General features: G+C 44.7%; 1 protein-coding gene across 1 annotated transcript; it reads right to left on the reverse strand.

Moving 5' to 3' along the window:
- Positions 1 to 9,208: 9,208 nt before the first annotated feature.
- Positions 9,209 to 17,474, reverse strand: LOC139839312 (uncharacterized). The gene is made up of 4 exons (XM_071829359.1): positions 16,329 to 17,474; positions 13,399 to 15,269; positions 11,603 to 12,333; positions 9,209 to 9,264 (listed from the first exon to the last, which is right to left on the reverse strand). Exons 1-4 carry the CDS (start codon positions 17,472 to 17,474, stop codon positions 9,209 to 9,211), a joined length of 3,804 nt encoding a protein of 1,267 aa, XP_071685460.1.
- Between the last annotated feature and the right edge of the window lie 54,615 nt (positions 17,475 to 72,089).

Below are 72,089 nucleotides of genomic sequence, written 5' to 3' on the forward strand. Positions count from 1 at the left end.
TTTCTATTTGTTTGGTTGTATGAATAATTTAAGTACTATTTATTTGTTGGGTTGTATGAATAATCTAAGTACTATTTGTTTGATTGATTGTATGAATAATTTAAGTACTATTTGTTTGATTAATTGTATAAATAATTTAATTCTATTTGTATGATTGTATGAATAAAATGTGATGGATATGTTGTTTCAAAATATTGTAAAAAGAAAGAAAAAAATTGGGGGCCGCTGTTTGGGAGGCGCCGGTGTGGGAACAGTGTCCTCAAATGGAGGATGCACTTCCGGCGCCCCCCATACAGAAGTGCCAGTGCCCCTGCCGGTGACTATTTGGGGGCCGCCGGTGGAGATGCTCTTACATTACTTAAAGCTTTTACCCTCGCCATACTTGACGTAGAAACTTATTTTTTGATCTTTACAACAACCGTCGGTGCGGTGGAAGCGTTGTTTCGGAAGAGAAGTGCATTTTTTTTGAAACGAGGACAAAAGCTCTGCCCATTCATTTATTAAGAAAGGAGTTTTACAAGAAAGCAAAGGTTTAAGGCATAATACAAATTACTCTCGCGGCATGAAATGACTCAAACTTTTAGCACCGGCTAAAACCCAAAGGGTAGCTTCTTTTTTAATCCTCTCGAAGACGATTTGCGAAGGGGCGCGCTTGTTCTTGAAAACTCTATCGTTTCTCTCGGTCCAAATCTCCCAAATGATGAGCATAGCAAGTGATGCCAACCCTTTGCGGTTTTGCCCTGAAGATATCATGTTCCACCACTCCGTGAAGGAGAGGTCCGTCCAAGTGTTAACATGGAGAGACAATATGTCGAACCCCTCTTTGGCCTTGTCCCAAAGACGCAAGGTTAAACAACAATGGACAAGTAGATGGTCAACGGACTCCGTGCATTGGTTGCACAAAGGGAAAGTACCACAATTAGGCCACCCCCGTTTTGCCAAGCGGTCGTCGGTCCAAATTCTATTTTGGTAGACAAGCCAAGTGAACAACTTAATCTTTGGGGGTACCCACATCTTCCACACGGACTTGTGTAAACTTTATAAGGTGGAACCCAAGAATTGCAATTCGTAAGCGGACTTAGTAGTGTAATGCCCACTCTCGGCGAGCCTCGAAGAAATGTCTTCCTCTAAGTTGTCATTGAGGTGGAAATTTTGTATGAGACTCCAAAGCTCCACAAATTGAGAAAGGTGCTCGAAAGAAAAGTCATCCCCCAAGTTAACTTTATGCACCCAAGCATTGTTTTGTAAAGCTTGCGCCACTTTCCAATTTTTGAGCTTTGAAGAGGCATAGATTAGCGGTGCAACCTCAATTGGCTTTCTTCCCTCGAGCCAAGGGGCAAACCAAAAAGGAGTCTTCATCCCATTGCCCACCGTGATGGTCGTGGCGGCATAAAATATCTCAATATCTTGCTCCGAGCAAGGATTACCGGAGCCCACCAAAATTTTGTTGGGGTCTTTCCATTCCAACCAAGGCCATCTAAGACGAAGGGCCGTTGAGAACTTTTCCATATGAAGGATGCCAAGGCCTCCAAGTTTCTTTGGGCGCCAAACTAACTCCCAATTAACTTTGCATTTCGCACCCGAAGTGTGCTCCTTTGCCGACCAAAGGAAAGCTCTCTCGATCTTGTTGATGAAGGAGATGGTGCTTGATGACCCACAAGTATAGGGGATCGCAACAGTCTTCGAGGGAAGTAAAACCCAATTTATTGATTCGACACAAGGGGAGCCAAAGAATATTTTTAAGCCTTAACAGCGGAGTTGTCAATTCAGTTGCACCTGGAAACAGACTTGCTCGCAATAGTTTATCAGTAGCAACAGTTTTATAGCAGTAGCAGTAGTGAAATATAAACAGCAGTGTAATAAAGACATCAGTAGTGATTATAGTAAACAACAGGATTAAAATATTGTAGGCATAGGGATGGATGAACGGGTGCTGCATGGATAAGATAACTCATGTAATAATCAAGACAATGCATTTGCAGATAAAACAGTATCCAAGTACTAAATAGGGATTTCTATTTTCGTGCCCTCGGTTCCTTAGTTGTGCTCAACTTTCCCCAGCTCCTTAGTTTTTCCTCAGTTTTCCCCAAGTCCTTGTTTGAAACGCGCAGAAGTAGCTCAGACGGCAGGATTCCTGTTTAGTTGACCGTTCCGTGCTGACGTGTGGGGCCGCGTCGTGTGGGCCCGCGTCGCGTGGGGTTGGTAGAAAGGGACCGCGTGGGACAGGACGAGATAGCGTTTGGTTGCACGTGAGCAGGAACTGGGTTTTTTCTCTCTCGGCCCAAATTGGCATTTTCCCTTTTAAGAGTACCTTTTCCGCCTCCTTCTCTCTGCCTTTTTCACCTAATTAGTATCAAATCTAGATAATCTTGCGTTTCTGTCTTTCTTCAATTATTATTTGTGTCTTTTGGCCCTCGTTGTTTGCCCAATATGGCAGCAAATCTAGTAGGGAGCCCAATCTAGTACTCCATCTGGTCCATATGTATGTAGTTAAATCTAGAAGCAAATCTACAGGGAATGTACGATAAATTCACACAGTCATATAGTAGAATAAGGATAGATAATAGGGATCCCTCCCTAGATAATAAGTTGCATACATCAGCCAAACATAGTAACATGTTCGAGGTTCTTCACAGCACCATCATACTAACAACATAACAACAAGGGATCCCTAGCTAACAACAAAATAGGAGGCAGCAGCAGCACACGTCTAGGACTCCGCCTACCCCATCTGCCTCTGCCTCCACTTGTTGCTCCCCTTGGGAGCCTTGGGCTTGAGCAGAGGCATGCGTCCGGCGGAGATCTCCACCCGCTGGATGCTGCGGAGGTGCATGTCGAGCGCCATGTGCTTGGCACGGAAGGAGTGGGGGTTCACCGACGCGCCGACCTTGGGGAAGGTGTTGCCGATGTTCTCGGCATGCGTGATGAGGCAGTTGAAGTCAGTGCCGCCGAGCCTCCTAGTGCAGAAGGGGCACCTGTAGACACCCTTGGCGAAGTAGGAGACGTACTGGCCGACCTGCAGCAGCCGCAGCACCTGGCGAGTCTTGATGTCATGGTGCTTGTCGTCGCTGCCGACGTCGCTGCCAGACAGCTGATCCATATCATACGGGAACTATTAGTGAATGAGTTGCAACGATGACTAACGTGCATGATAACAAAGTTAGGAAAAACAGAGGCAGACTCAGTTAGAGTGGACACGATTATATGTCTATAGGGATGTAGTCAGCGAGCCAAAGCTCATGCACAACAGATTTGTACACAACAATGGTTCGTTGAACCCTCCCTGTAAAAATTTGTGCCCACCGATTCATCATAGGCAAAGAAACAGATTCCAGATCTGAACTTGAACACATTCCAGATTATTTGCAAAATTAAACGGTTGATATCTTTTGATTCGTGCATAAAATAACTGATTGAGATCCTATGATTACTTGCATAAATTAACTGATTGAGATCCCATTATTACTTGCATAAATTAACCGAACGGCCGAACCCCAAATCTTAAACGAAATCAAGAAGGGATCAAACCAAAATGGAATAAAATCGGCGCAAATATTAGCCCAATACTCATCCATCTACAGATCCATCTACACCAGCAAAAATAGGGTTCAAAAAGGAATGGGGAAAAAAAAAGGAAGCAAACCGTAGTTACCTCGCCCCATGCGTCCTCCATGGAGGTGTCGTAGGGGTTCGGGGGCGGGACGTACGGCACATACTCGTAGGGGTCATATCCCGGCGGGATCTGACTGCGACCGGTGGCAGCAGCCTCCGATGCACCGGCGGAGGAGGCGGCGACGTCCGTTGAGGGGACGGCGTCGAAGAGGGAGGCATCGCGCTTGGAGCCGACGACGCCGTGGACTATGGGATTGGCATTCTCCTTGTCCATCTCTTGGCAGAGGAGAGGGAGAGGGTTTTTTGCTCTGGAGAAAATGATGGGACGTGAGAGAGGCGGCGTTGCGTGGGTGAGTGAGAGTGATAGAGATAGTGAGAGGAGGCGTCTATAAAGGCGAGGGGTGGTTAATGCGACCCGCGTCCACCGCGTCCACCGCTGCACGTCTGCACATCTTGGACTTCTGCAATGCGACACGCGTCCACGATTGCACGTCTTCGACTTCTGCACCGCGACCCGCGTCTAAGCGTCAACAATTGCACGTCTTCCATTTCTGCACCGCAACACGCGTCCTTGAGTCTAACCCTGGAAATTTAGATATACTCAGGTATAACCTCGAGTATTATACTAGCATTTTTTGTGTGCTCAGTTTTTCCCTTGAGTGCTAATACTGGCTAGTGCAATATGCTCAGTTTTACCCTCAAGTGGCTGGTCAACAGACAGTCAACAAATGGGATTAACTAGTTAAATGAGTCATTTAATGTGCAAAAAATTTCGAAAAATAGTGGCACATACTCATGGAGTCTTTACCACAAATTGCTAGTTCTCAAAACATAGATAAGTCATAGATAAATCAAGTTTTACCATAAATTGCCACTTCTCAAAGGCCTTCTCAAATCACCTAGTAGCTATGAAGGTGCATGGTTTTCCACAATAAGCCCTTCCCAAAACAGCTTTCCCCAAAACATACTTTGTCTAAATGAGGCCACAATTCTCACACCCATGTATATTTGTATTGCAAATAGTTTGAGATAGGCCAAGATGGGTTTCATTGTAAAAAACACGTATTTTCCATTTTTTAAATCTCATATTTGAATCCCTTAGTATGTTTATTACATAGGTGTCGTTGGTTTCTTGATACTACTCAGTTTTGCCCTCTCCCTCCACAAATTGGTGCACACGTGCAACATTGCCCTGATTGGTCTAGCCCTTGTCACGCGGATCATGCCCGCCGACCGTTGATTGTATGATCTAACGGGCAGGATAACCCCTCTCTCTCTCTCTCTCTATCGGCGGTTACCTTCCACTCTCTAAGTATGCTAAAGGGCGGTTTTCTGTATTCATTTTCATGCGCTAAAAATTATAAACTCTTTTAGGCATTACTTTTCACGCAAAAAATGATAAACCATCACCGATTTGTTGTAGCCATTAATTTTCATGCAAAAAATGATAAACCATCACCGATTTGTCGTAGCCATTAATTTTCACGCAAAAAATGATAAACCATCACTGATTTGTTGCAGCCATTAATTTTCACGAAAAAAATGATAAACCATCACCTATTTGTTGTATCCATTACTTTTCACGCAAAAAATGATAAACCATCACCGATTTCTTGTAGCCATTACTATTCATGGTAAAAATGATAAACGAACCAATCTATCTATCTCTGTATTTGAAGTTTGGAAGGATTCACCATCTACTTATGTTAACTTTTGAGTTTTTGACCTGAAAACAAATGGGTATTATAAAGGGAAATAAAAGTTCAAAAAAAATGTAAAAACGAAACAATCTACCTATCTTTGTATAGAAGATCGTCTGTATGATTTTTGAGGTCATTTAGAGAAGGTAGAAAAAATCCCTTTTGAGAAGGTCGAAAAAACCTAACTTGTTACAAAAGCTGGTTTCAGTGAGACCTAACCAAATTTGGCATACATTATGCCATATCTATAACAAAAAGGAATATCTAAAAGGGAAAGTTTCACAAAATTTGAAATTTAGGGCGAAAATGATGCCATACATGATGCTGTTTTTCGAGGTTTTTACCTGAAAATCAATTGGATATTATAAAGGGAAATAAAAAGTTCGAAAAATGTAAAAACGAAACAATCTATCTATGTATAGAAGATCAGCTGTATGAAATTTGAGGTCATTTAGAGAAGGTAGAATAAATCACCTTGTTAGAAAAGTTGGTTTCAGTGGGACGAAACGGCATGCGTTTAAGCAAAGTGATTTTTTCGAACATCTCCAAATGACCCCAAATTTGCCATACATGATGTCATACGTGTAACAACAAGGAACCATATCTAAAAAGTGTCAAAAAAGTTTTCCCAACCGTATAGCTCTATCAAAAAGAACCTCACCATGGCGCTAGTATAATTTTGGGCTTAGTTACAAACTTTCGCTACCTAACCTTCAACACGAAACTTGTTTCAAATCACTTTTGGCGTACAAGAAACAAATCCCACCTTATTCGAGCACCACAGCTTTCGAACGATGCCGATGCCGATATCGGCATGGTCAAAATGGCTATGCTCACCGCCACTGCTAGGTCACCGTCGGGATGCACCCTCAATCCCGTCCCCTCATTCGATCACTGACACACCAGAGATACCGCCGAGGCCAATGCCGAATGTACATGCTGATGCCAATGCCGAACATGCATGCACGCTGCTGTGGGCACGGCCACGCCGCCCCGCTATGCTGGACGCCACAGACCACCGCGAGGTCTTTCCCCTCGCCACCACACTCTTCTAGCACCCATCTATACACGCCAGAAAGGAGAGACACTAGTTTTCTCTACATTGCTCACGTTCGTGTCGGACACGGTTAGTCAAAGTTTTGAGGTAGTCGTCGATGTCATCGACCATTTCTTCTCTTCTTTGCATGGTTAAACGTGTCTAGTTCATATCTATCTAATGCGTCTGGTCTTGCCTCATGCAGTTCTTTGTGGACGTCGATCTCATCTCGGCACCCCGCAGGCCACCTCCTCCGTGCCATCGCTGTAGAGCTCCGTTTAAAAATCTATTCCTACCTATGTATTGCCCCTTGTATCAGCGCCATGGCCCACTTGTCATTCGATATACCGAAGCCCCACTCGTGCGCGTTTTGGTCAGGGATACAGCGATGCTTACGGTCAAACAAAGATGGATGGTCTTACGTGTTGTTGCGGGCTCTACGTGGCCCCACTAGTCAGAAGATAACGGTCAACCGTCGGGCAACCGGCCGTTACAACACCTGTGATGGTTTCAGACAAGGTCTTGGGGAAAACTGAGGAAAAATTAAGGAGGTGGGGAAAACTGAGTACAACTAAGGAACCGAGGGCACGAAAATAGAAATCACTACTAAATAACCATAGGCATGTGTTCCGTATATAGTCGTACGTGCTCGCAATGAGAAACTTGCACAACATCTTTTGTCCTACCAGCTGGTGGCAGCTGGGCCTCTAGGGAAACTACTGGTAATTAAGGTGCTCCTTTTAATAGAGTACCGGAGCAAAGCATTAACACTCCGTGAACACATGTGATCCTCATATCACAGCCTTCCCCTCCGGTTGTCCCAATTTCTGTCACTTTGGGGCCTCGGGTTCCGGACAACAATATGTGTATACAACTTGCAGGTAAGATCATAAAACAATGAATATCATCATGAATCAATAACATGTTCAGATCTGAAATCATGGCACTCGGGCCCTAAGTGACAAGCATTAAGCATAACAAGTTGCAACAATATCATAAAAGTACCAACAACGGATACTAGGCACCATGCCCTAACAATCTTATGGCTATTACATGAACAATCTCATCCAATCCTTACCATCCCCTTCAGCCTACAGCGGGGATTTACTCACACATGGATGGGGAAACATGGATGGTCGATGGAGAGGCGTCGGTGGCGATGATGGCGATGATCTCCTCCAATTCCCTGTCCTGACAGGGTGCCAGAACGGAGTTTCTGATCCCGAAATAGGGTTTTCGATGGCGGCGGAGTTCTGGATGTCTTCTGGAAAATTGGTCGAACCCCCGTGCGTTTTTAGGTCAAGGGCTTTAAGTATTCCAGAGGGGAGCGCCGGGGGCTGGCCGAGGTGGCGTCCCCATGTGGCGGCACATCCATGGGCCCACCGCGCCGCCACGTGGTGTGCGCGTCTCGTGGCCCCCCTCTGTCACGTCTTCTGGCTCCGTGGGTCTTCTGTAAAAATAGGCCCATTGCAATTATTTCCGGAGATTTTCCTGAAAGTTGATTTTCTGCACAAAAATAAGACACCAGGGCAATTCTGCTGAAAACTGCGTTAGTCTGTGTTAGTTGTATCCAAAATACACAAATTAGAGGCAAAACAATAGCAAAAGTGTTCGGGAAAGTAGATACATTTTGGACGTATCAACTCCCCCGAAGCTTAGCTTATTGCTTGTCCTCAAGCAATTCAGTTAACAACTGAGTGCGATAAAAGAACTTTCACGAACACATTTGCTCATATGATGTAAATATTCTCATTATATGGACGAGTACTTAGGCAATTCATAATAAGATAAATGCAAATAAAGTCATCTAATAGTTATGTCAATCATGAAAAAGATACCAACAAACTAATAATAAGCAGCATGAAACATATCTATCAGCAGGATTGCAATTCTCATAAAAAGATATGATAAAGTGGTATCTCGCTTGCCCGTATTTGTACAGTAAAACATAAATGCCCAGGCACCTCTGAAGTTCATGGGAAGACTAGAAGTAAAGATTATCAAAGATAAAAGCATCAAAGTTATACCACAGTTAACCATATTCTGGGACAAACATATTACACTAAGAATGACAATTATGCTCTCAAGAAGGTGCTCAAAGAAAGGATGGTGACTCAACATAAAAGTAAAAGATTGACCCTTCGCAGAGGGAAGCAGGGATTAACATGTTGATTATCAATCTATCATCTATGTGTTGTTTTTGATCTTGCATGCTCTACGTTATTAGTAGAGGCTCTGGCCAAGTCGTTACTTGTAACTCCAAGAGGGAGTATTTATGCTCGATAGTGGGTTCATGCCTCCATTAAATCTGGGACAGTGACAGAAAGTTCTAAGGTTGTGGATGTGCTGTTGCCACTAGGGATAAAACATCAATGCTATGTCTAAGGATATTTGTGTTGATTACATTACGCACCATACTTAATGCAATTGTCTGTTGTTTGCAACTTAATACTGGAAGGGGTTCGGATGATAACCTGAAGGTGGACTTTTTAGGCATAGATGCATGCTGGATAGCGGTCTATGTACTTTGTCGTAATGCCCAATTAAATCTCACAATACTCATCATATCATGTATGTGCTGTGGCACCCCGGACCAACTGTCCGAAATACCCGTTATGCATTCACTCATGATCCCATGATCAGTGTAACATGAGCACATAACCGAACTGATAAACAGAGTTACAACATCCATTACATAGTACCGAAATAATAAATAGTCTTACAAACGGTCTTATGACCAAGTCTTACACAAATGGCCACATCGGGCTGAATTCAAACATCCAAAAGCAGCGGATACAAATCAACTTCGTCGGGCCCAAGTCATGCCTTAAACCCTACAGGTAGCTGACCGGGAAACGTCCTAAGTCGCATAGTCGTCCTGATAACCACCATCATCTTCGAAATCCTCCTCATAGTCTGGCCAAGTAAATAGCCAGGGACACAGCCGTGAGTACATTTTGAATTGTACTCGCAAACCATTTACAAAGTAACATATTAAAGGGAACAAGGTATCAAGAACTAAACTAGGAGATCAAGAGGGAATATCTAATTTCATTTAAGAATATGTCATGTAGGAGAGAAGAAGTGTTTTGGTGGAGTTAGCATCTCAACTTCATGGGCGAAGGAGACACTTAAAGATTCATCTAAGACATCCCTACATGAATTAACTTAAGAAGACTCTTCACGACATAAACACCTAGGAAGGGTAGACCCAAATTTTATTTCCTTTCCGACCATCTCACCATGGCCACCACTATTTTTCCAGTACTCCAAGTACCAACAGAAACATTTCCTTTCTTTGCAAAGCATTTCTAAAACAAAACTCAACACAGCTAAGCAACGGCCATCCCAACTGTCCATGACCGCGGACGCGGCTATTCGAATAGATTTGACTCTGCAGAGTTTGCGCACTTTCCCCACAAGATCCGATAAATCCGCCGGGATCATCCCCGGTCCATCATACGAAAGTATGTGGGTCTCGGATAATTGGTCGAAACTTTTCGCTTATTCAAATTAGCAAGAGGTCCTACCCTATGGAGTATGTACCTCCCCGGCACCGTGGCAGCACACCTCCATTTGAGCGTGGCTCCACCGCCAAGCCAGGAGACCCATAGTGTCTTCCGGACGGGTCAGCCCCGAAGGCCTCCCGTTATACTATTGTCCCAACCTTGACAACCCGGACTCGGGGGTAACCGTACCCTTGTATAGTTATGCGGTGCCTCAAGCTAAAGTGAACAAACGTCAAGTTAAGCCCCGTGCCCATGTTGGAGTAATGTGGTTGCGCGGATTGGTTGTTCCGGGCGAATACATAGAACCATGTGTTGTTTTTCCCAAAACCAAGTTACCAAACCACCTCTCCTTCAAAACCTCAATATTGTTCTCTTTAAACCTTTACTCAAAGTTACACATGGGCAAGATCTCATCTTCCCAAGGTTTTTAAGAAAAACTTTTACAACAAGGTAAGACCTTGAGGGTTTTCCCAACCTAAAGTTTATGTGTGAACTAAGATGTACAATAGCATCAAGGTTGCCATCATACCATGAAGGGTGTCAACTACATCCATACTTACAAGGAGCATGGATGAAGATAATCAAAAAGTGGAGCAATAATCATGATGTTAACCCAAGTTTGTACTAGAATTAGGAGGTGTCAAATGAGTGAGTTTTAATCCACATACTTAGAGTACGCGAATCTACCAAGAGGAGATAAATACATACTTGGTGGCAAGTATGTTAAAGAGGAGAATTATCTAACCGAAAAACGCAAAGGATCAAGATGGGAAAGAATAAAAAAGATCTCAACCAAGAACATAGAAAATCAAGGAGTCAAAGTAAATGGCTTGCCTTGGCCGGCTAGTCCCTGGTCTTCTTCAACACCTTCTCCAAAATCCTCTCCTTCGGCTTCTCCCACGTTCGTATCTAGCGTCGCGAAAATAGAAGAACAACATACAATCAACACATAGCTCAAAAATCAAGTTTTAAAAGAATATGATAAAGCATGCAGGGGTGTATGTTGTATCAAAGTAAAATCATGCATTGGCCAAATTTATAAAAAGGGGTTGGAGTGGGAAATTAAATAACAACAAGTTTTAAAGAACAACATTTCATGTGACACACTAACTTTACAAACGGGACAGAATTATTTCCTACAAGGACCCATGGTATTTTTATGAGATGGACAACAATAAAACAAGATCATCACAATTGGAATTAGTCAAAAATATAAATTCTACGATTTTAGGAATTTAGTGGAGTAAGCAGAATACATAGAGCAAGTTTAATACACTAAAATTCGTATAAAAATCCTAAAAATACGGGGTCAGTGGCAAGTGAAAGATCTTGAAAATATCTTTCTAACGCAGTTGGTTTCACTAGTTTTCGATTTGTAGAACTCCGGTTATAAGAGATTTGGTTCACTGGTTTTTAGATACAAAACTGAGAAATTTAAAACGATTTTCAAACGAAAATCTGGGCGGGAAAAGGGTTGGGCCGCGTTTGTGAAGGAAACGGGCCGTGCGGTGGGCCGGCCCAAGGAAATTTCCACGCGGGCAGAGAGAAAAAAGAAAAAAAAATAAAAGAAAAGGGGGAGGCCCGCAGTGGGCCAGGCCTGCATGGCCACGCTGGCATGCATGGCCCATGCAGCCGGGCGATCACGATCGGATGGCCCAGGGCCATCTTCCCCGCTTCGCCACGCAGGGGCACGGGAGGGCGGCGGAAGAGGGGCAGGGAAGGGGCGGGGGTGGCCGGAAACTCACCGGCGACGGCAAGGGATCGGCGGCGAGGTTGTGGCGGGTCGCGGAACGAGGCGGGGTCGAGCGAGGCGGCGTCCTGCTCCTCCTTCCTGGTCCTTTTCGGCGGCGATGACGCGGACGTCGGGCGGAACTTCGGGGCGGCGGTGCTCTCCGGCGGGCCTGGCAAAGGGGAAAAGGCGCGCGTCAGCATCGAGACGGCCAGAAGGAGAAGGGAACGGAGAAGGGCAGGGGTGGGCGTCGTTGAAGAGGGCGCGGCGACCTTCTTCTCCGGGCGGTGACATGGGCAGGGCTTCGCCGGGGGAGGGGCAGCAGTCCAGAGCAGCGCCCTGGGCGCTCTCTGGAGCGTCTGAGGGGGTGGGGAAGTAGTGGGGCGGTGTGAGGGTGGAGTGGGTGCGGGGGTGGGTTTATATAGGCCGGGGAGGGCAAGGGACGGGCGACGGGCGGCGGCCACGGCCAATCCCGCGTGGGGGACAGCGGCAGCGAGCGGGAGAGAGCCGAGGGGGCGCGCGGGCTCTCGAGGTGTCAGGGAGGGATACAAGGAGGCGAGCGTGTTCCCGAGGCGAGGGCGGGCGTCGAGGCGTCGCCGCCCGACTGGCGCCTGCGCGCGCGTGCGCGGGAGGGTGACCAGGGCTTGCACGTCCGTGGCCAGAACCTGGTGGGCTTGGTGGCTGGCCTTGGGCCGAGTTGGAGGGGAAAAGGGGAGTCCAGGGAGGGGTGTAGTGCGGCCAGATGGGCTGGGCAGAGGAAAAAAAAATGGTGTGTGGCCTCAAGGGCCGGCCACATCAGAGAGGGGCATGGGCATCCCCAACCTGGCTGTGTAAGGGAGAAAAAAAAAGAGAGAGAAGGGGTGGTTTCACCCCCGGCCATGCAAAGAGGGAGAAGGGAGAGGGGTAGGAAGAGGGGGTAGTGTCCCTCTAGGGTTTGCAAAGAGAGAGGAAAAAGAGGGGTACAAAGATGGAGGGGTCATGGCCACGGCCATATGAGAGAAATGTGCAAGAAAGCAAAGAGAGGGGGAAGTGTTCCCCCTTCCTAGGGTTTTCTCCAAAAGAGGGAAAGAGTGGTGTCATGGTGAGTGGAGAGAGAGGAATGTCATGCTAATGCATGTGCACACATGCACCCAAATTTTTGATGAAGAGGGAGATTGTTTTTAAAGAGAGAAGTTGGGTGTGGGGGTGTTTCACAATTGGTGTCAAGAAGAGTTTTTCCCCTATTTAATTTTTTGTACACAAACTTGTTGCTAGGGGTTTTAGTGTGAGAAGTTGTTTATACACACTCACTACCAACAATCTAAACAAAACTACAAGCTATGCACACCAAGTAGCAAGATAAATAAAAGTTTTTGTTGGCCCAAAATTTTAAAGCTAGAAAATATGCAGGGTTTGAAAAGTGGGTTGTTACAGACCTTCCCCCCTTAAAAGAATCTCGTCCCGAGATTCCGGATCTAAGAGCTGAAGAGATAAGGGAACTCGCTCCTAAGGTAATCCTCCCGTTCCCAGGTGGCTTCCTCCTCAGAATGATTACTCCACTGGACCTTGAAAAACTTGATCTTCCTTCTGCGAGTGACCCTTACAGCCTCTTCCAGGATTCGAAGTGGCTTCTCGCGGTAAGTTAAATCCTGGTTTAGGTTGATAGAGCGGTGGTCGATGTTCTTGAACACTTCGGGCTTATCAGGCACTTGGAGGCATTTCCGGAGTTGGGAGACATGGAAGACATCATGAAACTCTGACAGTTCTGCGGGTAGCTCCAATTGATATGAGACTTCTCCGCGGCGACCAAGGACCTTGAAAGGACCAATGTACCTTGGTGCCAACTTGCCCTTGACGTGGAAACGTTGCATTCCTTTGAGAGGGGTGACACGGAGGTACGCAAAGTCTCCGCTGTTGAATGTCACTTCACGGCGTTTGGGGTCGGCGTAGCTCTTCTGGCGAGATTGAGCAGCCTTCAAGCGATCTCGGATAAGTTGAACTTGTTCTTCTGCTTCACGAAGTATATCAGGTCCGAACACTTGACTTTCCCCAGTCTCGGACCAATTGAGAGGGGTGCGACATTTGCGCCCATAGAGTGCTTCAAAAGGCGCCATCTGGAGGCTGGCCTGATAGCTATTGTTGTAAGAGAACTCGGCGAAAGGCAGACAATTCTCCCATTTGGTTCCGTAAGCCAGAACACAGGCGCGGAGCATATCCTCCAAAATCTGATTCACCCTCTCCGTCTGTCCACCTGTCTGCGGATGATAAGCAGTACTAAAGGAGAGCTTGGTTCCCAGAGCTTCATGTAGCTTTTTCCAGAATCGAGAAGTGAATTGGGGTCCTCGGTCAGAAACAATGTTCTTGGGTACACCATGCAGACTAACAATCCGTGATACGTAGAGGTCGGCTAGCTCTCGGCCATTGTACGTGGTCTTGACCGGGATAAAGTGGGCGACCTTGGTAAGGCGATCCACAATTACCCAGATGGAATCGTGTCCGCGGCTTGACCGTGGAAGTCCAGTGATAAAATCCATTCCCACTTCGTCCCATTTCCATACGGGAACTTGCAGAGGTTGGAGTAGTCCAGCTGGGCGTTGATGTTCGGCTTTAACTCGTTGACAAACGTCACATCTAGCAATGAAGAAGGCAATGTCACGTTTCATTCCGTGCCACCAGAAAGTCTCCTTGAGATCTTGATACATCTTTGATCCGCCAGGGTGGATGGAGTAAGGAGTATTATGGGCTTCCTCCATAATCAGGTTCTTCAATTCGGGGATAGTTGGTACACAGAGACGTCCATTGTACCACAAGATTCCTTCTCCGTCCATGGAAAATCCAGCCACTTCCTCTTTGTCCATACGGCGTTTGATACCTTCAATACTCTCATGATCTTTCTGAGCTTCCTTGATTTGATCCCGGAGAGTCGGTTTAACTTCCAAGGTGGCTAGAAAACCATGGCTAACGAGTTCCAGGCCGAACTCTTCAAACTCTTGGTATAGCATCGGTTGTTCCACTTTGAGACGGGCATTCAGCGAACATGGTTCTCGACTAAGGGCGTCGGCGACTACATTCGCCTTTCCAGGGTGATAGTGAATACTCAGATCATAGTCCTTTATTAGCTCTATCCACCTTCTTTGTCGCATATTCAGCTCCCTCTGAGTGAATATGTACTTGAGGCTCTTGTGGTCGGTGTAAATGTCACACCGATTTCCGATGAGATAATGACGCCAAGTCTTGAGTGCATGAACTACGGCAGCTAATTCCAGATCATGGGTTGGGTAGTTCATTTCATGTGGCCGCAGCTGTCGGGAGAGATAGGCGATAACCTTCCCTTCTTGCATCAGAACACTACCAAGTCCGAGCTTGGAAGCGTCGCAATAGATTACAAAGTCCTTGGTGACATCAGGCATGGTGAGGGTAGGGGCAGACACAAGACGCTTCTTGAGTTCTTGAAAACTGGCTTCACATTGTTCTGTCCATTCAAATTTCTTACCCTTCTTGAGCAACATGGTCATGGGCTTGGCGATACTTGAGAACCCTTCTACAAACTTACGGTAGTAGCCTGCCAATCCGAGGAAGGATCTCACTTCGGTCGGGTTAGTTGGCGGCTTCCGATCCATGATAGACTTGATGAGAGAGGGGTCGACGGAAACTCCTCCAGCGGACAGAACATGACCAAGAAATCCAACTTCCTTGAGCCAAAACTGACATTTGCTAAATTTAGCATAGAGTTGGTGCTTTCTTAAGGTTCCCAAAACGAGTCGTAGATGCTCTTCATGTTCTTCTTCACTCTTGGAGTAGACTAAGATGTCATCGATAAATACTACGACGAACTTGTCGAGATAATCCATGAAGACTTTGTTCATCAGATTCATGAAGTAGGCGGGAGCATTGGTTAAACCAAAAGACATTACGGTGTACTCAAACAATCCGTAACGGGTGGTGAAGGCTGTTTTGGGGATATCCGACTCGCGTACTTTGAGCTGATGGTAACCAGTACGGAGATCGATCTTGGAGAAAACTCGGGCTCCATTCATTTGATCAAACAAATCTTCAATCTTGGGAAGGGGGTACTTATTCTTGATGGTTACATCATTGAGCTTTCGGTAATCCACGCACAGGCGGATGGTACCGTCTCGCTTGTCCACAAATATCACGGGAGATCCCCATGGTGAGGCACTAGGTCGGATTAGACCTTTGCTCAACATATCGTCCAATTGTTTCTTGAGTTCTATCAGCTCTTGAGGGTTCATGCGATAAGGCCTCTGTGCTATGGGTGCTGTTCCGGGGATAAGTTCGATGATGAACTCGATATCCCTATCAGGGGGCATACCGGGCAACTCTTCTGGGAAAACATCTGGATACTCACAAACGATTGGGACAAGATCGATGGGGGTTCCGGCGACACTTTGCTTACAGAAGGCTTTAGATGAAGGCATAGTGGCGGTGTATTTTATTTGGATTCCTTCGCTATTGGTTAAGGTGATAGACTTATGGGCACAGTCAATGTGGCCTTGGTACTTAGTCATCCAATCCATTCCCAGAATTACTTCCAATCCTTGGGCTCCTAGGACGATGAGGTCGGCTTGGAAGGGAACACCTAGGATTTCTACCGGAACTTGTTTACAAGATAAGCGAGTTTTAGCGGTGGATCCTGGTATTTGAACTAACATGAGTCTATCCATTAGGGTGGGTGTCATTTTGCTTTTCTTGACAAAGGGTTCGGTAACAAAGGAATGGGATGCACCGGAATCAAAAAGAACTTTGGCGGGGGTGGAGTGGACTAGGAACGTACCCAGCACAATGTCAGGAGATTCTTCAGCTTCTTCGGCATTGGCATGATTCAGGTGTCCTCTAACAGTATTAGCCTGCTTCTTAGGTGGGGGCTTCCTTCCGGTTGCAGCACGAGCTTGGCCTTGATTTGGTCTTGGCGCATTGGGGCGTTGAGCCGGGTTCATCTTAGAGGGGCACTCACGAGAAAAATGTCCAGGCTGTCCACAAGCGAAACATCCTTCTCCTTGAGGGCGAGCATTCGGGTTGTTGCGGGGGTTGTTGTTGAAGTTTCCTCCTCCAGTACGAGGCTGCACATTCTGGCGGTTGGTGTTGTTGTTGGAGGGACGATAAGCAGGGGCTGGCGCTCGCTGAGGCTGGGGCGCCGGCCTTGGTGGAGGCTGGCCGCGGAACTTAGCATTGCTGGGTCCACTCTGCTGTTGCTGCTGCATCTTGCGCTTGCGGGTTTCATAAGCTGCCTTGCGCTTGGACTCCACCATGATGGCGGCATCCACCAGAGTTTCCAGATCAGGGTAAGGAACGGCCACGAGAATACTCTGAATCTCTTCATGAAGACCATTAAGGAAACGGTCCCTCTTCTTCTCATCGGTATCAGTGTCCTGAGGTGCATATCGAGCCAAGGTGTTGAACTTGTCCAGGTAGTCAATCACACTACCATTGTTCTGCTTAAGGTTGAAGAACTCATCTCTCTTGATCTTGATTAAACCAGAAGGGATGTGGGCTTTGCGGAACTTAGTGGTAAATTCCTCCCAAGTGATCACATGGTCAGCAGCTTGCATTGCCTTAATATTCTCCCACCAAGCTCTTGCGGGTCCGGCGAGAAAGTGAGTTGCAAGGACCACCTTCTCATTCTCGCCCACGGCCGCGACTTCCAGATTGTTCTCGATTGTACGGAGCCAATCGTCCGCATCAAGAGGGGCGGTGCACTTGGTGAATACCGGCGGATTAGTATTCTGGAAGTCCCTAAGCTTGGATCTTGGGCCGTCTTCACCATCTCCTCCATTGTTGTTGTTTCCTGCGGCAAGCTGCGCAATGTTCTGCAGAGCCGCAATGTTTGCTTGGCTTTCAGCGCGGGCAGCTTGACGGTCTTCCATAAGGATGCGAAGGATTTGAGCCATATTGGGTTCAGGTGGAGGTGGTGGAGGGTCATTCTGGTGCGCGCCTCGGCGAGTGTCAACCATCTGATAAGATGAAGACATAAGACAAAAGGGAACCACTTTGATAGGCGAGTTCTTTCTAAGGGGAAGGGTGACATGATGCATAAAGACTTGTTGAAAACAAACTTGAAAGATAAAGAAAGCATGAAAACCAAAAGCAACCATCAACATAACATAAACATCACCAAAAGCTCAAGGTTCACCACATCAAGGTCACCATAGGACCAACATCGTTCTACGCGATTACATCAGGGACATCATAACATAACATAGCTAGCGATAGTGCGGTGCTCAAACTAGTCGTCGTCAAGGATGATGGTGTCATCCTTGGTCGGCGGCTCCTCAAACGGCGGCTCCTCGGGGTCTTCTTCCTCGGACGACTCGCGAGGGGTAGGGGGTGCTGGCTCTTCGGGCTCATCATTGATGAAATCCATATCATCCTCATCTTCCTCTTCGGATGGGTTGTTCCAATCATACCCTTCCTCATCCATGTAATCATCATCGTCACTAAGGAGGGCAGCGTTCTCCTTCCGGAGATCCTCGCCATCATCCTCCAGCTCCTCTATCTTGGTCTCGGCCTCGCGGAGCGCCGTCTTAAGGTGCTTCACCTTCACCTTAAGCATGTACTTGGCCTCTCTTGCCCGGAGCTTGAGCTTCCGCTGGCGGCAAGCCCTCCGCTTCATCTCCTCAAGGTCTTTCTTGACCTCGCCCAACTCATTCGTCAGCATCTCTTTCTCCATCCTGCAGATGTCGAGGCTGTTCTGAGTCTTGCCGAGGAGGAACTCCATCTGGCCGGCGTGACGACCGAGGGGGCAAACATAAGGCACAATGGTGGGAAGGCCCTCCTCGTCACGCCGCCCAAGGTGAGCGTAAGGGAGATTCCTCTCCTCGAGCTCCGCGCGGTGGTGGAACGCGAGGTGAGCAAGGGCTGCCTGGAGTGCGCGAACCAACCCATCCTCCCAAGTGCGCTCGAACAGCTGGATCTCGAACTCCGGGAGCTGCTTGACGTGGGAGCCCCGGACGGTGCAGACGATCATCCAGGACAAGTCCTCGTTCTCGATATCGTTCATCTGTCCGCCCTTCACCTCGGGGCGGAGGCGACCGACGGCGTTACAAACGTCGATCAGGGCGGTCTCGAAGAGGAACAAGGGCTGCGACTCTCCCACCTGACGGCTCCGGGTGTACATAACTTCCTCCATCTACACAAAATTTTAATGTTAATACAAGTAGTAATATGTCAAGTGTGCAAAATTTTAAGGTACATAATATAAAACAGTTAAGATTAATGCAAGTAGTTTATCTCTAAGGAGAAAAATTTAGGGGAGAGACTAGGCATTCTTTCAGCTTAGAGTCATCTCGTTTTTGATATTGAAAAATAATTTTATTCTAACCTTAACGTCCATGCTAACTAAGGCTTTCCCTAGAGTCAGGATGGCTCTGATACCAGCTCTGTGGCACCCCGGACCAACTGTCCGAAATACCCGTTATGCATTCACTCATGATCCCATGATCAGTGTAACATGAGCACATAACCGAACTGATAAACAGAGTTACAACATCCATTACATAGTACCGAAATAATAAATAGTCTTACAAACGGTCTTATGACCAAGTCTTACACAAATGGCCACATCGGGCTGAATTCAAACATCCAAAAGCAGCGGATACAAATCAACTTCGTCGGGCCCAAGTCATGCCTTAAACCCTACAGGCAGCTGACCGGGAAACGTCCTAAGTCGCATAGTCGTCCTGATAACCACCATCATCTTCGAAATCCTCCTCATAGTCTGGCCAAGTAAATAGCCAGGGACACAGCCGTGAGTACATTTTGAATTGTACTCGCAAACCATTTACAAAGTAACATATTAAAGGGAACAAGGTATCAAGAACTAAACTAGGAGATCAAGAGGGAATATCTAATTTCATTTAAGAATATGTCATGTAGGAGAGAAGAAGTGTTTTGGTGGAGTTAGCATCTCAACTTCATGGGCGAAGGAGACACTTAAAGATTCATCTAAGACATCCCTACATGAATTAACTTAAGAAGACTCTTCACGACATAAACACCTAGGAAGGGTAGACCCAAATTTTATTTCCTTTCCGACCATCTCACCATGGCCACCACTATTTTTCCAGTACTCCAAGTACCAACAGAAACATTTCCTTTCTTTGCAAAGCATTTCTAAAACAAAACTCAACACAGCTAAGCAACGGCCATCCCAACTGTCCATGACCGCGGACGCGGCTATTCGAATAGATTTGACTCTGCAGAGTTTGCGCACTTTCCCCACAAGATCCGATAAATCTGCCGGGATCATCCCCGGTCCATCATACGAAAGTATGTGGGTCTCGGATAATCGGTCGAAACTTTTCGCTTATTCAAATTAGCAAGAGGTCCTACCCTATGGAGTATGTACCTCCCCGGCACCGTGGCAGCACACCTCCATTTGAGCGTGGCTCCACCGCCAAGCCAGGAGACCCATAGTGTCTTCCGGACGGGTCAGCCCCGAAGGCCTCCCGTTATACTATTGTCCCAACCTTGACAACCCGGACTCGGGGGTAACCGTACCCTTGTATAGTTATGCGGTGCCTCAAGCTAAAGTGAACAAACGTCAAGTTAAGCCCCGTGCCCATGTTGGAGTAATGTGGTTGCGCGGATTGGTTGTTCCGGGCGAATACATAGAACCATGTGTTGTTTTTCCCAAAACCAAGTTACCAAACCACCTCTCCTTCAAAACCTCAATATTGTTCTCTTTAAACCTTTACTCAAAGTTACACATGGGCAAGATCTCATCTTCCCAAGGTTTTTAAGAAAAACTTTTACAACAAGGTAAGACCTTGAGGGTTTTCCCAACCTAAAGTTTATGTGTGAACTAAGATGTACAATAGCATCAAGGTTGCCATCATACCATGAAGGGTGTCAACTACATCCATACTTACAAGGAGCATGGATGAAGATAATCAAAAAGTGGAGCAATAATCATGATGTTAACCCAAGTTTGTACTAGAATTAGGAGGTGTCAAATGAGTGAGTTTTAATCCACATACTTAGAGTACGCGAATCTACCAAGAGGAGATAAATACATACTTGGTGGCAAGTATGTTAAAGAGGAGAATTATCTAACCGAAAAACGCAAAGGATCAAGATGGGAAAGAATAAAAAAGATCTCAACCAAGAACATAGAAAATCAAGGAGTCAAAGTAAATGGCTTGCCTTGGCCGGCTAGTCCCTGGTCTTCTTCAACACCTTCTCCAAAATCCTCTCCTTCGGCTTCTCCCACGTTCGTATCTAGCGTCGCGAAAATAGAAGAACAACATACAATCAACACATAGCTCAAAAATCAAGTTTTAAAAGAATATGATAAAGCATGCAGGGGTGTATGTTGTATCAAAGTAAAATCATGCATTGGCCAAATTTATAAAAAGGGGTTGGAGTGGGAAATTAAATAACAACAAGTTTTAAAGAACAACATTTCATGTGACACACTAACTTTACAAACGGGACAGAATTATTTCCTACAAGGACCCATGGTATTTTTCTGAGATGGACAACAATAAAACAAGATCATCACAATTGGAATTAGTCAAAAATATAAATTCTACGATTTTAGGAATTTAGTGGAGTAAGCAGAATACATAGAGCAAGTTTAATACACTAAAATTCGTATAAAAATCCTAAAAATACGGGGTCAGTGGCAAGTGAAAGATCTTGAAAATATCTTTCTAACGCAGTTGGTTTCACTAGTTTTCGATTTGTAGAACTCCGGTTATAAGAGATTTGGTTCACTGGTTTTTAGATACAAAACTGAGAAATTTAAAACGATTTTCAAACGAAAATCTGGGCGGGAAAAGGGTTGGGCCGCGTTTGTGAAGGAAACGGGCCGTGCGGTGGGCCGGCCCAAGGAAATTTCCACGCGGGCAGAGAGAAAAAAGAAAAAAAAATAAAAGAAAAGGGGGAGGCCCGCAGTGGGCCAGGCCTGCATGGCCACGCTGGCATGCATGGCCCATGCAGCCGGGCGATCACGATCGGATGGCCCAGGGCCATCTTCCCCGCTTCGCCACGCAGGGGCACGGGAGGGCGGCGGAAGAGGGGCAGGGAAGGGGCGGGGGTGGCCGGAAACTCACCGGCGACGGCAAGGGATCGGCGGCGAGGTTGTGGCGGGTCGCGGAACGAGGCGGGGTCGAGCGAGGCGGCGTCCTGCTCCTCCTTCCTGGTCCTTTTCGGCGGCGATGACGCGGACGTCGGGCGGAACTTCGGGGCGGCGGTGCTCTCCGGCGGGCCTGGCAAAGGGGAAAAGGCGCGCGTCAGCATCGAGACGGCCAGAAGGAGAAGGGAACGGAGAAGGGCAGGGGTGGGCGTCGTTGAAGAGGGCGCGGCGACCTTCTTCTCCGGGCGGTGACACGGGCAGGGCTTCGCCGGGGGAGGGGCAGCAGTCCAGAGCAGCGCCCTGGGCGCTCTCTGGAGCGTCTGAGGGGGTGGGGAAGTAGTGGGGCGGTGTGAGGGTGGAGTGGGTGCGGGGGTGGGTTTATATAGGCCGGGGAGGGCAAGGGACGGGCGACGGGCGGCGGCCACGGCCAATCCCGCGTGGGGGACAGCGGCAGCGAGCGGGAGAGAGCCGAGGGGGCGCGCGGGCTCTCGAGGTGTCAGGGAGGGATACGAGGAGGCGAGCGTGTTCCCGAGGCGAGGGCGGGCGTCGAGGCGTCGCCGCCCGACTGGCGCCTGCGCGCGCGTGCGCGGGAGGGTGACCAGGGCTTGCACGTCCGTGGCCAGAACCTGGTGGGCTTGGTGGCTGGCCTTGGGCCGAGTTGGAGGGGAAAAGGGGAGTCCAGGGAGGGGTGTAGTGCGGCCAGATGGGCTGGGCAGAGGAAAAAAAATGGTGTGTGGCCTCAAGGGCCGGCCACATCAGAGAGGGGCATGGGCATCCCCAACCTGGCTGTGTAAGGGAGAAAAAAAAAAGAGAGAGAAGGGGTGGTTTCACCCCCGGCCATGCAAAGAGGGAGAAGGGAGAGGGGTAGGAAGAGGGGGTAGTGTCCCTCTAGGGTTTGCAAAGAGAGAGGAAAAAGAGGGGTACAAAGATGGAGGGGTCATGGCCACGGCCATATGAGAGAAATGTGCAAGAAAGCAAAGAGAGGGGGAAGTGTTCCCCCTTCCTAGGGTTTTCTCCAAAAGAGGGAAAGAGTGGTGTCATGGTGAGTGGAGAGAGAGGAATGTCATGCTAATGCATGTGCACACATGCACCCAAATTTTTGATGAAGAGGGAGATTGTTTTTAAAGAGAGAAGTTGGGTGTGGGGGTGTTTCACAATTGGTGTCAAGAAGAGTTTTTCCCCTATTTAATTTTTTGTACACAAACTTGTTGCTAGGGGTTTTAGTGTGAGAAGTTGTTTATACACACTCACTACCAACAATCTAAACAAAACTACAAGCTATGCACACCAAGTAGCAAGATAAATAAAAGTTTTTGTTGGCCCAAAATTTTAAAGCTAGAAAATATGCAGGGTTTGAAAAGTGGGTTGTTACATGTGCATTGTCATGCCCTCTCTATTTGTCAATTGCCCAACTGTAATTTGTTCACCCAACATGCTATTTATCTTATGGGAGAGACACCACTAGTGAACTGTGGACCCCGGTCCATTCTTTTACATCGAATACAATCTACTGCAATACTTGTTCTACTGTTCTCTGCAAACAATCATCATCCACACTATACATCTAATCCTTTGTTACAGCAAGCCGGTGAGATTGACAACCTCGCTGTTTCGTTGGGGCAAAGTACTTTGGTTGTGTTGTGCAGGTTCCACGTTGGCGCCGGAATCCCTGGTGTTGCGCCGCACTACATCTCGCCGCCGTCAACCTTCAACGTGCTTCTTGGCTCCTACTGGTTCGATTAACCTTGGTTTCTTACTGAGGGAAAACTTACTGCTGTACGCATCACACCTTCCTCTTGGGGTTCCCAACGGACGCGTGTTGAACGGAAAAGACATACGTCAACCACGCGCAGCAAGAAGATTTTCTGGCGCCGTTGCCGGGGAGATCAAGACACGCTGCAAGGGGAGTCTCCAGATCCCAATCTCTTTACTTTGTTTTTGTCTTGCTTTATTTTATTTACTACTTTGTTTGCTGCACTATATCAAAAACACACAAAAATTAGTTACTTGCATTTACTTTATCTAGTTTGCTTTATTTACTGTTGCTAAAATGGGTACTCCTGAAAATACTAAGTTGTGTGACTTCACAACCACAAGTAATAATGATTTCTTATGCACACCTATTGCTCCACCTGCTACTACAGCAGAATTCTTTGAAATTAAACCTGCTTTACTGAATCTTGTTATGCGAGAGCAATTTTTTGGTGTTAGTTCTGATGATGCTGCTGCCCATCTCAATAATTTTGTTGAATTGTGTGAAATGCAAAAATATAAGGATGTAGATGGTGACATTATAAAATTAAAATTGTTCCCTTTCTCATTAAGAGGAAGAGCTAAAGATTGGTTGCTATCTCTGCCTAAGAATAGTATTGGTAGATATTATCCCCCTGCTAAAATTATATCTTTGAGGAGTAGCATAATGAATTTTAAACAATTGGATAATGAGCATGTTGCACAAGCATGGGAAAGAATGAAATCTTTGGTTAAAAACTGCCCAACCCATGGACTGACTACTTGGATGATTATCCAAACCTTTTATGAGGGACTGAATTTTTCTTCGCGGAACCTATTGGATTCAGCTGCTGGAGGTACCTTTATGTCCATCACTCTTGGCGAAGCAACAAAGCTTCTTGATAATATGATGATTAATTACTCTGAATGGCACACGGAAAGAGCTCCACAAGGTAAGAAGGTAAATTCTGTCGAAGAAACCTCTTCCTTGAGTGATAAGATTGATGCTATTATGTCTATGCTTGTGAATGGTAGGACTAATGTTGATCCTAATAATGTTCCTTTAGCTTCATTGTTTGCTCAAAAAGAATATGTTGATGTGAATTTCATTAAAAATAACAATTATAATAATTCTAGGCCATATCCTGCTAATGGTAACTCTTATGGTAGATATGCTTCACCTAATGAGGAAAAGATGTTAGAAATTGAAAGATCCACCAAGAACTTTATGCAATCACAATATGAGCAAAATAAATTGTTTACTAAAACTATGAATGAGCAATCTACCTTGTTAAAGAATATAGGAAATCAACTTGAAAATCTGAATACGGAGATCTCTGGGTTGCAAACTAAACTTGCAAATGCTGAAAACCGAATCTCATACATGTCTGCGTCACAATCTTCTTTAATTAATAAAATGGCTGCTAAACCTGAGGATATAGATAATAAAATTGTTACTACAGCAAATGCCATCCAAGTTAGAATTAATGAGAATATAAGATTGATGGCCGAATTGCGTGCTAGGTGGAAAAGAGAAGAAAATGAAAAAGAAGATAATATAGCTAAAGTTTGGACTATTACCACCACTAGCAATGCTAATGCTACACATGTTGCTGCACCTCCTACTATTAATGATAAAAGAATTGGTGTTGGCAATGTTTCCACTTCTAATGCAAAGCGCGAAAAACTGCCTGAAACTGCTAAAACTGCTGAAACTGCTTGTGATAAAACTGCTGAAATTTTTTCCAACATTGGGGATAATGATCCCATTGCTTTAGATCATAATGGTTTGTATTTTATGATTGCCACATCTCTGAAGTTATAAAGTTCTTACAAAAACTTGCTAAGAGTCCTAATGCTAGTGCTATAAATTTGGCTTTCACGAAACATATTACAAATGCTCTCATAAAAGCTAGAGAAGAGAAACTAAATCGCGAAACTTCTATTCCTAGGAAGTTAGAGGATGGTTGGGAGCCCATCATTAAGATGAAGGTCAATGATTTTGATTGTAATGCTTTATGTGATCTTGGTGCAAGTATTTCCGTTATGCCTAAGAAAATCTATAATATGCTTGACTTGCCACCATTGAAAAATTGTTATTTGGATGTTAATCTTGCTGATAACTCTACAAAGAAACCGTTGGGGAGAGTTGATAATGTTCGTATTACCGTTAACAATAACCTTGTCCCCGTTGATTTTGTTGTCTTGGATATTGAATGCAATGCATCTTGTCTCATTATATTGGGAAGACCTTTTCTTCGAACTGTTGGTGCTATCATTGATATGAAGGAAGGTAATATTAAATATCAATTTCCTCTCAAGAAAGGTATGTAACACTTCCCTAGAAAGAGAATGAAGTTACCTTTTGATTCTATCATTAGAACAAATTATGATGTTGATGCTTCGTCTCTTGATAATACTTGATATACACTTTCTGCGCCTAGCTGAAAGGCGTTAAAGAAAAGTGCTTATGGGAGACAACCCATGTTTTTACTACTGCACTTTTATTTTATATTTGAGTCTTGGAAGTTGTTACTACTGTAGCAACCTCTCCTTATCTTAGTTTTGTGCATTGTTGTGCCAAGTAAAGTCGTTGATAGTAAGGTTCATACTAGATTTGGCTGTCACGAATCTGGGCCAAATTCTCTGTAGGTAACTCAGAAAATTATGCCAATTTACGTGAGTGATCCTCAGATATGTACGCAGCTTTCATTCAATTTGAGCATTTTCATTTGAGCAAGTCTGGTGCCTCAATAAAATTCGTCTTTACGAACTGTTCTGTTTTGACAGATTCTGCCTTTTATTTCGCATTGCCTGTTTTGCTATACTTGATGGATTTTTCTATTCCATTAACTTTCAGTAGCTTTGTGCAATGTCCAGAAGTGTTAAGAATGATTATGTCACCTCTGAACATGTAAATTTTAATTGTGCACTAACCCTCTAATGAGTTGTTTTGAGTTTGGTGTGGAGGAAGTTTTCAAGGATCAAGAGAGGGAGATGATATAATATGATCAAGGATAGTGAAAGCTCTAAGCTTGGGGATGCCCCGGTGGTTCACCCCTGCATATTTCAAGAAGATTCAAGCGTCTAAGCTTGGGGATGCCCAAGGCATCCCCTTCTTCATCGACAACATTATCAGGTTCCTCTAGTGAAACTATATTCTTATTCCATCACATCTTATGTACTTTGCTTGGAGCGTCGGTTTGTTTTTGTTTTTGTTTTGTTTGAATAAAATGGATCCTAGCATTCTTTGTGTGGGAGAGAGACACGCTCCGCTGTTGCATATGGACAAATATGTCCTTAGGCTTTACTCATAGTATTCATGGCGAAGGTTGAATCTTCTTCGTTAAATTGTTATATGGTTGGAATCGGAAAATGATACATGTAGTAATTGCTAAAATGTCTTGGATAATGTGATACTTGGCAATTGTTGTGCTCATGTTTAAGCTCTTGCATCATATACTTTGCACCTATTAATGAAGAAATACATAGAGCTTGCTAAAATTTGGTTTGCATAATTGGTCTCTCTAAGGTCTAGATAATTTCTAGTAAAGAGTTTGAACAACAAGGAAGACGATGTAGAGTCTTATAATGTTTACAATATGTCTTTTATGTGAGTTTTGCTGCACCGGTTCATCCTTGTGTTTGTTTCAAATAGCCTTGCTAGCCTAAACCTTGTATTGAGAGGGAATACTTCTCATGCATCCAAAATCCTTGAGCCAACCACTATGCCATTTGTGTCCACCATACCTACCTACTACATGGTAGTTCTCCGCCATTCCAAAGTAAATTGCTTGAGTGCTGCCTTTAAATTTCTATCCTCTACCTTTGCAATATATAGCTCATGGGACAAATAGCCTAAAAACTATTGTGGTAATGAATATGTACTTATGCACTTTATCTCTTATTAAGTTGCTTGTTGTGCGATAACCATGTTCCTGGGGACGCCATCAACTACTCTTTGTTGAATATCATGTGAGTTGCTATGCATGTCCGTCTTGTCTGAAGTAAGGGAGATTTACCACTCATTTAATGGTTAGAGCATGCATAATGTTAGAGAAGAACATTGGGCCGCTAACTAAAGCCATGATCCATGGTGGAAGTTTCAGTTTTGGACAAATATCCTCAATCTCATATGAGAAAATTAATTGTTGATACATTCTTATGCATTAAAGAGGAGTCCATTATCTGTTGTCTATGTTGTCCCGGTATGGATGTCTAAGTTGAGAATAATCAATAGCGAGAAATCCGATGCGAGCTTTCTCCTTAGACCTTTGTACAGGCGGCATAGAGGTACCCCTTTGTGACACTTGGTTAAAACATATGTATTGCAATGATTATCCCGGTAATCCGAGCTAATTAGGACAAGGTGCGGGCACTATTAGTATACTATGCATGAGGCTTGCAACTTGTAAGATATAATTTACATAACACATATGCTTTATTACTACCGTTGACAAAATTGTTTCTTGTTTTCAAAATCAAAGCTCTAGCACAAATATAGCAATCAATGCTTCCCTCTGCGAAGGGCCATTCTTTTACTTTTATTGTTGAGTCAGTTCACCTATTTCTCTCCACCTCAAGAAGCAAACACTTGTGTGAACTGTGCATTGATTCCTACATACTTGCATATTGCACTTGTTATATTAATTTACATTGACAACTATCCATGAGATATACATGTTACAAGTTGAAAGCAACCGCTGAAACTTAATCTTCCTTTATGTTGCTTCAATACCTTTACTTTGAATTATTGCTTTATGAGTTAAATCTTATGCAAGACTTATTGATGCTTGTCTTGAAGTACTATTCATGAAAAGTCTTTGCTTTATGATTCAGTTGTTTACTCATGTCATTTACATTGTTTTGATCGCTGCATTCATTACATATGCTTACAATAGCATGATCAAGGTTATGATGGCATGTCACTCCAGAAATTATCTTTGTTATCGTTTACCTGCGCGGGACGAGCAGAAACTAAGCTTGGGGATGCTGATACGTCTCCGACGTATCGATAATTTCTTATGTTCCATGCCACATTATTGATGATATCTACATGTTTTATGCATACTTTATGTCATATTTATGCATTTTCCGGCACTAACCTATTAACGAGATGCCGAAGAGCCAGTTGCTGTTTTCTGCTGTTTTTGGTTTCAGAAATCCTAGCAAGGAAATATTCTCGGAATTGGACGAAATCAACGCCCAGGGGCCTATTTTGCCACGAAGCTTCCAAAAGACCGAAGGGAAGACGAAGTGGGGCCACGGGGCGCCGCCACACTAGGGCAGCGCGGCCCAGGGGGGCCCGCACGGCCCTAGCGTGTGGGGCCCCCGTGTGGCCCCCTGACCTGCCCTTCAGCCTACATATAGTCTTCATTGCGAAACCCCCAGTACCGAGAGCCACGATATGGAAAACCTTCCAGAGACACCGCCGCCGCCAATCCCATCTCGGGGGATTCAGGAGATCGCCTCCGGCACCCTGCCGGAGAGGGGAATCATCTCCCGGAGGACTCTTCACCGCCATGGTCGCCTCCGGAGTGATGAGTGAGTAGTTCACCCCTGGACTATGGGTCCATAGCAGTAGCTAGATGGTTGTCTTCTCCTCATTGTGCTTCATTGTCGGGTCTTGTGAGCTGCCTAACATGATCAAGATTATCTATCTGTAATGCTATATGTTGTGTTTGTTGGGATCCGATGGATAGAGAATACTATGCTATGTTGATTATCAATCTATTACCTATGTGTTGTTTATGATCTTGCATGCTCTCCGTTATTAGTAGAGGCTCTGGCCAAGTTTTTACTCTTAACTCCAAGAGGGAGTATTTATGCTCGATAGTGGGTTCATGCCTCCATTAAATCTGGGACAGTGACAGAAAGTTCTAAGGTTGTGGATGTGCTGTTGCCACTAGGGATAAAACATTGATGCTATGTCCGAGGATGTAGTTATTGATTACATTACGCACCATACTTAATGCAATTGTCTGTTGTTTGCAACTTAATACTGGAAGGGGTTCGGATGATAACCTGAAGGTGGACTTTTTAGGCATAGATGCATGCTGGATAGCTGTCTATGTACTTTGTCGTAATGCCCAATTAAATATCACAATACTCATCATATCATGTATGTGCATTATCATGCCCTCTCTATTTGTCAATTGCCCAACTGTAATTTGTTCACCCAACATGCTATTTATCTTATGGGAGAGACACCACTAGTGAACTGTGGACCCCGGTCCATTCTTTTACATCGAATACAATCTACTGCAATACTTTTTCTACTGTTCTCTGCAAACAATCATCATCCACACTATACATCTAATCCTTTGTTACAGCAAGCCGGTGAGATTGACAACCTCGCTGTTTCGTTGGGGCAAAGTACTTTGGTTGTGTTGTGCAGGTTCCACGTTGGCGCCGGAATCCCTGGTGTTGCGCCGCACTACATCTCGACGCCATCAACCTTCAACGTGCTTCTTGGCTCCTACTGGTTCGATAAACCTTGGTTTCTTACTGAGGGAAAACTTACTGCTGTACACATCACACCTTCCTCTTGGGGTTCCCAACGGACGCGTGTTGAACGGAAAAGACATACGTCAACCACGCGCAGCAACCGTCTTCCTTGTTGTTCAAACCCTTACTAGAAAATATCTAGACCTTAGAGAGACCAATCATGCAAACCAAATTTTACCAAGCTCTATGTATTTCTTCACTAATAGGTGCAAAGTATATGATGAAAGAGCTTAAACATGATCCATATGAGCACAACAATTGCCAAGTATCAAATTATTCAAGACATTCTACCAATTACCACATGTAGCATTTCCCGTTTCCAACAATATAACAATTAACGAAGCAGTTTCAACCTTCGCCATGAACATTATGAGTAAAGCTAAGGACATATTTATCCATATGCAACAGCGGAGCGTGTCTCTCTCCCACACAATGAATGCTAGGATCCAACTTTATTCAAACAAAACAAAAACAAAAACAAACAGACGCTCCAAGTAAAGCACATAAGATGTGATGGAATAAAAATATAGTTTCACTAGAGGAACCTGATAATATTGTCGATGAAGAAGGGGATGCCTTGGGAATCCCCAAGCTTAGATGCTTGAGTCTTCTTGAAATATGCAGGGATGAACCACCGGGGCATCCCCAAGCTTAGAGCTTTCACTCTCCTTGATCATATTGTATCATCCTCCTCTCTTGATCCTTGAAAACTTCCTCCACACCAAACTCAAAACAACTCATTAGAGGGTTAGTGCATAATCAAAATTCACATGTTCGGAGGTGACATAATAATTCTTAACACTTACGGACATTTCACAAAGCTACTGAAAGTTACTGGAATAAAGAAATCCATCAAATATAGCAAAACAGAACAGTCCGTAAAGACGAATTTTTTAGGTGCACCAGACTTGCTCAAATGAAAATGCTCAAATTGAATGAAAGTTGGGTACATATCTGAGAATTACTCACGTAAATTGGCAGATTTTTCTGAGTTACCTACAGATACTACTGCTCAAATTCGTGACAGCAAGAAATCTGTTTCTGCGCAGTAATCCAAATCTAGTATGAACCTTACTATCAAAGACTTTACTTGGCACAACAATGCAGTAAAATAAAGATAAGGAGAGGTTGCTACAGTAGTAACAACTTCCAAGACTCAAATATAAAACAAAGGTGCAGAAGTAAAATCATGGGTTGTCTCCCATAAGCGCTTTTCTTTAATGCCTTTCAGCTAGGCGCAGAAAGTGTGTATCAAGTAACATCAAGAGATGAAGCATCAACATCATAATTTGTTATAATGATAGAATCAAAAGGTAACTTCATTCTCTTTCTAGGGAAGTGTTCCATACCTTTCTTGAGAGGAAATTGATATTTAATATTACCTTCCTTCATATCAATAATAGCACTAACAGTTCGAAGAAAAGGTCTTCCCAATATAATGGGACAAGATGCATTGCATTCAATATCCAACACAACAAAATCAACGGGGACAAGGTTATTGTTAACCGTAATGCGAACATTATCAATCCTCCCCAAAGGTTTCTTTGTAGAGTTATCAGCAAGATTAACATACAAATAACAATTTTTCAATGGTGGCAAGTCAAGCATGTTATAGATTTTCCTAGGCATAACGGAAATACTTGCACCAAGATCACATAAAGCATTACAATCAAAGTCATTGACCTTCATCTTAAAGATGGGCTCCCAACCATCCTCTAACTTCCTAGGAATAGAAGCTTCATGATTTAATTTCTCTTCTCTAGCTTTTATGAGAGCATTTGTAATATGTTTTGTAAAGGCAAAATTTATAGCTCTAGCATTAGGACTTTTAGCAAGTTTTTGTAAGAACTTTATAACTTCAGAGATGTGGCAATCATCAAAATCTAAACCATTATAATCTACAGCAATGGGATCATTATCCCCAACATTGGAAAAAAAATTCAGCAGTTTTAGCAGGTTCCGCCAGTTTTGCAGGCTTTGCATTAGAAGTGGAAACATTGCCAACACCACTTATTTTACCATTGATAGTAGGCGGTGTAGCAACATGTGAAGCATTAGCATTACTAGTGGTGGTAATAGTCCAAACTTTAGCTACATTGTTATCTTTAGCATTTTCTTCTTTTTCCCACCTAGCACGCAATTCGGCCATCAATCTATTCTCATTAATTCTAACTTGGATGGCGTTTGCTGTAGCAAATGACTTAATATCTTTATTTTCATTAGGCATAACTTTCGATTTAAAAAGATCAACATCAGCAGCAAGACTATCAACTTTAGAAGCAAGTATATCAATTTTCCCAAGCTTTTCTTCAACAGATTTGTTAAAAGCAGTTTGTGTACTAATAAATTCTTTAAGCATGGCTTCAAGTCCAAGGGGTGTATTCCTATTATTGTTGTAAGAATTCCCATAAGAATTACCATAACCATTACCATTGATATAAGGATATGGCCTATAGTTGTTACTAGAATTATTCTGATAAGCATTGTTGTTGAAATTATTATTTTTAATGAAGTTCACATCAACATGTTCTTCTTGAGCAACCAATGAAGCTAACGGAACATTATTAGGATCAACATTAGTCCTACCATTCACAAGCATAGACATAATAGCATCAATCTTATCACTCAAGGAAGAGGTTTCTTCAACATAATTTACCTTCTTACCTTGTGGAGCCCTTTCCGTGTGCCATTCAGAGTAATTAATCATCATATTATCAAGAATCTTTGTTGCGGCGCCTAGAGTGATGGACATAAAAGTACCTCCAGCAGCTGAATCCAATAGGTTCCGCGAAGAAAACTTCAATCCTGCATAAAAGGTTTGGATGATCATCCAAGTAGTCAGTCCATGGGTTGGGCAATTTTTAACCAAAGATTTCATTCTTTCCCATGCTTGGGCAACATGCTCATTATCCAATTGCTTAAAATTCATTATGCTACTTCTCAAAGATATGATTTTAGCAGGAGGATAATATCTACCAATGAAAGCATCCTTACATTTAGTCCATGAATCAATACTATTCTTAGGCAAAGATAGCAACCAATCTTTAGCTCTTCCTCTTAATGAAAAAGGAAACAATTTTAATTTTATAATGTCACCATCTACATCCTTATACTTTTGCATTTCACATAGTTCAACAAAATTATTAAGATGGGCAGCAGCATCATCAGAACTAACACCAGAAAATTGCTCTCTCATAACAAGATTCAGTAAAGCAGGTTTAATTTCAAAGAATTCTGCTGTAGTAGCAGGTGGAGCAATAGGTGTGCATAAGAAATCATTATTATTTGTGTTTGTGAAGTCACACAACTTAGTATTTTCAGGAGTACCCATTTTAGCAATAGTAAATAAAGCAAACTAGATAAAGTAAATGCAAGTAACTAATTTTTTTGTGTTTTTAATATGGAGAACGCAAACAAGATAATAAATAAAGTAAAGCTAGGACAAAGAAGTAAATAAAAGTAAAGCAAGACAAAAACAAAGTAAAGAAATTGGAAGTGGAGACTCCCCTTGCAGCGTGTCTTGATCTTCCCGGCAACGGCGCCAGAAAAAGTGTTGCTGGCGTGAAGTTGACGTGGGAGTTAGAGATCTCTGTAGTGTAAATTTTCTTCAGATCCCCAGCAACGGCGCCAGAAAAAGTGCTGCTTGTGACGGTAAAGCACTCGTCCGTTGGGAACCCCAAGAGGAAGGTGTGATGCGTACAGCGGCAAGTTTTCCCTCAGTAAGAAACCAAGGTTATCGAACCAGTAGGAGTCAAGAAGCACGTTGAAGGTTGATGGCGGCGGAGTGTAGTGCGGCGCAACACCAGGGATTCCAGCGCCAACGTGGAACCTACACAACACAACCAAAGTACTTTTCCCCAACTTAACAGTGAGGTTATCAATCTCACCGGCTTGCTGTAACAAAGGATTAGATGTATAGTGTGGATGATGATGTTTGCAGAGAACAGTAAGAACGAGTATTGCAGTAGATTGTATTCGATGTAAAAGAATGCACCGGGGTCCACAGTTCACTAGTGGTGTCTCTCCCATAAGAAATAGCATGTTGGGTGAACAAATTACAGTTGGGCAATTGACAAATAAAGATGGCATGACGATGCACATACATGTTATGATGAGTAGTGTGAAATTCAATTGGGCATTACGACAAAGTACATAGACCGCTATCCAGCATGCATCTATGCCTAAAAAGTCCACCTTCAGGTTATCATCCGAACCCCTTCCAGTATTAAGTTGCAAAGAACAGACAATTGCATTAAGTATGGTGCGTAATGTAATCAACACAAATATCCTTAGACATAGCATTGATGTTTTATCCCTAGTGGCAACAGCACATCCACAACCTTAGAACTTTCTGTCACTGTCCCAGATTTAATGGAGGCATGAACCCACTATCGAGCATAAATACTCCCTCTTGGAGTTACAAGTAACGACTTGGCCAGAGCCTCTACTAATAACGGAGAGCATGCAAGATCATAAACAACACATAGATGATAGATTGATAATCAACATAACATAGCATTCAGTATTCATCGGATCCCAACAAACGCAACATGTTGCATTACAAATAGATGATCTTGATCATGTTAGGCATCTCACAAGATCCGACAATGATAGCACAATTAGGAGAAGACGACCATCTAGCTACTGCTGTGGACCCATAGTCCAGGGGTGAACTACTCACACATCACTCCGGAGGCGACCATGGCGGTGAAGAGTCCTCCGGGAGATGATTCCCCTCTCCGGCAGGGTGCCGGAGGCGATCTCCTGAATCCCCCGAGATGGGATTGGCGGCGGCGGCGTCTCTGGAAGGTTTTTCGTATCGTGGCTCTCGGTACTGGAGTTATTATCGATGAAGGCTTATGTAGATGGAAGGGTAGGTCAGGGGGCACCACGAGGGGCCCACACAACAGGGCGGCGCGGCCCCAGGCCTGGCCGCGCGGCCCTGGCGTGTCGCCGCCTCGTCGCCCCACTTCATTTCCCTTTTGGACTTCTGGAAGCTTCGTGGAAAAATAAGATCCTGGGCGTTGATTTCGTCCAATTCCGAGAATATTTCCTTACTAGGATTTCTGAAACCAAAAACAGCAGAAAACAAAGAATCGACTCTTCAAAGATCTTGTTAATAGGTTAGTGCCGGAAAATGCATAAATATGACATAAAGTATGTATAAAACATGTGTGTATCATCAATAAAGTAGCATGGAACATAAGAAATTATAGATACGTTTGAGACGTATCAGTGCCTTCCAACATTCACATACCACGGAGAAGTGTCTATTTGCAAATTAAGTTGCTTACTGATAAATCAGGGCATAACATGTGAAGAGAATTATTAATGAAAGTTGTAATTAATTGGGGCTGGGCACCCCGTTGCCAGCTCTTTTTGCAAAATTATTTGATAAGCGGATGTATATGCCACTAGTCCATTGGTGAAGGTCTGACTGACAAGATTGAAAGATAAAACACCACATACTTCCTCATGAGCTATAAAACATTGACACAAATTGAGAAGTACTTTGAAGGTTTTAAAGGTAGCACATGAAAATTTACTTGGAATGGTTTGAAATGCCATGCATAGGTATTTATGGTGGACACTTTGGAATAACTTGGTTTTCAGAGATTTGGAAGCACGAGCAGCATTCCCGCTCAGTACAAGTGAAGGCTAGCAATAGACTAGGAAGCGACAATCAAGAGAGCAATAACCGTCATAATCATGCTTGCGACAAAATAAAATTAACGGAGGCATAAAAGTGATACAAGAACTATGAAGCAAAGTAAATCATCGAGGCTTAATTGAATTTTTGTTTTTCAGTCATATGCATGCGTGAGCATGTGCCAAGTCAATTCAAATGAATTATTCAGAGGAGGATACCACAATGTCATACCTATCTATGAATAAAACAATGCAAGCAAATATTTATGACATGTGTCCAGGGTACTCCTCGCCAATGCCCTCCGATAGGGGCTTAGGGTTGATGGAATCCTGTAGGCTGACACGAGACATCGGTTCACAGACAGGTTCGGGGCCCTCGATGAGGTAAAACCCTTATGTCCTACCTGTCTGTTCTTTGATTATGATGACAATGGGTTACAATGGGGTGCCGAATAGTTCGGCTGAGATCTAGTCGAGATTGCTATTGCTAGGGTTACCTAGCTCTAAGCTTTTCCTGGCTAAGATCGCTAAGATTGTCCATGTCCCTCGGCTGCCCCTCTCCTAGCCTTTATATAGGAGGCTAGGTCTCAAGAGGTCTAACCGAATATGACTTGATTTACAGTAGTTTAGATCCAATCTTTCCTTGTTTGTTTGCTTCCTTGTCTTGCCCGTCAAGGAATCTTCTGGTGCGCCGACCTAGTGGCCCATCTCGCCTTCAGGTATCTTCATGGGCCTCCAATTAACCAATACCGGATAGGGCAATGCTAGTTACCCGAAGGGTAATGCCCACGTCAGTAGCCCCCGAGTTTCTAGCCGAAGATAATTCGGGTAGAGACTAATGCATGCCTTCTCCTGACATTCTTCTCCTTCATTGTTCTTGTTCATCTTGATTCTGCTTCATCTTCTTTTTATCGGGTGCGCGTCAGCGCTCCCGATGGGAGTAGCCCCCGAGTCTAGGTACGGATGCTTGCATTCCGTGCGTAGACTCAAGTTGTACTACTCGAATACTTGCCTCTGCCGAGTTTTTTCGCAAATCTTCATAGGTCATCTGATACATTTTCTTTACGCAAAGGATAATGAGTAACGTGCCCAACTTTTGTTGGTTAACTGCCGATGGCAAAACAACGTTACCCTACACAGAATCAAGTCCCCGGGCATGATCCTGGAGTGTAAAAAACTTTTAACGGGTGTGCACCACGTCCTCCCGATGGGAGTAAATGTCGAGTCTGGATACAGGCTCAAACCTTATTCCTTCGACAGCTTATTCTGTCGAGTCTTCTTTTATCGAGTGCGCATCAGCGCTCCTGATGGGAGTAGCCCCCGAGTCCAGGTTCGGATGCTTGCAATCCGTGCGTGGACTCAAGTCCTTCATCCGATGACTTTTTATGTTTTCTTCGAATGCTTTCAATTTATGACGTCATTGTTGACGTGTAACTGCTGCGGGCTGATTTGACGGGTCCTGACATGACGGGCTAGCCCTAGCTCTGTGCAATTAGTTTTTTTTAGGGCTTGACCACTATACGCGTAACGATCGAGGTGGCTCCTCGATTTTCGCGCAATCGTGGGCGTAGTGGGCCGTCAGTTCCTCCCCTTCCTTAAGCGCCACGTGCTTACTTAACTCTTAACTTCTCTTCTCAACCTCTAAAGGGCGAAAAAATTCCCAATCTTCTCCACGGTTCCCGCAGTATCTCCTCATTCTCTTCCTTCTTCCTTCCTTCGCTATTGTCGCGCCGCCACCACAACTTTTCCAATCTTCCTCAGATCCCACGATGGTGAAGAAGAAGAATCCTGCCGCCGCCGCTAGCTCCACCAGCGGAGGTGCCGCCGCCAAGTCCTCCTCTTCCCTTCCGAAGGGAGGCGCTCCGGGCGCCCCTCCCCCAGCTCCGGCGCCGCTAGCGCCATCGAGCTCAATGGTCAAACCTGGGGACTGGGTAGCTTCAACCGTCACCAAGCGTGACGAGAAGAGGTCCCGAAGCTTAGGATTGATATCCTCCGATGCGGGAGATGTGATCCTTCTAGGTGCGATTTCTCGGCCTGATCCTCCTGCTGGATTTACTGTGATGTTCTTATCTTTTCTTCACCGAGGCCTTTCGCTCCCCACTCATGGATTCCTCCTCCATCTCTTGCGGACGTATGAAATCCAATTATGGCAACTTACCCCCAACTCAATCCTCCATGTTGCTGTGTTCATCACCCTTTGCGAGGCGTTTTTGGGTATTGAACCTAATTTTGGGCTGTGGAAGATCTTCTACGTGAAGAGATACAGCAGTAGTAATGGGTACTTTGTTACTGGAGGAGTAGGCTTCGTTGCTCGCTCAGAAGTCAATTACTTTAATTTCCCAATGAGAGAATCCGTGCAAGGATGGAGACTAAAATGGTTTTACATCAAGGACTCCTCGTCACCCGAATGTCAGCTCCCTTGCTATGCCGATGTTTCTGAAGCCAAGCCCAAGAACTCTTGGAAGTATATTATGTCAGCCAACGAAAGGGCTTCAGCCGACGAATTATTTGCCAAATTCCTTCGAATCAAAGAGGCTGATGGCCAGACTATGATTGGTACAGAGGTGGCAGCAGTATTCCTGAAGCGCCGAATCCAGCCAGTCATGGCCAGAGTTCACCCGATGTGGTTGTACTCAGGTCCAAAGGATGAAACCAGGATCAATGCTGCCGATCTATCAGAAAAGGAGTTGCTTGATGAAGTCCGTCGCCTTACTTCCTTCAACCAGGAAGATTCGATTCCGCTGATCTCTTCTTATGCTCCCCTTGACGTTGATCATCCACCATCAGGGGTATTTTTCTCCCTTCACATCTCTACTATGCCTTTTTTCTTAGCCGACACAATTACCTACGTTCTTACTTATCATTTTTCTTCGCCAGGTCCCCATGGCTTCTGAAAATATACGTGATTCACCGGATGATACTTCTGAGGGGAGAGGCTCCTCAATCCCCGTAGATTTTCACACCACCGAGCAAACAGGTCTAGAGGATGAATATAATGGTCCGATGGATCATGAAGTTGCCCACGCTGACTTTCCCTCCTCAGCCGATAACACTTGTGTCGCAGATGGATCAGTGCGTAACGTCGACACTGATCGTGACACTTTTATTGATGCAGCTGCGGAAGGGGCCAGAGCTTCTCCTGCGAAGAGATCAACCGGCGGCTTTGCCGATGAAGATGATCCCTTCGACATGTAAGTGGTTCTTTTCTGAAAGTTATGCTTTGCCTTTTTTTACTTTTCACACCCCTTTTATAATCATAGTCGACCATTCTCCTTTGCAGTGACGAGGGCTTTATTGAGCCTCCGCCTAAGAAGGCCAAATCTGATGCTGTCTCGCCGGTCGTGGTGGCTTCCGAAGCTTCGGCTCCTAAGGCTGCCCCCATGGCTCAAGCATCGACTGCTTCTTCCCTTTCCAAAGGGAAGGATATTTCTCCAACTGCTGCTACTGCGGCTCCTTTTTCTGTAAGTCCTCTCCTGATTGCAATACAGATTTCTTGGAGCGTGCCTGGTTTAATTGTTTTTTCTTTCTTTCTTAAGGACTTGCGAGGCGTTATTTCTTCTCTGGAGGTTTTTGCCTCCCGATTCACTTCCCTAGAAGCTGATAAAGTTCGGTTGCAAGAGGAAGTCGAATCTTCTTCCTCGAAATTGGATGGCGCAGTCAAGATAGCTGCCGCAGCTCGCCAAGAGATTGATTCTCTGAAGGAGGAACTGGCCAGACTGAAAGAGAAGCTGAAGGAGGAGGAAGCATCCAGGCTGGCGACCTAGGCTCGGGCAGCCGAAAAGGATGAAGTCCTTCGTCAATCTTCTTTGGCCTTGCTTGGTAATTTCTAACATTCTTCTGTCGAATGACGTACTTATGGATTTAAACTTTTTGTCAATGACTAAATTTTTTCCTTCCTTTTTACTGCAGAGGCAGCAAACATCTCTGTCGAAGCCCTGGAGAGAGTTCCAAATAACTCCCCAGCGAATGCTGTATCAACGATTCTTGCTTCTCATCAGCTTACACAAGAGCTTCTTATGAAGGGGAAGGGTGCCCTGGCGCGGATGCACTCGATGATCTTCCCCAAGATTAAGCAAGAGAAGACCCTGGGACAGCTAATCGATACCTTCGCGGTTGACACCAAGGAGGTCATCGAGGTATTCAAGCGTACATCGCGCACTTTTGGTGTTGTCCTTGCCTTCCAGCTTATGATGGGTTACGGCTTTAAGGGTGACATCGAGGAAATGACTAAGGGGCTTCCAAAAGAGCAAGACGGGCAACCTGTTGATTTGAGCACCTTTAAGGCGTCTGCTCTTACTTGTGCCCGTCAGCTCCTTGAACTGGTTTCATCAAGGAAGTCGTCGGCTGGCCCCAGTTTATCGACTCAAACCCAGCTCCCTTGATTCTTGTAACAAACTTGTGCCTTTGAGCTGATGCGAAACATTGCTCTGCCGCAAAACTCATGCTTTGTAATAAACTCCGTGCTAGCAGTGTTGTTAGCACACTTTTGTTATGATATTCACTGTCTTGCATTTCTCCCGATGGGAGTTATTTTGGATGTTCGGCTGTACCATATCCATCACCCCTTTATAATCAATATTTTCTGCAGGTCTTCCCAGTACCCTCGTTTGCAGACGACTCGTCGGGTGCCCTTCCTGAGAGCAATCGGATCCAGCGCATGAAGGACCGGGTCATGCAGATGGAAAAGGACTTACGCAGCACTTATGCCTTAGCTGCCATCATCAATAAAAAGAGCGAGATTGCAGCCGACGTGGAGCGGTACATTCTTAGCGAGCTCCATAAGGCTACCGAAAGTTTAAACTGTAAGTTTCCTGATCCCTTTGCCTGTTTGCTAGCAACTTCTTGTCTGAGTCTTGAATAATTCTTTTGGCAATCATAGCTTTGAACCATGCGGAAGAGAACAAGCGGATACACGAGCGAGTACATGCTTTGACTCAGCTTTCCTCATCCGAAGAGATTTTCTGGCGGGAACACTCGAAGGCCTCGGCTGTCGTCAAATTTCAGGATCGAGTGCAACAGGTCCACCAATTCTTCGACAAGTGCTATAAGGCTATGAGGGTAGTTTGGAAGACAATGTTTCCTTTGAATGCAGTTCCCCCTACTCTCTTGACTTTGATGTCTGAGTTTGGAAATGCCAAGAAGGTTCGGGAGCTAGTAAGATCTCAAGTCTTTGCAGGGGCCAAGTGCACGCTTGCCATTGTGCTTGCTTGTTATCCTTCAGCTTGCTTGTTGTCTATTGCCAATGCAACTGGTGATTTCGAAGAGCTGTACCGAAGGTTTTAGCACCTGCCCATATAATCGTCGATAGGCTTGAGGAGATGTCAAAGGTACCTGAGGAAAGGGAAACTCCGCAAGGGTGATGTAAAAGGTGTAAAGTTACTTTTGTAAATTGTATTGGCTAGTCCATCCGAGTGTTAGGATTTTTGAGCCAAAACTTTTTATCTGGTTGATACATGAATATGTATTTTTACCATGCCGTTGGCAAATATTCAAAGGAGCGAAGCTTAATTGCTCGTTGGATGTATGTGTACTAGTTGGTTAGCAAATCATTATGAGTGATCAGCTCGTGTTGCAAGTTTTGCTAAACCTGTTGTATGCGCAACTTTGCTTTCAACCATTTGTAAATTTCGACAGTCATTCCCGAATATTTCGGGTGTAATGATTCTGCCGATGAGCCCGTTGCTCTCTGATATTTCCATATCGAGCGTGGGTTGTGTGTAAGTTTTCCAAACTCTTGCTTTGTACGGCACTCGTAGAGGCATCTGAAGCAGAGGGGAGGATTAATGTCCTTATTCTTCTTTGCAGTGCTCGTAGAGGCTTTTGCCCTGGGCGCTATCTTCTGCCGCACGTTAAGTTATGCCGTTACTTGGCAGCAGCACGGTCATAAATGCTTTAGATTACTGCAATACTTTAACAAGAATCGAAACTTAAGTGCTTATTGATAGGGTAAGTACGAAACTGGAGGGCGAAAAGAAGAGGCCCTGTGTAAAGTAAAGGAAAAAATTTAAAAACTAAGGAAGTGTTTTATCAAGGAAGGGGTTCTTCTCTTCTTCAGAAGCATCTTCCGATTTCTTTGCCATGCTGGTGGTTGCTGCAGCGCTATTGATTTCGTCAGGTGCTTGGGCAGTGATTGTTAGCATCTTGCCGCCTCCTATCTCTTCTGCTTTGGCCACTGCCGACACTTTTTCCGCCAATGCTTTTGCTGCTGGTGCTTCAGGAGTTGGCTTCTTCTTGATCTCTCTGTCGAGTTTTTCCTCCTTGATTTCTTGTGTCGTCAATTTGGGCGGGGGGTCGACAGTCTCTCTCCGTGGCCCAAACTTTGCAGCAATCCTTTGGAAGTCACGATCACACTTTTCCGAGCGCGAGAAGCTTCCGTAGACTGTGATGTTTGTCCCGTTGTTCCCTGGCATCTTCAGCTTGAGGTATGCATAGTGTGGCGCAGCCATGAACTTGGCATAAGCTGGTCTCCCGAGTATGGCGTGATATTGTGATTCCCAGTTCATGACTTCAAACTCGATCTTCTCCTTCCTGAAGTTGTCGGGTTTGCCGAAGACGACTTTCGGGTATGCCTTGCCAAGAGAGTACGCTGGTGAAGTAGGGAGTATCCCATGGAAGCGGGTATCTGAGTCGTCCAACATTCTCATGGTGATCCCCATACTTTGAATTGTGTCAAGGAATATCAAGTTAAGTCCACTTCCTCCATCCATGAAGACTTTGCTCATCTTGAACCCTCCTATTTGTGCTTCGACCACTAGGGCGGCGTGCCCTGGCTTTGGTATAGTCATCAGGTGGTCCATTCGACTGAACGTGATTTCTTGAGATGACCATTCGACATATTCAGGAATGTTCGCCATGACGCTTTCTGCCAGGTTGATTTCTCGGGTGAGCTTCTTCATCTCTCTCCTTGAAACACCTGTCCTGTGGATCATACTCATTTGCCCACGTGGTGGTGGAAATGCCTCGTTGGGTTGATGAGGTTGAGCTTGCTGGACTTGATGTTGTGACGGAGGTGGTGGTGGTGGTGGTGGTAGCTGTTGCTGGCCTGCCTGCTGGATGAGTTCATGCATATCGAGGAATTGCCGACAATCCCTGAGCAGGTGGCTAGACTTTACTTTGCCATCCTTGGAATCGGTATATGAATGCAGGTAACAGGGGGCGTTGATCTGTTCAGCGTAAGGCAATTTGGGAGTTCTCTGAGGTCGTGGTTTATAGTTGCCACGGTTCCCAGAGTCGTTCCGATTACCGTCCTGCCGATCGTCTCGCCTGTTGTCGTACCGATCATCCTGTCGATCAGAGTAACCTGCGGCCACCAAGTTATTGTCATCGTAATTGCGGTTCTTCCTTCTCTTGTTTCGATCCCTTCGACCACCCGAATCATTTTTCGGCTGATCATCCTCTTCATCGTCACTGCGCTGTCGTGGCTTTCGGACGTTGTCTTCACCATCGGCCCAGCTGTTGGCGATTTCCATTAACTTGGTTATGGTTTTCGGCTTCTTGCGCCCAAGCTCTTCTATATAGCTTTCACGTCGGATGCCATCACTGAAAGCGACGATTGCTCTGTCGACGGATACGTCTTCCGCAGCATTCAGGAGTTTGGTGAACCTCCCGATATATGCACTCATCGACTCCTTCTACTTTTGCTGACAGTGCCGTAACTCCTCGATCCCGACGGGCCTTTTGTAGGTTGCTTGAAAGTTAGCAACAAAAGCTTCTACTAGGTCATCCCATGACTTGATGGAACCCTTCGGCAGCCCTCTGAGCCAGGCTCGTGCTGAGTCCTTTAGGTAAAGCTGCAGGCATTGCATTGCTGCTATCTGATTCCCTTTTTGCAGAATTACTGTCTGCAGATAGTCCTCTATCCAGGATCTCGGTTCCGGCTGCCCATCATATTTGGCGGCGTCGGTAGGTGTAGGTTTGAACTTCTTGGGTGGCATCGCCTCCCGAATTTTGTAGCTCAGACAATCGGCTCCTCTAAGCTCGCCGTCGTTCCACTGGGTCTCGTCCGAAGAATCACTGTCAAGTTCTTCTCTGATGGCGCGTCGTCGCCTTGCTTTGTCGATCCTGCTCTGTGTGATTTCGTCCCGAGCGTCTTTTGCGCGATGCTTTGACCCGCTGGCCTGCAGGGTCTTCTCTTTCGGTGGAACTAGATTATGTCCTAGTATCGCAAGACTTTCCAAAGCGCCACGGTGGGCCTGAGCCATGGATCCTTCGGGACGCTGGTTAATGAGGTATGCTGCAAGATTGGTTGTTGCTCTTGCGACGGTTTTTGGCCGTGGCATGCCCGCGGTGTCCGTGGTCATAAAAGAGTTGGTCAGGTTTGATGTTATCTCCCTTGCGTCATCTTCCGAAAGCCTGGACATCCTCGATCGATGTTTGCCTCCTCCGTGGGTACTTCGAGAGGCACTCCCCTGCGAGCCCCTTCGTCACTCGCTGGACCGGTCTACCGCAGATAGGCGTCTCTCGAGGGTGGCTTGCTCCTTAGACAGGCGCTCCCGATTTTTCTCCAATATGGAGCGGTAAGCGTTGAGTGTGCCAACCGTGGTTCCCGCCGAAAGCGGTGTGTTGTTGAGCACGGCTGCCTTGGCTGCTGCCCACTCCTCTTCCGTAATGGTGTGGTCGCTATTGTCATTGCTGGCGCTATCCCCAAAACTAGCCCGCCTGCTGGAGCGGGGGGTGCGTTCTCCGTCTCCCCTATTAGCGACGTAGACTTGGAGGGGCGCCACTCTTCGGGTGTCTCCTCGGGCGATTCTGTCGATGTTGTCCTCTCCCGATGAATAGTAGGTGTTGCAGATGAATGGCGTGTCGCTTGACCCTCGTCCATGCCTAGTGTCGCAGTTCACGCAGTAGTACGAGGTCAGCTCCGAGGGCACGGGGTCATCAGACCCCACCGACATGGAGGATGCCAAACAAGGAGTCGATGGCGCGGACAGACTCGACGGGTTTGTCAGGCCAGCCGAAAGGTCGGGTGTCGATGATGCGCTTGGGCTTGTCGATCTGGAGATAGGAGATTCCAGCAGCCGGAGGATTCCTTCTGAGTTGACGTTGTAGTGGACGCTCCCGAAAGCCATCTCCATGTTGCCTTGCAGACCAGAAAAGGTCGAGCGAGATGATTCGCTGTGCGGGGTGAATTCGTAGGAGCCAAAACGGATCGGGCTTCCCAGATGAGGCGACGATGGTGATGATGAAGCTGCTGATGACATGACAGGTTCAGCCGATGTCCGATCTTGTGCCAACAGGGTTCCCACAGACGGCGCCAATTGTCGAGGGTACTCCTCGCCAATGCCCTCCGATAGGGGCTTAGGGTTGATGGAATCCTGTAGGCTGACACGAGACATCGGTTCACAGACAAGCGGGGAGAGCGATTTACCCAGGTTCGGGGCCCTCGATGAGGTAAAACCCTTACGTCCTGCCTGTCTGTTCTTTGATTATGATGACAATGGGTTACAATGGGGTGCCGAATAGTTCGGCTGAGATCTAGTCGAGATTGCTATTGCTAGGGTTACCTAGCTCTAAGCTTTTCCTGGCTAAGATCGCTAAGATTGTTCGTGTCCCTCGGCTGCCCCTCTCCTGGCCTTTATATAGGAGGCCAGGTCTCAAGAGGTCTAACCGAATGCGACTTGATTTACAGTAGTTTAGATCCAATCTTTCCTTGGTTGTTTGCTTCCTTGTCTTGCCCGTCAAGGAATCTTCTGGTGCGCCGACCTAGTGGCCCATCTCGCCTTCAGGTATCTTCATGGGCCTCCAATTAACCAATACCGGATAGGGCAATGCTAGTTACCCGAAGGGTAATGCCCACGTCTGCTACTCATTATTAATAAATTGGAGCTAAACATGAGAGATCATGAACTACTAGACTTTCATTAAATGACATATACCTCACATGAACCAACTAAGCATGCTCACATGGATGAGTATATGTACAAAAATGAAAACAAATAGAGTTCATTCTAGCCTCTCACCACAGTCGAGTTGTCGTAGATCGTCATTATTGCCTTTCACTTGTGTGGCTTGAATAATATGAAATGAAAACCAAGCTCCAACCACCAGAGACCGCCGAACTCCATAATAAACTTTACAAAACCGAAGAAGAACAACAAATATTTTCGTTGTTTTCGAATTGGAAACAAGAACAAAAGAAAACAGGCAAACAAAGCAAAATCTTTTTGGATATTTGAATAGCAACCCGAATTAAAAACTAAGCAAACTAATACTAAATACTAAATAAATAAATAAATAGAGAGAAACAACAGAAATATTTTTGGTCTTTTCGTGTTTTGGAAAACAGAAATAAACAACAAGCAACAAAAAGAAAGAAAGAAAATCGAAACATGGATATACAAAGTACCGACAAGATATGATATGTAAATGAGTGAGATGTCGATGTACCTCCCCCCAAGCTAAGGCTTTTGGCCTAAGTGGAGATCAACCCCACGGTTCCCATGAGGTGGCGCCTCCGTAATATGATGAAGGAGGATCCTGTCCTTGGTACAAGCTGGAGGACGCACCAGGATACGTGACGGTGTACCCGTCAGAGGGCTCGGCATCCTCGAAGTTGTGCTGCTGGTGAAAGCCAAGTATCCTCAGTTGCTCATCCACCTCCTCCTTGGAGCGCGACCACGGCCTCCTGCGAACACTAAACAAATCGGCCTGCGGCAAAGGGATTTCCCTCTCATCCCCGTCAATAAACAACATTCTATAGACAATATTTTCTAAATTAGAGTTAGTTGTGACAAATTGGTGACCCTTCATAGCAGCAATATCAAGCTTAATAGGAATTAATTTCTCATCAGTAGGATCAACAGAAAGACCTAGATATGCAACAATACGTGAAGCAACAATTCCTCCATAAATAGGTCCCTTATTAGATAAGCGATGAGCAATGAGAGCACCAAGATGATAAGGTGTACTTCCAGTAAGTGCAGCAACCAGAAAAGCAAGATGATAACTAGAAATGTTGCTAGTGTTCTCCCTACCAAGAATGCTAGTAGCAAGATAGTAAGTGAAATATCTAATGGCGGGGAGCTGAATGTTCCTTATCTTGCCGCGCTGAATGGTACGGTCATCATCGTTGGTAACTTCTCGATAGAGTTCCATCAAAGCTTTGGGGCGGTTCTCGATCTTCTTCGTTGTACCTATAGGAGTAATGTCCAATGAAGCACAAAAATCACCCAATTTCATAGTAATAGGCATATTATAAATCTTAAATTTAACTGATGGTGTGAAAGGTGTGTTGCTGAATTTAAAGCTTTCAACAAAGATTTTAGTTAGCATATAAAATTAATCACTCTCATCTTCCATATAGGTAGACACGCCCACCCTAGTAATGAGAAACAAGAAGTCATCAAGTAGCCCTGCATTACGCAAAAATCAGTGCACGGAAAAGATGAAGCATTAGGAATCCCATTGTCCTCTTCAACCTCAAAGCTAGGTGCAATGACATCCTCATCATAGGATCGCCTAAATCGAGTAGCTGCCCTTGAAGGCCTTGCCACTCTTGGCGTATCCCTCTCGAACACTTCTCCAAAGGTGTGGTTATGCATTTTCCTTTTCTGAAATTTTTCAACAAACATTATAACAGTTGATTTTGAGACATAAAAATGAGGGAAAATACTATAGGAACTTGATAGAGTACTAAACATGCATCAAAACTAATTTTTACAACTTAGAACAAGCATGCAAACTCACTTAACAAGTCACCTACAGTAGCAAAATACTCAAGATATACTCAACTAAACAAAATTCTATTTGGATAATCGGAGGAGTCACATACCGGAGAACAATTGCTCCAAATCTCAGCATTAAAGATGGGCTGAGCAAGGAGATTGAAAATCACGAGCAACAACAGCAAGAAACTCGGGTTTGAACAATGGTGGTGTGTTTTCCCGTGGAAGAGAGTGGAGTGGTAGGTGGATGAGTGAGTGGGGGGCCAGGTGGGGCCCACACCACAGGGCGGCGCGCCCCCCATGCTGGCCGCGCCAGCACATGGGGTGCAGCCCTGGGGTGCCCCACTGGTCAGCCCCAGGCACTCCTAGGTTGCAATTTAAAAAATAGGACCAGTGGTATAATTTTTTGTAAATTTTTTAAAACTTCGAAAAATGCACATTTCTAGGTGTTAAAATAACGGTTTCAGGGCAAAAAAAGATTTTCAAAATTTTAAACAACTAAAGCGTCTTGCAAAACAAGTAGTACTACAGAAAGTAAAACAAGTGTGGAGAAAGAAAGAAATGTTGTTTAGCTCTTCCATGCATTTAAAATGTACTTGTTAACAAGGTTGATCAAGTCTTGCCACCAAATAAATTTTACATGACATAAAAAGAAATAAACCTCAAATCAATCATGTTACCTTATATTGTATTGATATGGATCCAATCATAATATTTTGATATCCTTGTTTAGGCTCATATATAGGACAATCAATAACTCCCACTTTGATAGTTCTCAAATTAGAAATTGTATTAACTCCATATACTTTATCAATCTTCTTGGGAAAATAAACAGTATGCTCCTTGTCATCAACATTGAAAGTAACTTTTCCTTTATTGCAATCAATAACAGCCCCTGCAGTGTTAAGAAAAGGTCTTCCAAGATGTCAACACCCGGATTTTTAAGTCCGAATGCCTATTATGTCATACATCGCAATCCCAGGAATATTGTTGTTGCGAGGCATAATAGTTAAGTATCACAGTCATCATTCATTACAAACCATAAGTCTTACAAATTGGAATCACCTGATCCATATTACACGAATAGTTGATCTATTGATCAACGAACAAACACAAGTTCATAGTTCAACATAGCGGAAGCGTAAGATACAAGGACTCTCTAGTCCACAGGCCAACGCTTGACGTCGGAAGGCGCTTAGTTGTCGTAGGCGTCCTGCTGGTCATCTCCTTGGTCGTCTTCATACTCTGGCCATTTGAATAGCCAGGGACAAAGCCGTGAGTACGTTGAGTACTCGCAAAGTAATACTAATGTAAGTGCTAGACATTCTAGTAGGGTTTGCTAAGCTCTAGTTTATTTGCATAAAGCTAGTTTTAGTTCACAAAGTTTTGAGAAAAAGCTTACTCCAGTGCTAACTAACTCAAGTGGGAACATTAGTGTCATTCCCACCATTCAAGTGGTGATTTCAAATCAATCCACCACAAGTCATTTCACCATCACCTTTCAACATCATTTTCAAAGATATGACATCGGAAACTGTATGGCCTTTCCAACCGTCCGTAACCGTGGACGCGGCTATTCGAATAGGTTTACACTCTGCAGAGGTTGCACACTTGTGCCACAACATTTGATTTCATCCGTCGGGATTTCCCCGAATAATCGTAACACAGTACGCGGATCATCAACCATAACCTTTCACTTACGAATCCTAGTATGAGCACCTCTCCCCATGAGCTTGGCCTCCCAGTGAAGACAGTCAGTCAGCCTGGGAACTGCACAGGGCTTGGGCCGGACATTCACCTCATTTCGCATCATATCGTATCGTTTCTTTTGTGGTAGAGGCAGCTTTCGGCATAACCCCGATGACGCTTGTTTAGAGGGAACCCATACTAAGACGCATAAACTTCCAGTTAAGCCCTACCCATAATCAGGTATTGTGGGGGTACTTAATAATTGGAAAGGTATCGCATTCAAACCAACATCATGTTTTATCAAAAATCACCATCTTCTCTTGGTCATATTCACCTTCAAAAATCATTCAATGGAATGCATCTTCATTCCAAGGTTTCAAAATCCTTTCAAAATCACAAGATTCCCATCTAGAGTAGTCAAGTTTTAGTTCATTAGCACTAGCTCTAATTCATGAGGGGTGCTACCTTGCTTTGCTTGGAAGAGACTAACTCACTACTCTAATAACTAACTTGTATTTTGACCAAAGTTAACTATAAAAGTAAATCATTTAGAAAACAAGTAAAAACTTGGGATGGGTTCACATAAGAAAAGATAAGAAACATGGTGCCTTGCCCCAAGGGGCTTTGCACTTGGCAAGAATAAAAGCTTGCATAGTATTTTAGCTTGCCTTGGTAGTTCTCAAACTGTTCCTCCTCCTCCTCCTGGTAGCAACCTTCTTCTTCGGCGTACTCTCCGGTGCTACCGTCTAAATGTGAATACGAGTATAATTACTCACTAATTCAATGGCTATTCCACACATCACAAATAAACACACAAACTACCCTATGCACACACATAAATAAACTAGGGTGCATGGGTTGTGGGATTTAAATAGGATTTGTATTCCACATGTAAATGATAGTTTCCATAGGGTTCTTGAGAAATAATTTCCTCTCATTGAAATCTTCTTAAGATTTAATTTCCCCACAATCATGGATGAACTCATCTTGACCTAAGTCAAATGTTCATCATCATCATCATTTGGGAAAATGATTTAAATGAGGTGAAACACCTCATACCATTTAATTTACACTACATTTGATTTAAATCTCAAGAAATTCATATAGGAGATTTTGGAACCAGGGGTCCAAACATCCCATGAATTCATGTGAGACAAGTTTAAATGAAGTATAAGACTTCACACAATTTAACTTTAATAGTTTTGGACAATATCAACTAGTTAAACTAGTCAAAATATCCATTCATTAAACCATGGCATGATCATGCAAAGTGACCCCACCATTTTATTGCATAAACAATTAGTGTAAGTCAAATGTGAGCTACTAGAGTTGGAATTAACTTAATATCTATTTTGGTTGATTTTTAAGAATTATTTGAATAGGGAAAAGTCCCTGGCTTGTTATTTTTGTCACATTAATTCTGCAAAGAATTTGACCATGAGGCCAGTGGCATGTTGTAGAGAATTTCAGTGGCTTTCCAACAATATCAAAATCACTAAATTTGGTTTAGCCAATTTGAAACTATTTAATTTCAAAGTTTGGGCAGTATTGAAAAAGGGATGTAATTGTTTAAATCAAATTTGAATAAAAGGGCCGGCGGGAAAACGAAGCTGGGCCGAAAAGGTTTAAACAGGCCCAAGGCCAGCCCAGCCACGGTCCAGTGCCGCGCGGGCTGCCTGACAGAGGGTCCCGCATGTCAGCGGCGTTTAAAACCCGAAACGGTACGAGCGACGTGGCGCGTTGGATTAGAAGGCGATCCAACGGCGCACGGTCGTCGTCTTCTCCGGCGAGAAGCAGAGGTTCTGGCGGCGAGCCTAGGGGGTGGGAGAGCTAACCAGGACTCCCGCGGTGGCTGGCAGTGTGCGTGATGTAGATGTGGACGACGGCGAAGCTCCTGGCACCGGCGGCAACTCCTGGATTGGCTCCAATCGACGGCGGCGAGGTGCGGTGATCGGCGGGCTCCAATCTTCAAATTGGAGCAGCTCCGGCGACAATCGAGCGAGTGGTTGGGTGGGGGAGAAGCAGTGGAGGATGGTGAACGAGATGGTGTGCTCAGCTTCGTCCAAGGAACTCCGTATTTATAGATGGCCAAGGGTGCTGCGTGGCCGTGAAGAAGTCGACCGAGGTGCGGCGGTTCCGGCGTGGTGTTGGGCTAGGCAAGGGTGCTACGACGTTCTCCTCGTCCAGGCGAATCTGTAGGTGGCAATGGCGCGGTCGGGCGGTGTCTGTGGGCGAAGCATTGCATCCGTGTCTGCCGCGTTGGTCGCGGGATCGCGTCGTCGTCTACGGCGACGGCGGGCACGGGTCGTGGTCTTGGCCGTGTCTGGCGACGTCCAGGTGGCGAGTGCGTGCTCAACGGCTGGTCAGCGAGGCCAGGGCGAGCGTGAGGTGATGGCGCGGCGCGTGGACAGTGCGTGTCCGCGGTGTGCACACGCGCGACGCGAGCGGCGTCCAGGGCGAGTTTGGGCGCGCGTGTTCCGGGCGTTGTCGACGTCTTCGTCGACCAGGGCGGAGCTGGGCGAGGCTAGGCGGTGTGGTGGCGTGCTGTGGCGAGGGGGCCAGGGTTGGCGAGCAAGGGAGAGAGGGGGAGGTGGTCGAGCTCGGCGACATGGCCGGCATGGCCATGTCCTAGCTTCTCTCCTCCTCTCCTTAGCTCCACTATGTTGCCTTGAGGGTTTAAGGGGACCAGGGAACAATGTAGTATAGCTTTGGTTTAGATTAGGTGATGTAGATCACTATTTGCAATAGTTGCAAATAGTGCCCAATTTTGGAAATTCACAAAAATGTCCAAATTTGAAATAATTCAAATGGTGAACCTTTTTGAAATGTGAGTGTTGGGATAAGTTGTAATTGACCAGAGATGAATTGAGGTGGTGGTGGAAAAATTAGATTTCAAAATTTGGCCAAAATGGCTAAGTGGAGATTGTTGATCTTATTATAAAGTTGCAACTTTGGATGAGCATAGCTAGTGATCAAAGATGAATTTGGCAGGGTGGTCTTCATCAAAGTTGTTCACCTTGATGTTGACTTTGAAAAGGTGCAAGGAGTTAGCAAGAATGGATTTGAGAAAATTGAGTTGCAGGGGCTCAAAGTGGGGATCAGACTAAAATTGGCAGATTTGGCCATCATCACATGTGAGTGGGAAAAGTGTTGGAAATCATTTGAATTGTGAACCCTTGATTCCAAAAGTTGTAATAAGTGTTTAACAACATTATTCAACTAATGGTGAAGACCAAATAGGTCTAGGGTCAAAATTTATAAAAAGGCCATAGGGCATATGTGAGGGTTTTTAGGGTTTTTCAAATATTGGAATTTCTTCCTCTTTGATTTATTTGGTTGGTGATCCTCATATGATCACTCTAGGGTTTTAGAGCATATAAAAAAAAAGTACTAACAATCATCATGGCATATCACTCAAATGCACAAGTCCTATGCATGGTACTATATGCAAAAGAAAAGTTTTTGTTGGTTTGAAATTTTGTTCTCTGGAATTCTCTAACTTTCTTTTCCTTGAAATTTGGGGTGTTACAAACCCTTCCCCCTTACAAAAGATCTCGTCCCGAGATCAAAAGAAAGTTAGGTACTAAAGAGATCTGGGTACTCCTTCTTCATGAAGTCTTCGCGTTCCCAGGTGGCTTCATCCTCGGTATGATTGCTCCATTGGATCTTCAGAAACTTGATGCTTCGGGTGCGGGTGGTTCTGTAAGCTTCTTCTAGGATGCGAATCGGCACTTCGCGGTAAGTCAGATCCTGGTTGATATCCACCGATCGGTGATCGATGTTCTTGAACACTTCGGTCTTCTCAGGGACTTCAAGACATTTTCGGAGAAGTGAGATGTGAAAAATGTCGTGCACAGCCGACATTTCTTCAGGCAACTCCAGTTGATAAGATACTTCACCTCGGCGGCTGAGGACTTGGAAAGGTCCCACATAGCGAGGTGCAAGCTTTCCTTTCAGCTGAAACCTTTGCATCCCTTTCAAGGGAGATACTTTGAGATAGACGAAATCTCCGATCTCCAAGGTCATCTCCCGACGTCTCTTGTCGGCGTAGCTCTTCTGTCTGGATTGCGCAGTCTTGAGATACTCGCGGATCTTGTGAACCCTCTCTTCTGCTTCACGAAGAACGTCTGGGCCGAAAACTTGACTCTCTCCGACTTCTGACCAGTTCAGGGGGGTACGGCACTTCCTTCCGTACAAGGCTTCAAAGGGGGCCATCTGTAGGCTGGCTTGATAACTATTATTGTATGAGAATTCTGCGTAAGGTAGGCAGTCTTCCCACTTGGATCCGTATTCCAGTACGCATGCTCTAAGCATGTCTTCCAGTATCTGGTTTACTCTCTCAGTCTGTCCGTCGGTCTGAGGGTGATAGGCGGTGCTGAAATTTAGGCGAGTGCCTAGTCCTTCATGCACCTTCTGCCAGAACCTTGAGGTGAACTGTGATCCTCTATCAGACACTATCGATTTGGGGGTTCCGTGCAAGGCGACTATTCTAGAGATGTAAAGTTCAGCCAACTTGGGGCCTTGATAGGTGGTTTTGACGGCGATGAAATGGGCGACTTTGGTCAATCTATCGACCACTACCCATATGGAATCATTGCCTTTGCTGGATTTGGGCAGTCCGGTGATAAAGTCCATTCCTACGGAGTCCCATTTCCATTCTGGAATCTGAAGGGGTTGCAACAGTCCAGCGGGTCTTTGGTGTTCTGCCTTGACTCTCTGACAGATGTCACACTTAGCGATATAGCTACCGATCTCTCTCTTCATTCCGTGCCACCAAAATTGTTCTTTCAGGTCCTGGTACATCTTGGTACCTCCGGGGTGGATTGAATAAAGGGTGTCATGGGCTTCTTGCAAGATGACTTGTTTCAAGTCAGAGTCCGATGGTACGCAGAGACGTTCTTTGTACCACAGCACTCCGGCTTCGTCTACGGTGAATCCGGGGGCTTTTCCTTCGGCTATCTGTTTCTTGATTCCGTCAATGCTAGCGTTGTCTTTCTGGGCTTCCTTGATCTGACCAACCAAGGTGGGTTGCAGTGCTATGCTGGCTAGGAATCCTTCACTTACAAGTTCAAGTCTGAACTGTTCAAACTCTTGGTGCAAACTGGGCTGTTCGGTTGCGAGCATGGAGTTCAACTGGCACGGCAGTCGACTCAAAGCATCCGCTACCACATTGGCCTTGCCGGGGTGGTAGTGAATCTCCATGTCGTAATCCTTGATCAATTCGATCCATCGGCGTTGTCTCATGTTCAACTCCTTCTGGGTGAAAATATATTTGAGGCTTTTGTGGTCGGAGTAGATCTCGCATCAATTACCCATGAGGTAATGACGCCAAACTTTCAAGGCTAAGACCACGGCTGCAAGCTCGAGGTCGTGGGTTGGGTAATTCTGCTCATGTTGCTTGAGTTGTCTAGAAAGGTAGGATACCACCTTGCCTTCTTGCATAAGCACGCATCCAAGTCCAGTCTTGGAGGCGTCGCAATATACGTCAAAGGGCTTTGCGATATCAGGCATGATCAGGATTGGGGCTGTTGTCAGTCTACTCTTGAGCTGTTGAAAGCTCTCTTCGCACTTGTCGGTCCATTCAAACTTTCTGTCCTTTTTCAGCAGTTGGGTCATTGGTCGAGCGATGCTCAAGAAACCTTCTACAAATCTGCGGTAATATCCGGCTAATCCAAGAAAAGCACGGACCTCGGTTTGTGTGGTTGGGGCTTTCCATTCCATAACAGTTTTGATTTTGGCGGGATCTACGGCAATCCCTCCTGCAGACAAGATGTGTCCGAGGAATCCAACTTCTTCCAGCCAAAACTCACACTTGCTAAACTTGGCATACAACTGGTGCTGTCTCAGGGTTTCTAGGACAATCTCCAAATGCTGTTCATGTTCCTCTTCGGACTTGGAGTAGACCAGAATGTCATCGATGAAAACAACGACAAATTTGTCCAAGAAGTTCATGAAGATCTTATTCATGAGATTCATGAAATAAGCGGGGGCATTGGTCAATCCAAACGACATGACGTTGTACTCATACAACCCATATCTGGTGGTGAAGGCAGTTTTTGGAATGTCGGTGGCTCGGATCTTCAGTTGGTGGTATCCAGTTCTAAGATCAATCTTCGAGAAAACTCGGGATCCGGTGAGTTGGTCAAACAAGTCTTCGATCTTGGGTAGGGGGTATTTGTTTTTGATGGTGACATCGTTAAGCTTACGATAGTCTGTGCATAAACGATTTGCACCATCTTTCTTGTCGACAAACAAGACAGGGGATCTCCAGGGGGATGCACTTGGTCTAATCAAACCTTTGGCTAACATGTCATCTATTTGCTTCTTCAGCTCCACAAGTTCGGCTGCGTTCATGCTGTAGGCTCTCTGGGCGATGGGTCCAGTTCCGGGGATTAACTCGATGATAAACTCGATATCCCGGTCCGGGGGCATACCGGGTAGATCATCTGGAAACACATCAGGGTAGCGACAAACGACCCTGATTTGATCCAGAGTTGGCTTGGATACACTTTGGTTGCAGGTAAATTTTCTGGGTAATTTTTCAGAGACGTGCTCAACTACGATACCGGTGCTGCTAGTCATGGTTATGGCTTTCTTGGCGCAGTCTATCAATCCATTGTGCTTGGACATCCAGTCCATTCCTAGGACAACTTCCAAACCTTTGGTTCCAAGTATGATTAGATTTGCAAAGAAATCTACATCATGGATTTTGATTGGCACATTTTTGCAAAATTTTCTGGCTTTGGTGGTTGATCCGGGAATTTGAACTATCATAACATGCTTCAAACTGAGGGGTTGAATTTTACTTGTTGATGCAAAATCTTCGGTGACAAAGGAATGCGATGCTCCGGAATCAAACAACACTCTAGCAGGGGTGTGGTTGACAGAAAACATACCCAGCACAACATCTGGTGCTTCCTGGGCTTCTTCGGCGTTCATGTGGTAGAGGCGGCCGTTGCGGTTGTTGGGGTTGTTGGGGACGAACTTCTTGCCGGTGGAGACACGGCGTTGCTGCTGAGCAGGGGCAGCGGTGTTGCCGGCGAGCTTGGCAAGACGTTTGGGACACTCGTTGGAGTAGTGCCCCACTACACCACACTCATAACAAGTGATAGTGCTCTTGTCCTGCTTGTTCGCAACGGGAATGGCATTGCTCCCGGTTCTGGGGTTGGTGTTGGTGTTGGTGTTGTTGGTGTTCGGGGCTCGGGGTGGAGCGCGGTTGTAGTTGTTGTTGTTGTTGTAGTTGTTGTTGTAGCCTCCTGGCTTGGAGTTTCCTCCACTCCGGTTCTGATAACCGGGGCGAGAGTTCTGCATCGGGGGTTTGTTGTGTCTCGGAGTGAAACCTCCGCTTGAGCTAGGGCGAAACTTTTGGGGGTGGCTTGATCCACTCTGACTTGCCATGCGGCGCTTGCGGTTCTCATTGGCTTGGTTTAACTTGCCCTCCATCTGGATGGCGGAGTCAACAAGGGCTTCGAGGTCGGCGAAGGGGATGTTGACGAGGACAGTCTGCATCTCATCATGCAGTCCGTTCAAGAATCTCTCCTTCCTCTTCTCAACGGTGTCAGTCTCATCAGGGGCATACCTTGACAAAGTGAGAAACTTGTCGCGGTATTCAACCACCGTCATGCGACCTTGTTTCAGTTCACGGAACTCATCCCTCATCTTCTTGATAAGACCCGGGGGTACATGGTACTTGCTGAACTTGAGTTTGAAATCCTCCCAAGTCATGAATTGACCTCCGTTCATGGCACGGGTACTTGTCCACCAAGCGCGAGCTGGTCCAGCGAGATAGTGAGTGGCGAACAACACCTTCTCGTTGGCTTCCACTCCAGCTACTTCCAGATTGTTCTCCATAGTCTGGAGCCAATCATCGGCGTCGAGGGGCTCCTCGGTCTTGCTAAACACCGGAGGGTTGGTGTTCTGGAAGTTCTTGAGCTTGGATCCGGGGTGGTCATGATTTCCATGGCCTTGGTTGGCGATGTTCTGCAGGGCGATGATGTTGGCTTGTCGCTCGGCTCTCTCGGTTTCCCGGTCTGCAAGCAGGGTTTGCAGAAGTTGCATCATCGCGTCGTTGGTGCGATTCAGAGGGGCCATCTGAAGATATAGAAGATCATGAGATAAGAGGGAACATTCTATGGTTCATTTTGATTAAGTTTGGAAAACATTTGAAAACTTGTAATCTTTTCATGACAAACATAACATTCATTCATTCATGCAACACATAGTACAAACTACACATACTCCAATGGTTTTAAGAACCATTCTCATGCTACGATACAAAGGACGGGATACAACTCACACCTACTATAAGTGAGACTAGTGCAACTACTCCTCATCATCTATATCGATCGGGACGTAGTCATCCTGTCCGGCCTCCAGGAACTCGTAGTCCTCCTCCTCGGTGTTCTCGTCCTCCTCAAAGTCATCGTCATCGCTCAGAAAGGCGTCTCCTCCCTGAATGTCGATGCCTCCATCGTCATCCTCCAGCTGAAGAATCTGATCCTCCTGGGCCTTGACAGTGGCCTCAAGTGACGCGATCCGGTCGTGAAGGCGGCGAATCGTAGCGTCCTTCTTGGCACGCTGCTGGCGAAGGTTCCTGCGGTCGTTGTTGAGTAGCTTGATCGCCTCACCCTGCTCGATGATGTGAGCATGGGTCTGGTTCGCGTAAGCGCGAGAGGCGTCGAGGTCCCTCTGAGTCTGGTAGAGCATGAAGTCCAAGTGATCCACATGGTGCCTCAACTGGGGGGTGGAGTGGCACATCCATGGGTCTTCCGTCAGAGTTACGCCTTGCGAGATGCGCAAAGCGTTCCTCACGAAGGGCTTCTGCATTCTGTCCGCACAGACGAGCAAGTGCTTCCTGAAGAGCACGTGCAAGCCCGTCGAGCCAGTTGCTTTCCCTGAAAGAGAAAAGGATCCTCTCCGAGGTGGGAGGCTCCAGCTTGCCCCTCAAATCGGCAGTGATAATCCACTGCAGTTCCCCTCCTGGCTGGTCGTCCACCTGAATCCCGTGAAACTCGGGGTGTGGGCGGCCAAGGTGATCCGACAGGGAGTCGAGGTCATGCTCGAAGATCAAGCTTCCTCCGTTCCCAAGCTGATAAAACTTGGTGTTGAGGGGTTCATTCGGCTCCATCTGAAAGAGAATTGGATGAGTAAGTTAGAGAGTGCAAAGTGTGGCAAAATTTTAAGTTGATTCAACAAGATAGACATGATTCATCACATTTTGGCAAAGTCTCAAAGACAAGAGTGTAGTAAATTTTCACAAATAATTCTTTCATTTGATTTCAAAGTTAAATTTTTCAGAACGCCCATTTTAACTAAGGTCTTCTAAGGTCAAACAATGGCTCTGATACCAACTTGTCAACACCCGGATTTTTAAGTCCGAATGCCTATTATGTCATACATCGCAATCCCAGGAATATTGTTGTTGCGAGGCATAATAGTTAAGTATCACAGTCATCATTCATTACAAACCATAAGTCTTACAAATTGGAATCACCTGATCCATATTACACGAATAGTTGATCTATTGATCAACGAACAAACACAAGTTCATAGTTCAACATAGCGGAAGCGTAAGATACAAGGACTCTCTAGTCCACAGGCCAACGCTTGACGTCGGAAGGCGCTTAGTTGTCGTAGGCGTCCTGCTGGTCATCTCCTTGGTCGTCTTCATACTCTGGCCATTTGAATAGCCAGGGACAAAGCCGTGAGTACGTTGAGTACTCGCAAAGTAATACTAATGTAAGTGCTAGACATTCTAGTAGGGTTTGCTAAGCTCTAGTTTATTTGCATAAAGCTAGTTTTAGTTCACAAAGTTTTGAGAAAAAGCTTACTCCAGTGCTAACTAACTCAAGTGGGAACATTAGTGTCATTCCCACCATTCAAGTGGTGATTTCAAATCAATCCACCACAAGTCATTTCACCATCACCTTTCAACATCATTTTCAAAGATATGACATCGGAAACTGTATGGCCTTTCCAACCGTCCGTAACCGTGGACGCGGCTATTCGAATAGGTTTACACTCTGCAGAGGTTGCACACTTGTGCCACAACATTTGATTTCATCCGTCGGGATTTCCTCGAATAATCGTAACACAGTACGCGGATCATCAACCATAACCTTTCACTTACGAATCCTAGTATGAGCACCTCTCCCCATGAGCTTGGCCTCCCAGTGAAGACAATCGGTCAGCACAGGAACTGCACAGGCTTGGGCCGGACATTCACCTCATTTCGCATCATATCGTATCGTTTCTTTTGTGGTAGAGGCAGCTTTCGCATAACCCCGATGACGCTTGTTTAGAGGGAACCCATACTAAGACGCATAAACTTCCAGTTAAGCCCTACCCATAATCAGGTATTGTGGGGGTACTTAATAATTGGAAAGGTATCGCATTCAAACCAACATCATGTTTTATCAAAAATCACCATCTTCTCTTGGTCATATTCACCTTCAAAAATCATTCAATGGAATGCATCTTCATTCCAAGGTTTCAAAATCCTTTCAAAATCACAAGATTCCCATCTAGAGTAGTCAAGTTTTAGTTCATTAGCACTAGCTCTAATTCATGAGGGGTGCTACCTTGCTTTGCTTGGAAGAGACTAACTCACTACTCTAATAACTAACTTGTATTTTGACCAAAGTTAACTATAAAAGTAAATCATTTAGAAAACAAGTAAAAACTTGGGATGGGTTCACATAAGAAAAGATAAGAAACATGGTGCCTTGCCCCAAGGGGCTTTGCACTTGGCAAGAATAAAAGCTTGCATAGTATTTTAGCTTGCCTTGGTAGTTCTCAAACTGTTCCTCCTCCTCCTCCTGGTAGCAACCTTCTTCTTCGGCGTACTCTCCGGTGCTACCGTCTAAATGTGAATACGAGTATAATTACTCACTAATTCAATGGCTATTCCACACATCACAAATAAACACACAAACTACCCTATGCACACACATAAATAAACTAGGGTGCATGGGTTGTGGGATTTAAATAGGATTTGTATTCCACATATAAATGATAGTTTCCATAGGGTTCTTGAGAAATAATTTCCTCTCATTGAAATCTTCTTAAGATTTAATTTCCCCACAATCATGGATGAACTCATCTTGACCTAAGTCAAATGTTCATCATCATCATCATTTGGGAAAATGATTTAAATGAGGTGAAACACCTCATACCATTTAATTTACACTACATTTGATTTAAATCTCAAGAAATTCATATAGGAGATTTTGGAACCAGGGGTCCAAACATCCCATGAATTCATGTGAGACAAGTTTAAATGAAGTATAAGACTTCACACAATTTAACTTTAATAGTTTTGGACAATATCAACTAGTTAAACTAGTCAAAATATCCATTCATTAAACCATGGCATGATCATGCAAAGTGACCCCACCATTTTATTGCATAAAAAATTAGTGTAAGTCAAATGTGAGCTACTAGAGTTGGAATTAACTTAATATCTATTTTGGTTGATTTTTAAGAATTATTTGAATAGGGAAAAGTCCCTGGCTTGTTATTTTTGTCACATTAATTCTGCAAAGAATTTGACCATGAGGCCAGTGGCATGTTGTAGAGAATTTCAGTGGCTTTCCAACAATATCAAAATCACTAAATTTGGTTTAGCCAATTTGAAACTATTTAATTTCAAAGTTTGGGCAGTATTGAAAAAGGGATGTAATTGTTTAAATCAAATTTGAATAAAAGGGCCGGCGGGAAAACGAAGCTGGGCCGAAAAGGTTTAAACAGGCCCAAGGCCAGCCCAGCCACGGTCCAGTGCCGCGCGGGCTGCCTGACAGAGGGTCCCGCATGTCAGCGGCGTTTAAAACCCGAAACGGTACGAGCGACGTGGCGCGTTGGATTAGAAGGCGATCCAACGGCGCACGGTCGTCGTCTTCTCCGGCGAGAAGCAGAGGTTCTGGCAGCGAGCCTAGGGGGTGGGAGAGCTAACCAGGGCTCCCGCAGTGGCTGGCAGTGTGCGTGATGTAGATGTGGACGACGGCGAAGCTCCTGGCACCGGCGGCAACTCCTGGATTGGCTCCAATCGACGGCGGCGAGGTGCGGTACTGGCGGGCTCCGATCTTCAAATTGGAGCAGCTCCGGCGACAATCGAGCGAGTGGTTGGGTGGGGGAGAAGCAGTGGAGGATGGTGAACGAGATGGTGTGCTCAGCTTCGTCCAAGGAACTCCGTATTTATAGATGGCCAAGGGTGCTGCGTGGCCGTGAAGAAGTCGACCGAGGTGCGGCGGTTCCGGCGTGGTGTTGGGCTAGGCAAGGGTGCTACGACGTTCTCCTCGTCCAGGCGAATCTGTAGGTGGCAATGGCGCGGTCAGGCGGTGTCTGTGGGCGAAGCATTGCATCCGTGTCTGCCGCATTGGTCGCGGGATCGCGTCGTCGTCTACGGCGACGGCGGGCACGGGTCGTGGTCTTGGCCGTGTCTGGCGACGTCCAGGTGGCGAGTGCGTGCTCAACGGCTGGTCAGCGAGGCCAGGGCGAGCGTGAGGTGATGGCGCGGCGCGTGGCCAGTGCGTGTCCGCGGTGTGCACACGCGCGACGCGAGCGGCGTCCAGGGCGAGTTTGGGCGCGCGTGTTCCGGGCGTTGTCGACGTCTTCGTCGACCAGGGCGGAGCTGGGCGAGGCTAGGCGGTGTGGTGGCGTGCTGTGGCGAGGGGGCCAGGGTTGGCGAGCAAGGGAGAGAGGGGGAGGTGGTCGAGCTCGGCGACATGGCCGGCATGGCCATGTCCTAGCTTCTCTCCTCCTCTCCTTAGCTCCACTATGTTGCCTTGAGGGTTTAAGGGGACCAGGGAACAATGTAGTATAGCTTTGGTTTAGATTAGGTGATGTAGATCACTATTTGCAATAGTTGCAAATAGTGCCCAATTTTGGAAATTCACAAAAATGTCCAAATTTGAAATAATTCAAATGGTGAACCTTTTTGAAATGTGAGTGTTGGGATAAGTTGTAATTGACCAGAGATGAATTGAGGTGGTGGTGGAAAAATTAGATTTCAAAATTTGGCCAAAATGGCTAAGTGGAGATTGTTGATCTTATTATAAAGTTGCAACTTTGGATGAGCATAGCTAGTGATCAAAGATGAATTTGGCAGGGTGGTCTTCATCAAAGTTGTTCACCTTGATGTTGACTTTGAAAAGGTGCAAGGAGTTAGCAAGAATGGATTTGAGAAAATTGAGTTGCAGGGGCTCAAAGTGGGGATCAGACTAAAATTGGCAGATTTGGCCATCATCACATGTGAGTGGGAAAAGTGTTGGAAATCATTTGAATTGTGAACCCTTGATTCCAAAAGTTGTAATAAGTGTTTAACAACATTATTCAACTAATGGTGAAGACCAAATAGGTCTAGGGTCAAAATTTATAAAAAGGCCATAGGGCATATGTGAGGGTTTTTAGGGTTTTTCAAATATTGGAATTTCTTCCTCTTTGATTTATTTGGTTGGTGATCCTCATATGATCACTCTAGGGTTTTAGAGCATATAAAAAAAAACAAGTACTAACAATCATCATGGCATATCACTCAAATGCACAAGTCCTATGCATGGTACTATATGCAAAAGAAAAGTTTTTGTTGGTTTGAAATTTTGTTCTCTGGAATTCTCTAACTTTCTTTTCCTTGAAATTTGGGGTGTTACACAAGAATAATAGACATATTATCATCTTCAGGCATTTCCAACACAACAAAATCAGTTAATATTAAGCAATTATTAGCAACTTGAACAGGAACATCCTCACATATACCAACAGGAACAATAGTAGATTTATCGGACATTTGCAAAGATATATCAGTTGGTATCAACTTATCTAAATAAAGTCTCTTGTAAAGAGAAAAAGGCATAACACTAACTCCTGCTCCCAAATCAAATAGAGCAGTTCTAACATAATTATTCTTGATGAAACAAGGGATAGTCGGTATACCTGGGTCTCCCAGCTTCTTTGGAACCTTGCCATTGAAAGAGTAATTAGCAAGCATAGTGGAAATCTCCTCATTAGGAATTTTCCTTTTGTTAGAGACAATATCTTTCATATACTTTGAATAAGGAGGCAATTTAATAGCATCGGTCAAAGGAATTTGCAAGAACAAAGGTTTCAACCAATCACAAAATTTATTATAGTGTTCTTCCTCCTTTGATTTTAGTTTCTTAACAGGAAAAGGCATTTGCTTTTGAACCCAAGGTTCTCTTTCATTACCATGTTTCTTAGCAATGAAATCTTCTTTAGTGTACTTTTTATTTTTAGCATGCTTTTCACGTTCATCTTCAACCTATTCTTTATCAGAAACATCATTCTTATCATTATCTTTATCATGTTCATTACCACTTTCAGTTTCAGCATCAGAAATAGAAATACTATTAGGATCATTAATAGGTTCAGAAGATTCTACAACAGTTTTATGTTTCTTCTTCTTTTTCTTAGAAGGAGCACTAGTTTCTTTAATTCGTTGAGAATCTTGTTCAACTCTTTTGGGATGCCCCTCAGGATAAAGAGGATCCTGAGTAGAAACACCACCTCTAGTTGTTACTTCATAAGCATGTTTTTCTTTAAAAGTATTTTTAACAAGTCATTTTGCACTTTAGTGAGTTGATCAATTTGAGTTTGAACCATATGAAAATGTTTAACAAACATCTTAACATCATTGGAGATTCTCTCCACAATATCATGCAATTTACTAATAGCTTGAGAATTTTCCATTAAATGATTCTCTACTCTCATATTAAAGTTATCTTGCTTAACAACATAATTATGAAATTCATCTAAACATTGATCAGGAGGTTTTGAGTAAGGAATGTCTCCTTTATCAAAGCGTTGAAGAGAATGTACCTCAATTGTGGATGAAGGGGGAGTTATCTTACATAAATCTTCTATGGGAGGTAAATTCTTCACATCTTCAGATTTAATACCTTTCTCTTTAAGAGATTTCTTGGCTTCCCTCATATCTTCATCATTTAATTCAATCATACCCCTCTTCTTCAATATTGGTGTTGGGGTTGGTTCAGGTGTAGTCCAATCATCATGATTTTGGCTTATTCTAGCCATTAATTCTTTAACTTCGTCTGGAGTTCTTTTCCTGAAAACACAACCAGCACAACTATCCAGGTATGCCCTAGACTCAATGGTTAGTCCACTATAAAATATATCAAGTAAGTCATGCTTTTCCAAATCATGTCCAGGCCGAGCTCTAAGAAGAGAGCAAAACCTTGCCCAAGCTTCAGGCAATTTCTCTCCATCTTCCTGGTCAAAACTATAAATTTTATGCAAAGCAATATGTTGAGCACTAGCAGGAAAATATTTTCGAAAGAAAACATCAAGAAAACCAATTGGACTATCAATAGAATCAGGAGGCAAACTATTATACCAAGTTTTAGCATCATCCTTTAATGAGAAAGGAAAAATTTTAGCAACAAAATAAGTACGCTTCTTGATATCATCAGAAAACAAGCTACTCAAAGTAGAAAGCTCATAAGGGTAGCCTTGATACAATGGCTCCCCCTCCACGTCGCCACCTAAACCCTAGAACCCTTTCCACCGATGATCTCATTGATCTTTGGTGATCCTCCATTTCCAATCCAATCATCCTCTCCAGCGTTCCATCCTCTACACATCCACATCCTTTTCCACGTTTTCTCACCCAGATCCCATGTCTGCTTCGGCGATCTCTTCGAAGGTGATGTCTGCTGATTCAACCCAAGGAGGTCATCTGGAGGGGGACAATTTGGATCTTATAGCTGAAAGATGGGCAGTAAAGTATTCCACTTTGCTGCAGAAGAAGTGTAAGTCGATCTACTCTGGTAACATCCTTCTCCACTCTGATCGTCGCCGCCTAGTTCTCCTAGATGCAGATGGTATAACTGTAGACGCCAAGATCTTATCTTCTAATGATTGCATCTCGGTGGGTATGTCGATGGAGTTCCCTTGTCATCTTGTGGAAGTTGTGGAACAGATCTCATGTCCGAATGTTCATGATCATTCTATTTCTGAGGATCTACGATCTGGCCAACCTAGTCCGCATGATGGTCGGAGTGGGGAGAACGTTCTGATCTGGAAGATTACTTATTCTACAAGGAAAGATCTAGATCGTGGACGTATGAAGTTTTACGATGGTACCCTAAAATTTTGGTCCTCCAATGGTTGGCTCGTCCTGATCAATGCTAAAGATGAACCAATTGCTGTTCAAGTTATTCGGGTGGAACCTTCCTACAAGTCAGGTACCAAGGTGAGCTTTCAGTACCATGTGGTTCGGGTTCATTCTGAAATTGCTTCTACTGGGATGAAATGCCACATGGATATCAGAAGGATCCTGTGGAGCCAGGGAAGAAGGTTTCTCCTCTTATTGAAGTCCTGGATGATGTTCCTGCCACTCCTAGGCCTGTGGTTTCTGAATCCCAAATTTCAAGTCCTTCTTTTGCCATGCATACTGCTCTCACTCTGGGGTTAGATTTTAAAGCTGGAGAAAATTTTGCTAAAGAGGTTTTGAGAAGGTTTTCAAGTACTGTTCACCCTTTAAATGGGAAGAATTATTTCTCTTTAGTGGTTTCTTTTGGGAGAGCTACTTTCAGAATGGCAGAAGAAACTGTGGCATTAGCCTTGGAGGCAGCCTTGGGTGGTTTTTGTGGTTCTCTCTTTGTTACCCAGCTGAGAGATAGAGTCTTCTCTTTTAGAGTGGCTAGTAAAGAGGTTGGCTTCTATATCATCCAAAAGAGGATTTTTATTGCTGAGAAATTCAAATGTTATTTTCACTTGTGGAGTAATGGAGGTCCTAATTGGAAGAGAGAATTTGCAAGTTGGCAGTAGGATAATAATCAGCAGTGGACCCTAGTTAGTCCCTCCAAGAGAAGGGTTAATATGGGTTTGAATGCACTTAATCTTCCTGACCCAAAACCAGCTCTTAAACACACGGCTCCAGTTAATAAGAAGCTTGTTTTTGCTGAAGAAATTCATTATGAAGCTAAAAAGGGTTATGCTGCTGATATTTCTGGAAAAGATAATTTGCACTTGTATGAAACCAGGTCTACTCCAGTCATATCTTTTGGCACTACTATGCCAATCCATCAAGAAAAGATAAGAGAGGAAGATGGTGCACCCACTGTCACTGAAGCAAACCAAGAGCTAAATAATGTTAATATCACTGAAGAGGCTGAACATGTTAAGGAGGGCAGGGACCCTTTTAATCAAATGGTGGATGAGATGGTGTTTCAAGTTTGGAAATGTCAAAGGTGTCTAAGTATGAAACATGCTACAAAAGATTGTATTAATAACATCCGTTGCCGAGGTTGTTTCAATTATGGACATATTAAAAGGAATTGCTTGTCTACTAAGGCCCTTTTGGGTAGGTGTTGGGTTCCAAAAGTAGCTAAAGAAGGGGAGTTGGGCTCGGACAAGGTTTCTGTTAATGGGCCGACAGAAGAGCTCGTCGGTTCATCTTCCAAGATAGGTGCTTCGGCATTAAATTTGCCGGAGGCTCTAGCCAAAGAGCAGAGTCCACGCCGTTCGCCACCTTCTCCTTCCTCTGTTGTTTCGCCTCCATCAATGGCAAACTTTGAAGTTGATCCTCTGCCATGGCTTCCGTGGGGGCATCAGATAATCGATGGTGGTCCAACTCGGCTCCCTCGCACCTTCTACTACGCCGCGCAAGATCCGCCGCCGCAACACCAATCTTACTGCATTGCTACAGTTGATCCTCCGCCGCCACCTCATGGGGAGGAGTTTTGGAGGGAACAGGTGCACACCTTCTTGGTTGGTCCATTGCAGCGCCATGTTCTTTCTATTCAGCCTAGTCTGTTTGGTGTTGGCATGTATGAGATCAGTAGCCCCAATTCTGTTAATGCACTGGTCCAGCATGGGCAATATCAGATTCAAAATAGATCGCGGCGGTTCTTGCATGTTGGAGAAGCACCCCAGAATCATCGTGCAATGATAGGGTTTTGAAGGGGATGGCTTATGTTCTTGGGGGTACACCCAGATTATCGTAATAATCTTGATATTGCTAATACTGTTGCTACCTTTGGTCAATACCATACCTGGAATAGCAATGATCCAGTAAAGGACAGAGTTCGTGTTTATGTTTCGTTCCCTTCTCCTCAGTTGGTTCCTAGGGATGTAGTGTTTGGGAAATTTGCATCTATTGGTGGAGTTAAGGAATCTTGGACTGCCCCTGTTTATATTCTTACAGCTGATTTTGCCGAGGTCTTGCCAGCTGATGAGGACCCAATGCCTCTGGATGGCAATCCACATCCTTTCCCTGGAGAGCTGATGCCAAATCAGAATCTTTTTGTGAATCCCCAGTACCCTGAGATTGGATGGGATGCAGTGCAAGATTTTCCTGACAATGCAGCAGGACAAGATAATGGGAACCAGCCTGTTCAGATGGATGACTTGCAACAAGAGGAGCAGGAGTCTATGGTGGTCAATTTATCTGATTCCTCTGGTTCATCAGTTAACATGTTGGCTATGGAAGTGCCACAGCAGCTGCAGCATGGTAATGTCAATGTTAATGTCCAGATTATGCACTGTGAATTGTCCATTTGCTTTATTGGGCCTGATCTGCCACCTCTGATGAAATGGAATAGACTAAAGGGAAGATTATTGCCTGTTATGTTGTCCAAGTTTATTGCTGCTCTAGTGCAAGGATCAGTATTTGCTTTTATTGATAAGTCTATATGGGGTAGGAGCAAGATGGGTATGAGCCCTAGTACATTGCTGCATGATGATGAGCAGCAAAAGAAAGATGCTGATGTAGATTCTGTGCTGACAGTGGATGTGTCTATGACTCTTTCCAATCCAAAGAAAAGGAGGAATAAGAGAAGTGCCACTCCAGTGGTACAGTTGTCTGAAAGAAGGTTTACTAGAAGTTGTCTTAATAAGGAAGGGTACAGGCCACAACCTATGTTGACAGTTGAGCCAAAGATTAAGAAGAAAAGCAGAGCTAAGCTGCTGTTAGTGAATACTCCATCAGAGGAGGCTGATGATATGAAAGATCAGGAGGAGAAGGAGGGATCCACAGGACATGCAGAGCATCATATTCCAGTCACCCCCTTACATGTCATGCAGAGAGTTGGGGCTGCTTTGGGCATTGCACCAAAAAAGTTGACATAGGAGCAGCTTGAAGCTGATCCAAAAGGAACTAAAACCACAGATGGTTCCAATGATAAGTAGCTCTTCCTGGATGGTTGGAGGAGTTGTGTCTCCTCTTCTTTTGGTCAGTGTGTGTGGTAATGATGCCTTGTGGTGTGAGATTTTGGGTTATGCTTGGTGTGATGTCTATTCAGTGTTTATGGTCTATGACAGTTATTTGCTCCTTATTGGGATTGTTGTTCCCTCAAACTACCAGCTTTTGTTCTGGTTTGATGTGACTGATATTATGTGTCAGTATTGGACCTTCTCTTTATTATTATGTGTATCATGAGTCGATTATCTATAAGAAAATGGCGTGTTCTGTGTTGGAATGTGCGTGGTATTAATGCTGAGGGGCGACAAAGAGAGGTCAGGTCAAAAATCGATGAGAGTGAATGTGACATTATTTGTTTGCAAGAAACCAAGTGTGGATCTTTTGACTGGAAACTTATTAGGAAATTTTGTCCCAAGAGGTTTGATTCATTTGCATACTCTCCATCAGTAGGTGCCTCTGGGGGAATTTTGGTGGTCTGGAATTCTTCTGTTTTCCAAGGAGTGTTGCAACAAATTGAAAGATTTGGGTTGATAGTTAATTTCACCTCTAAACATAACAATCAAAATTGGACCTTGGTGTGTGTCTATGGGCCTTGTCATGGCATTGAAAGGGACAATTTTGTTTCTTGGCTCTATAACTTGCAAATACCTGGCTTGGCAAACTGGCTTCTTTTGGGAGACTTTAATTTTGTCAGATCACATGAGAATAGAAATAAACCAGGGGGAGATATTAATGATATGTTTCTTTTTAATGAGATTATTGGACATTTGGGGTTACTAGAATTGCCAATCAAAGGGAGATCTTATACTTGGTCCAACATGCAGAGAGATCCACTACTTGAACAACTTGACTGGTTTTTTACCAGTGTTAATTGGATATCAGATTTCCCAAATACCATGGTGCTTCCTCTGGCCAAGATTGGTTCTGATCATGTGCCTTGTGTAATCAATATTGATACTAATATTCCTAGAGCAAAAATCTTCAGATTTGATAATTATTGGGTAGATATGCCTGGTTTCAAAGATTGTGTGGCCAAGTCTTGGGGGAAAGGATCTACTAAGAGTTACAGTACTGCTGTCATTGCTGATAAATTCAAGCAGTTAAGGTTTGAGCTTAAAAAATGGCATCTTAGTTTGGCAAGATTAAAGGGACTAATTAAAAGTTGCAATGAAGTAATTCTAGTTTTGGATACCTTGGAGGAGCAAAGACCTCTTTTTAGAGTGGAATTTAATTTCAGGAGTATTGTCAAGCTACATTTAGCTGATTTGTTATTGGCTTAGTGTAAATATTGGAAGAAAAGGTGTACCATTAGATGGATACAAAAAGGGGAGGACAATACAAAATTCTTCCATGCCATGGCCACAGAGAGGTTTAGGAGAAATTCTATTGCATTACTCAAGGATGTTGATGGTACTGATGTTACTGATCATCAATTAATGGCAGGAATGCTTTTGAAGGAGTATAAAGATAGGATGGGCCACTCTGAATCTATTTCTATGCAGTTTGAGCTGTCTAGAATTCTGCAAAGGGTTGATGGGCTTGATGATCTTACTAGGCCTTTTGAGAGCAAGGAAATGGATGATGTAATCAAGGAGATGCCTGTGGATAGAGCTCCTGGGCCAGATGGATTTAATGGGCTCTTTGTTAAGAGATGTTGGTCTATTATTAAGCATGATTTTTACCAGCTGGCTGCTGATTTCCATAATGAGACTATTCAGCTAAAGAATATAAATGGCTCTTATATCACTTTGGTTCCTAAAAAGCAAAACCCAGTCCATGTGAATGATTTTAGGCCAATATCCCTGACCAATGTGTGTGTCAAATTCCTGACTAAATTGGCTGCTAATAGGCTCCAAGGGAAAATTCTTTCTTGTATTCATAAAAATCAGTATGGGTTTTTGAGAGGTAGGACCATACAGGATTGCTTGGCCTGGGCTTTTGAATATTTGTTTCTTTGCCAGCAATCCAAGAAGCCAATTATTATCCTTAAATTGGATTTTGCTAAAGTATTTGATACTATTGAGCATGAGGCAATTTTGCAAGTTATGAGGCACAAGGGGTTTAACACAAAATGGATCAATTGGGCTAAGCTCATACTGTCTACTGGTACTTCATCAATCTTGCTAAATGGCATTCCTGGGAAGCAGTTTGAATGTAGGAGAGGAGTGAGGCAAGGAGACCCAATTTCTCCATTATATTATCTTTTTGGGTTAGATTTGTTGCAGTCTGCAGTAAATGATATGGTGGTCCAAGGGACTCTATCTTTACCAATTATCACAAATGATGTGGACTTTCCAATAATCCAATATGTTGATGATACATTGCTAATTTTGCCAGCTAATAAGCTACAGCTAATTGAGCTCAAGGAAACCCTTAGGAGATTTTCTCTTTCTACTGGGTTGAGAATTAATTATGATAAATCTCAGATGGTTCCTATTAATGTTGAGGATGATTTGCTCAAGGAGTTGGCAGATGAGTTTGGCTGTCAGATAGGTCAGATGCCCTTTACTTATCTTGGACTACCTTTAGGGACTACAAGGCCAACGATTGCTGAGCTCTCCCCCCTAGTGTGTAGGCTTGAAAGGAAACTTACCTCAAGTTCTAGCTTTTTGTCTCAAGGTGCCAGATTACAGCTAATAAATTCAGCTCTGTCCTCTATGCCATTACACTTTCTATGCACCTTACAGCTGCCACCAGGGCTCACAAATCAACTAGACAGAATCCTTAGACAGTGTTTATGGAGGGATCAAGATGGGGTACCCAAGCAGTCTTTAGCTGCCTGGGAAATGGTTTGTAAGCCAAAGAAAAAGGGAGGACTAGGAATAATTAATTTTAAGAAGCAAAATGCAGCTCTCTTAATCAATTATCTGGATAAGTTCTATAACAAAAGGGATATTCCCTGGATCCAATTAATATGGACTGCTCACTATCCAGGGAAACTACCACATGAGGAAAATATGGTTGGATCTTTTTGGTGGAGGGATGTACTGAGGCAAGTTGACAACTTTAGAGGAGTGGCTCTGGTTACACATGGAACGGGGGATACTATCTCTTTTTGGAATGATAATTGGGATGTTGCACATTCTGCATTACCAATGTGTGTTAGGTTTCCAAGATTGCACTCCTATGCCTTACAGCAAGCCATCTCTGTTTCTGCCGTATATCAGCTGGAGGATTTGCATTCCCTATTTTATTTGCCTATGTCTCAGCCAGCTTATCAAGAGTTACAGAGTCTGAAGATTATAATGCAGGATAACCCTTTGTTGCAGAAGAATGATGAATGGAATTACTGTTGGGGGAAAAGTTATTCTGCAAAAGGGTTTTATGATCATATACATTCTCATATTCAGGTGCCCAATGTGTATCTGTGGTTGTGGAAGTCCTGTTGTGTCATGAAAACCAAGGTGTTTGCTTGGTTGTTACTTTCTGACAGATTGAACACTAGGGATTTGTTACAGAGGAGGAATTGGAATGTAACTGATGACAAACACTGTGAGTTATGTTTGCTGATGGCATATGAAGATAGAGTGCATTTATTTTTTGAATGCAACTTCAGTGTTCGGATTTGGTCTTATCTTCAGATTGATTGGCAGCCCCTGGGAGATATACAGTCAATAGTGCATCATGCAAGGAGGAGTTTTAGACAGCCTTTCTTTATGGAAGTGTTAATCACAGCATGCTGGAATATTTGGCTTGTCCGAAATGCGAAGATTTTTAGACAGGAGAGAAGCTCTTTCACTAAGTGGAAGGGTCACGTAATCCAAGCCAAGATGCAATCTAGAAGACGGTAGCAACGAGGGGGTATCGAGTCTCACCCTTGAAGAGATTCCAAAGCCTACAAGAGGAGGCTCTTGTTGCTGCGGTAGACGTTCATTTGCCGCTTGCAAAAGCGCGTAGAAGATCTTGATCACGATCGGTTCCGGCGCCACGAACGGGCAGCACCTCCGTACTCGGTCACACGTTCGGTTGTTGATGAAGACGACGTCCACCTCCCATTCCAGCGGGCAGCGGA

The sequence above is a fragment of the Lolium perenne genome, chromosome 4 (assembly GCF_019359855.2).
Source record: "Lolium perenne isolate Kyuss_39 chromosome 4, Kyuss_2.0, whole genome shotgun sequence".
Lineage (NCBI taxonomy): Eukaryota > Viridiplantae > Streptophyta > Magnoliopsida > Poales > Poaceae > Lolium > Lolium perenne.

What these genes read in the sequence shown, in the direction of transcription:
- LOC139839312 (XM_071829359.1), bottom strand. Translation starts at nt 17,474, where the DNA reads ATGGCTCAAATCCTTCGCATCCTTATGGAAGACCGTCAAGCTGCCCGC. An exon ending in TCCACTCCACCCCCGCCAAA is followed by an intron (nt 15,270 to 16,328) that starts GTTCTTTTTGAT and finishes AGCAAATGTCAG; the next exon opens with TTTTGGCTCAAGGAAGTTGG. An exon ending in CCGATCCCTTGCCGTCGCCG is followed by an intron (nt 9,265 to 11,602) that starts GTGAGTTTCCGG and finishes TTACTTGGCCAG; the next exon opens with ACTATGAGGAGGATTTCGAA.